This window comes from Elephas maximus, chromosome 3 (genome assembly GCF_024166365.1).
Source record: "Elephas maximus indicus isolate mEleMax1 chromosome 3, mEleMax1 primary haplotype, whole genome shotgun sequence".
Taxonomy (NCBI): domain Eukaryota; kingdom Metazoa; phylum Chordata; class Mammalia; order Proboscidea; family Elephantidae; genus Elephas; species Elephas maximus.
Window position 1 is genome coordinate 130654351 of NC_064821.1, and position 72089 is coordinate 130726439.

Consider the following 72089-nt stretch of genomic DNA (forward strand, 5'->3'; position numbering starts at 1 on the left):
CTAAATAAATGATTGCTGTTTTAAGCCATTGTATTTTGGGATGGCTTGTGCAGCAAAAGTCTTAGATTCGGATGTGCTACTTTTAATTTACTAAGATAAAATAACTGGGAGTAGAGTTTGCTAAGAACGATGGTGATGTGATCTGGCCTAAGCATGGAGCATTTTTTGGGAAGGAGAGCCCCAGATGGAATGATGGGCAATAGACATGAGACATTAGATACCTTGAAGTGAAAGGCTGGAAAGTAACAAAGGAGAACATCTTTTTTTTTTTTTTTTTTTTTAATTTTGAAATCTCCTTTATTCCAAAAAAAGCGCAGAAGTTAATCTATAAAGTTCACCTCGTTTGTTTGCTTTAAAAAAAAAAAAAAAATTTTTTTTAAATTGTGCTTTAGGTGAAAGTTTGGTACCTTGGTGGTGTAGTGTTTAAGAGCTACAGCTGCTAACCAAAAGGTCGACTGTTCGAATCCACCAGGTGCTTCTTGGAAACCTTATAGGGCAGTTCTACTCTGTCATATAGGGTCGCTATGAGTCGGAATCGACTAAATGGCAATGGGTTTAGGTGAAAGTTTACAGAACAAATTAATTTCCCATTCAGTAGTTTGTACACAAATTGTTCCATGACTTTGGTTTCATTCCCTACAATGTGTCAGCACTTTCCCCATTTCCACCCTGGGTTCCCAATTTCTTTTCATCCAGATTTTTTAATCCCTTCCAGATTTCACATCTTTCTTTTGGGCAAATGTTGTCCTTTTGATTTTATATAACTGATTGTTCTAAGGAACACTTTCCTCTCAAGTGTTATTGTTTATTTTATGGTCTTGCTTATTGTTTGGCTGAAAGGTGGTCTCTGAGAATGACTTCAGCTCCTGGTCAGAGGGTATCCTAGGGCTGTAGTCTTGGGAGTTCCTTTAATGTTTATCAGACCAGTAATTCTGATCTTTTCTGTGAATTTGATTTTTGTTCTACATTTTCCTCCCACTCTGTCCAGGACCTTCTATTGTGATCCCAGTCAGCGTGGTCAGTAGTGGTAGCGAGGCACCATCTAGTTCTTCTGGTCTCAGGGTCATGTAGGCTGTGGTTCATGTGGTCCATTAGCCCTTTGGACTAATTGCTCCCTTGAGTCTTTGGTTTTCTTCATTCTCCTTTGCTCTGAATGGGAAGAGACCAATAGTTGTATCTTAGATGGCCACTAGCAAGCATTCAAGACCCCAGATGCTACTCACCAAAGTAGGATACAGAATATTGTCTTCATGAACTATGTTGTGCCAGTTGACATACATTTCCCCCATTTCTATGGAGAATATCTTCTTTAGGAAGTAAACAATGGTCCTTGACTGTTAACCTAAAGGTTGACAATTCAAACCCATCTACAGTACCATGGAAGAAAAGCCTGGCGATCTTCCTCTATAAAGATTACAGCCAAGAAAACCCTATGGAGTAGTTCTTTTCTGTAACACATAAGTCAGAATCAACTTGACAGCAGTGGGTTTGGTCTTTTGGCTTAATGGATGAATGGATAGGAAGACCCCATGTGGCCTCTTGTGAAGAGTGCAAGCTTTCCCCAAACTAGAGCTGATTTCAGAGAATAGATCAAACATAAAGGTGCAATGACTTGATATACAACAAGGTAAGCAAGGCATGCTATTCACAATGGTAGGGAGGAGCCTGAATGAGTTAGTGATAAATGCAGTGTATCAATATTTTGGAAGCATAAACACCATAAACAAATAATGATAAGTCATGAGATGATAATTAGGAGTGATTTTAAAAGAGAACTAAGGAGCAATGTCTATGAGGATGAAGAATGTGAATAGCCCTTGTGATGTGGAGTGTGACGGTCTGAATTTGTATTCTGCTACCACCGCTTATTGCTTATATGGCTTTTAAAAAAGTCAGTGGTCCTCAAGTTCCTCAAGTGGAAATTGGGGTTACTGTAACTTTATTGACATCACAGAGAAAAAGTGACCTAAATAAATGAATGGGCAGAAAATCAGTTGAATGCAGAGAGCTAGCACAATGGCTGTTATTATCTAAGGTTGTATTAGAGACCATACATAACTAGGTAATTTTTGATAGTCAACTCACAGTCATATAAGAGTTTTTTTTATTCATAACTCCCATCATTTAAGTCAGCTTCCCTGTTGTCCTTCCCTTCACCTTTGCCCAGGACAACCTTGCTTATTGCAGACAGTGCCAAACTCTTGTTTTTGCTGAGGTTGGAATGTTCACTCACCTTGTGAATCAGGGTGATGATACAGCTTCACCTGTCTGTGAACGTTCCGGCTTTTATATTCCTGTGACACGCTCTAGGCCATTGCATAGCAGAGGTGTGTTAGAGAACAGATGGGCCCAATGCTATGTTGTTACCCTGTCTTTTAAAATTAAGAGTGAAAAAACAGATTGGGTGAAGAAGGAATGATAATATTTTGGATCTTTTTCTTCTGTATTTTTAATTTCCATTATTTCCTTTGGCTCCATATTCCCCGCCCACTGAGTCATGGCACCCATTGCTTTAGGGGGAGGGTGAAAGTAGCCAGAAACAAAGAAGACAATGTTCAGCTTTTAAATTCCAAAACATGCTCTTGAAGCTAATTTCAGAGACAGTAGTTGTGAAAAGCTAAGGCATTCACTTGCAACACCTAGGCTTGTTGAAAGAGAAATTGGAAGTTTTCCTTTAAATATTCCCTCAAAATATTAAGAGGTTAGAGGACCAAAGCAAGAAAGATTTACTTGAAGCCACAGGATAGAAAATATGCAGGTTATGACACAAGGACAGTTTTCCAATCCAATGGAAAGAAGAAAGCTGGTGGGGAGGAGCCTGGAGAGAAAGAGTGAGAACAAAGCAAGATTACTGAGCCTTGAATTGGGGCTAGTTTTTGAGCCTGGGTGGGACAGAGACCCCAGATGATTTTTGGAAATTATTGCTCACAGGGGGTATTGTTCCACATCTTGCCAAAGACTCTGGATGCAAATGGTTGCCTCAAAAGAAGCATCCTCATTACAGCAGAAATTGCAGAGATATATGTATAGGATGACGTTGTAGGGAAAAAATCATGAAGTTTGGTAAAGCCAAAAGAAAGTTTTATTCAGATATATTCAAAAAGGCGAAAGTGGGAAACGGACAAGCAAGGTGCTACAGACATGTCTGCCTGGGTCCAAGGAAACTACAGAATAAGCAAGAATGGGAAAATGAACAAGAATGCTGCCATAGCCATGTCTGCCGGAGTTCAAGGAATGTTACAGAATCATCAGTATATATTAACATTACAAATGGGCAGAACCATTGGAAGCTTCACCTTCTCACACATTGGCTAGAAACTGTGATCCTACCTTTTGAACTGCCTTTCTAACAATCATTGGTACAGGTTTCAGTAACGACAGTCAGAAGAGTCTTCATTGGTCCAACAAATTTTCCATTCACTAAATGCTAATAGAAAAAGAGTGGAAAGTCTTTTGCATTCTGTTTGACTGGCTTATGTGAAAGGTTCCCTGAAAGATATTTTCTAAGAGTATCCTGGCTATTGTCTTTATACCTCAGGGCCCTGTTGACGTGTCCTTGTGAATCCTTGTGAGCCCAGCTCCAGCTGGGTCACATTCTCTGTGCTCAAGGACAGGGGATAATGACTCCAATATTATTTTCTACATCAGTGGCATGGTCTGAGATAGCCCACCACCCTCCAAATCTGCTTTGGATCCAGAGAGAAGATACAGGAAAATTCCTATAACTCTTAAACTTGGAGCATGGATGACATTTGAAAATTAGAAATCAGCACACCTGTTAGCCTATAGCTTAAACAGGAAACAGATTGGACAGCTAAATCCCAAATTGTCCATTGTGCTAGTGAGTGCTAACATAAAAGCTTGATGAGGTAGGTAAGGATAGAAGGTTGAGCTACCTGAAAGCTACCTCTTCATCACCACGCTAAGAGATTGAACCACATATATCGGTATCATAGAGTTTAGTTCAGTGACAGGTGCTCATTAGTGCTCAGATAACCAAGTTAACCAGCACTGGATGGCTTTCTCTAATGAAAGGACAATTTATAAGCCCCCTAGGAGTAGAGCAAAGGTTTTGAATATCCAAAAAGAGATTATGTAAAAAAAAAAGAAAAAAAGGTGGTAAACTATCTTGAAATAATAAGATCCTCGTGGTGCAATGGTTAACAGCTCAGCTGCTAATCAAAAGGTTGGCAGTTTGAATCCACTAATTGCTCCTTGGAAATTTTATGGGGCAGTTCTACTTTGTCCTATAGGTCGCTATGAGCTGGACTCGAGTAGACAGCAACAGGTTAGTTTCTCTTCTGCCATCAATAGAAATGAGGACTTATGAGTATGATAAGAATAGATCTTCATCTTAGTTTATAATCTTCGATGCTACTGTACCACCCTTCAAAGGTGTATGTATGTGGAGGTGCATATGTCAATTTGATCCCCTGGATTTGGGTTAACCCCTTCTTTGTGCCACATCTAAAATCATTCTTTGCATTTCATTACGTGCGTACATGTCTGTCTCCACAACTTGATTGTAAACTTGATGATAGTATGGACTACATCCCATTCCTCTTTACATGGCCAGTTTCTGGCACAGGATCTCGCACATAGTTTCCTCTTGAGAAATGTCTGTTAAATGAATCCATAATGACAAACAAGTTGGATAAATTGTGAAAAATTTTGTAAAAAATCATCTGTAGAATTCGAGAAAATCCATGTGATATTTCTTGAACTGAGTTAGCAGAATCAACTGATCATTTGGCTGTGCTATGGAAACATATCCTATTTGTTAATAATTTAATCAATCGGAATTGTCTTAGTTTCTTAGGGCTGCCATAATAAAATAACACCAAGTGGGTGGCTTTAGAGAATAGAAATCTATTTCTCACAGTTTGGGAGGCTAAGATTCTGAATTCAGGGCACCAACTCCAGGGGAAGTCTTTCTCTATTGTCTCTGGGGGAAGTTTGTTGTCATTAATCTTTCCCTGGTCTAGAAACTTCTTTGTGCAGGGACTTCAGGTCCAAAGGACACGCTCCTCTTCATTCCTGGTGGCATGAGGCCCCCTCTCCTTTCTGGTCTCTTCTTCCTTCTATATCTCAAAAGAGATTGACTCAAGATACAACCTAATTCTGTAGATTGAGTTCTGCCTCATTAAGATACCTGTCTCTAATCCTGCCTCATTAACATAATACAGGTTAGGATTTACAAAGCATGGGATAATCAAATTAGATAGAAAAATGATGGACAACCACAAAATACTAGGAACCATGGTAGCTTAGTTATCTAGTGCTGCTATAACAGAAATACCACAAGTGGATGGGTTCAACAGAAAGAAATTAATTTTCTCACAGTTTAGAAGGCTAGAAGTTGAATTTAGGATATCAGGGGAAGACTTTATTTCTCTGTTGGCTCTGGAAAAAGGTTCTTATCATCAACCTTCTCCTGGTCCAGAAGGTTTTCAGCATAGGGACTCTGGGCCCAAAGGACACTCGCTCCTGGCTCTTCTTGCTTGGTGGTAATGAGGTCCCCCTGACTCTTCGTTCACTTCTCTCTTTTATATCTCAAAAGATATTGATTTAAGATACAACCTAATCTTGTCAATTGAGTCCTGTCTCGTTAACGTAACTGTCTCTAATCCTGCCTCATTAACATAATAGAGGTAGGATTTACAACACTTAGGAAAATCATATCAGATGACAAAATAGTGGGCAATCACACAGTATTGGGAGTCATGGCCTGGCCAAGTTGACACCATTTTGGGGGGATACAATTCAATCCATAACAGTAATGAAAGCACATCACTCTAAGCATTTTTCACAAAAAATTCATTGTAGTTCCCAACAATCCTGTGGTCTTGTTCTTATTGCCCTCACTTTATGGATGAGAAGACTGAAACCTGAAGAGGTTAAGAAACTGACTCTAGATTATATAGTGACTAAGTAGACGAGTCAAGCTTTGAGTCTGATTCTAGCTTATGTCCTCAAACACTATACTATATATGACTGTAAATGGGTATGTAAGACTGTCCTAATATGGAAGTAGTCAGAATATTTATATTTGTGTTAGGGAACAGCAACAGTAGAGTATTCCTCTGTAGAGTGCCCATTACTTCATAAATGTATATACTCAAAGCACTGTTATTAAGAAGACCATAAAGTATTTTCAACAAAAAATAAAAAATAAAAATTCTTATCAAGAATCCTCTCAACAAGGTGGAAGGATCACACGTCTATAACGTTTCTTCAGAATACTACCAGGAACTTGTCAATGTTGGCTTCCTTCTTTTTTAAGGTACAGAAGATACTAGTGATATCAGACAGGGGAGTAGAGCCTCCTCTGCAGCCCCTCCATGGAGCTGTCCCATTTCCGCTGCCGGGAGAGGGGCCCTGGACTCTTAAACCAGCCATGATTGTGGGAAGAGCCCTGGCTTTCTATGCATTAAGTCAGGTCTTTTGAGAGGAGAATGAAGGAGCTACAGTGCTGGGCTGCCCAGCTCTATCCCAGTCACCTTCAAGTATGCAAGCATCAGTGGAGTGGACACCCAGGTGGGGCTGGGTACTTTGACCAAGTGACTTCTTTGCTCTTTAGCAAAGTGCAGATGGAGTGATTATCTCTCTAGTGATTAATTGTGACCCAGGGAGTCATTTTAAGAGCCACTCTGGTATCATGTATGTTGAGTTTCACTGGGAAAGCTAGTGGTGGCCAGAGTCTTGGGAGTCCCTGTAACGTGAAACTATACCAGTGTCTTATTTAGTACTGTAGAGCAGAAATACTACAAGTGGGTGGCTTTAATGAGCAGAAATTAATTTTCTCACAGTTTAGAAGGCTAGAAGTCCGAATTCAGGGTGCCGGCTCTCAGGGAAGGCTTTGGCTCTGGGGTAAGGCCTTTGTCTCTTTTTAGCTCTGTTTCTTGGTTCCTTGGCAATCTTCATGTGGTAGGGCATCTGTATTCCCTCATCTCTGCCTGCTTGCTTGCTTAATCTGTTCTTTTATATTTCAAAAGAGATTGATTTAAGAACATAATTAAAAAAAACCCTATTCCCAAATGAAATTATAACCACGGGTATTAAAAAAAAAAAATAAAGAAAAAAGTTGCCTTTGAGTCAATTCCAACTCATAGTAACCCTACAGGACAGAGTACAACTGCTCCACAGGGCTTCTAAGGCTATAATCTTTATGGAAGCAGACTGTCACATGTTTATCTCAAGGAGCAACTAGTGGGTTTGAATAGCTGACATTTTGGTTCACAGCCAAGTGTTTTAATTACTGTACCACCAGGGCACCAAGGTATAGCAGTTAGGATTTGCAACACATATTTTGGGGTGACACATTTAATCTATAACAAGCAGGTACTATGGCAATTACAGGGATCCTGGGAAAAGTTTTTGAGATGATTCTGGGAACCAAAAAGAGCTTTTGGGACTTATTCCAATACAAAGTAGAAAAAAAACCATCTCTAATATTTGTGGGTTACTTGAATGGAGATGTAGATTGCCTTCTGCCAATAAGACACCAGTCTGGCTGTAGTTGATTCTTACAAATTTTATATATTTTGATTGGCTTGTGCCACATTGGCTGTTTAATATATCAAATGTCATCCCTGGCCTTAGGAGAAGAAAGGATGCTGCCAAAACAGAACTAGTAGTATAAGAATGCATTGAAAGACAACCTTTGTTTCACTTCTAATTTTTTTTTTCATAATTTTTCTAGAATCAGTGTAGGCAAGTAATAAACATCAAAGCTGGCATAGTCAATGATCCTTTTCCAGAGATATGACTTCTTTGGGCACCTGGGGACATTCCCAGGTGGAGAAAGGAACATTAAACCATGTGTCAGTCATTCTGCAGGCATGAAAATATAGGCTTCCCTGGTTGTAATCATATAGAGAGATTACATGTTGGACATGGAACTACAGAAAGGTTATGATTTGCTTCCTAAATCGTAAAATCCTATTTCCATTTCTCATCCTGTATCCATCTCCTTTGGAAAGCCATATAACTTGTATGGCATGCCATTGTATGGAATTGTCTCAGTAAGTTTTTGGGCCTCCCAATAAATCGTGTCATGTAGAGACTGCCTTCATAAGCCAATCCCCCACCTGGCCAGAATCCCCAGAAAAAAGAATGAGCTTTGTTATACGTGATTGGAAGCTTCCAAATTCGTCTTGGCTATTTTCTATTACTTAGGTTCTTCTAACTTTCCCTTAGCTGTTGTAGAAAAGTTGCCTTTGCTAGGTTTACCAGCATCTAGTGCCCTGAAATTTTATCGGGGGAATAGTCTCTATTCATCTTCAATTGTTTGAAGGTTTCGGACCTGACTTCTGATCACCTGTAATACTCCGTACCATGACTGCCTTTTATTTTCCAGCCTACTTGTCACATTCCCGTTGTTGGAATGTAATATTCATGACTCATAGAATCCCAAACCTAGTCAAGTGATGGATGTACAGTCCATGATTAATCCACATCTCTATATTTTTTTAATGTAGTTCTGAGTCTATTGCTTTTCTATTGATTTGTGCTGAGGGTTAAGCAACTAATTGAATGGCTGCTAAGGGTTGATTCTTAACTGTAATACTTCTACTATAATAACAGGTGGGCTGTTATTACAGTCAACCAAAACAACACACAGGGTAGCAAAACCCTGCATAAGCTAAGAATATACAGTCTAGTTAAATATGATGACATGACCGGAGACTGCTGGGTAAATCTCTCTCTCTCTTTTGGAACTCAGAGGTAAACATACTCCCTACTTTCCAGCAGTTAAGTCAGCACTTGTCCAGTGCAAAGACCCTCTATTATTTATTTGTTTGAACTGTATTCCTCTTTATCTCTACCCCATCCATTCCTCTCAGGACAGAAGCAGCCAGAATGGCAGGTGTTCCCCAAGCCTTAGTTTCAGGAATCTTATCCATTTCTGGACCATAAAAATTGGGTTGTCTACATAAGGCTCTCTGACAGGGACTCAGAAAATTCTCGAGCCAATCAGATATTTTATTCAGAGGTATTACAAGTTCTATTACCATATGCAAACTCTTTAAATGTGCATATTTTTGCTTTATATTGTATTTTACAGTTTACATATACCTGTTACCTGTCGCTGTTGTGTGGATTCCGACTATAGTGACCCTATAGGATAAAGCAGAACTGCCCCATAGGGTTTCCAAGGAGCAACTGGTGGATTTGAACTGCCAACCTTTTGGTCAGCAGCTGAGCTCTTAACCACTACGCCACCAGGGCTCCTGTTTATGTATGTTTATTTTAAATTTATGTAAATTGTATTGTTGTTGTTAGTCACCTTTGAGTCGATTCTGACTCATGGCAACACTGTGTATGTATAGAGTAGAACTGTATTCCATAGGGTTTTCAAAGCTGTGACCTTTAAGCAGATCCTCAAGCCTGCCTTGTGAAGCACCTCTGGGTGGGTTTAAACTGCCAACCTTCATCTGGTAGTAGAGCGCTTAACTCTTTGTGCCACCCAGGGACTCTGTAAATGATATTAGGTATCACAGTCTTATCAAGATCTCATTCTGTTCATTATCTTCTTCTTTAGTGTTGCTATGGACACATCTCACCTGTTTTTTCTAATTGCCACATGATATTCCATGATGTGTATCCAGGACGTTGTGCTGATCCACTGTCCCAGTGATGAACACAGATGGCATCCTATCTCTCCTCCTTCACGGTCATAACTAATGCCACGAGGAACTGTCCTAAGCAAATACACTTACAATTAACTGATGGCTCTTCTTTAATGTATCTTTCTTATTTTTTAAGGAAAATTGAATTTATGATAAAGTTTAGCTTTTTTCACTTCTTTTCTACCCTTAAAAAACATGCTTTAAATGTTTCACATAGTGCTCCATAGTATAAACACTGCTTAAGGATTAGTAATGCTCTTTGTTCATAAACGATCTGTTTTCTTCTGACGTTTAAATTTGCAATTATCATAGTTTTCCATTGTGCTAGCTGGGTGACCTGTACGTTTGAGAGCACAGATCAGTTTGCATTTTTGTCATGGCAAGAGTACCATTCTATAATACAAAACGTGAATTAAAAAAAATCCAATATCACAACAGTGAAAATTAGTAGAAGGTTGTAGTTACCACTTTAAAAAAATTCTATGAATGACAAAGGTAGAAGTGGCTAGAAGAATTGTTTTTTCACATATTTTCCATTGTCTTGAAGAACCCGTCTGTTAGCTCTGCCATGGGTGGTTAATCCTATGGTTCAATATTATTCTAGTCTCTAGAATACTAAGCCAAAACTAAACTGAAAATGATGGATATAGTCTACGGATTAAAAAACAAACAACCTCACAATGTTATATTGGCTAAGAATCCATGAAACTTCAAGAGTTTATCATGACCTAGCTGTCTTCTGACTTAAATTGCCAGAGGTGACTGGTTGAGTGCATGCTGTCATATGACCTTCAGCAACTCATGCTGTGACAACTGCATTAGGACTATGTCCCTGGCCAAGACAGCCATATATAAGTTAAGCAGTAGCCTATGATGGGGCCCTGTCTTAGTTACCTAATGCTGTTATAACACAAATATCAAAAATTGGTGGGTTTAACAAACAGAAATTTATTGTCTCACATTTTAGGAGGCTAAAAGTCTGAATTAAGGTTGCTGGCTCTAGTGGAAGGCTTTCTTTCTCTGTCGGCTCTGGGGGAAGGTTCTTGTCTCTTTTTGGCTTCTGTTCCTTGGCTTCTTGGTGATTTTCATGTGGCATGGCATTGAGCTTCCCCTATCTCTCTGCTTGCCTGTTTGCTTAATCTGCTCTTTTAAAAACCCTACTTCCAAACGGGATTATAATCACAGGTACAGGGATTAGGATTTACAACACATATTCCAGGAAGACAAAATTCAATCCATATCAGGGTCCAAATAAAAACTCAACCCCAAAGAAGTTCTGCAATTGAAAGGTGATTACCTGAACCAATCAAATCATCTATCTTGTGAAACATACAGAGAGACACTCACTAATGGACAAGGAAGGAGAAGCTAATAGTATTAATGAAAACCAAGAAGGTTCTAATTTTAGTACCCTATTTTAAAGCAAATAATGCCAACCTTTGGCATTTGTTTGCCGGCAACATCCTTCCCTAGCCAGACACCCTCACAAGCGCCGCCATGCCAATCCCCTTCCAACAAACTCAGAAAAAAAAAAAAAAAAGGTGAGTGCTATTTGCTAAAAAATGCAATAATTTATATTGTAAATATAAGTAAAAAGGTTATTTCACCAACAAAAATATATTGGAGCTCTGAGTGGCTATCAAGGGAGCAATATATTTAGCATTGATTATTGTGTTCATGTGTTAAGTATGGAACAAATATTTCAAGACTGATATTTCCAGAATAATGGCTATAGAGGATTTTGTGTGAGTAAGAAATAAACTTGTATGTTTAGAGCAACCGAGATTCTTGATGTTGTGTTTTTCTGCCAGACTCATACCAGGTGGGATTTGAATTCTAGCCCATCTCTTGTACCAGGAATATTACACTCTTTTTACAATATCACACTGGCCTAAACAAAGAGGAGCATTCTGAGGTGGATGAGTCTCATCTTTTTTGTCTCAAAAAATGAGGAAAATGAACCATACTTAATAAGAGTATTGTGAAAGCTAAGTGAGATAATATATAGGAAAAGTACTTAAGTGAGTGTCTGACCCAGAGTAGGCACTGGGATTAATTAAAAAACAGATTGAAGGGAGCAAGTCAGAAACCTATGAGACTAGTTAGAAGGCATTTGTAGAGTACACAATCAATCTGTTCTTTGTAATGCAAAGAGTCTCTTTTCAAATGTGTTTTTGATTACGTCACTTCTCTTTTTAACATGCTAAATTAGAACATGCTCTTATTCCTGTTTAGATTGTTCTAGTCTACACTTTATCAGGATAAATCCTACTCATTTTGCAGGTCTCAACGAATAACATTTCCTTTGCAGGACCTCAACTTGGTCTCACCCATCCCACCCCCAAAATATGCCACTCTCCACCCATGAGGTTAGGGCTAAGGGCCCTCTGTTCACCCCCCACATTACTCTATTTACATCATTCATCCCACGGTGTTGGTATTTCATGTTTATTTGTACATCCTCATTAGTCAGGAAGCAACATGAAGGTGGAGATATTTTGAGAACTCCCTCCTCTAAGCTGGATTAAATCCTGCAAATATAAGCTCTTACTGCACCTCTCCTTTTCCTTTGTAACACTGACAATCATATTTGTAATAACTTATTCAACATTTGTCTTGTCATCAACTGTTTGCTCCTCAACTGTTAGCTCCAAAAGGTCTATCTCGTCTACTGCTATAATTCCAGTACCATGAATGGTGCCTGACACATGGCACAGTGAATGTGGAATGACTGACAGACGAGAGTTCAATCTCTCTTGTTCTTTATAATGCCCTTGCCTTAAAAACAATGCCTGGCCCATTATAGATACTCAATAAGTTATTTTAAGAAAGCAATTATAAATTTTCGTAAAAGTTCTTGAAAGTAAATGTTGTTGTAAGTACTTTTGTTGTTGTTGTTAGTTACTGCCGAGTTGGCACTGATTCATGGTAAACTCACATGCAAGAAAACAAAACATTATCCAGTTCTATGCCATCCTCATGATTATTGGTATGTTTGCATCTTCCAGCACTATATCGGACAATATTCTGTGGTGATTCATGGGATTTTCATTGGCTACTTTTTAGAAGTATGTTTTCAGGCCTTTCTTCCTAGTGTGTCATGCTCTGGAAGCTCTGCTGAAACCTGTCCATCATGGATGACCCTGCTGGTATTTGAAATACTGGCGGCATAACTTCTAGCATCATCCACCACTCCACTGTCATCTAGTCGTTTCCGACTCATAATAGCAACATGTAAACCACCACGGCGTGACAAACTAACAGGAAGGTTGTAGATAGGAACTTTTAGGGTGAAGAAATAGGCACCGAGGAAATGAAGACTAATTTGCCCAATATGCCTAGCAAGATGGAGGCAGAGCTGGGACTCATACTGAATCCTCTGTCCACCTCTCTTACCTCCTGCACAATATCCAGTCTTAAAGAGCTGATCTGACAACCATGGTGCAGTACAGGTAAGTACTTCCCAAACTTTCATGTGTATGCAGGCCACTTGGCAACCCTGATCAAATGTAGATTCTGAATTAGCAGGTTTGAGGAAGAGGACAGTGGTTCTACATTTCAAACAAGCTCCCAAATGTGCCAGTGCTGCTGGTAGAAGTACCACATTTTGAGTAGCAAAGATTTAGATGGCCCACAGATTAATTCTCCTGTCATATATGCCTAACACTTCAAAAGAGAAATAAAGGAGAAATAAAGACAGAAGTTAATCAGTCTAAAGACTTCTTCCCCCCATGTGTTTCAGTTTGTCGTACTGTGGTGGCCTGCATGTTGCTGTGAAGCTGGAAGATATGCCACTGGTATTTAAATAACAGCTGTGTCACCCCTGGTGGACAGGTTTCAGCTGAGCCTCCAGACTAGGAAGAAGGACCTGGCGGTCTACTTCTGAAAAAAATTAGCCACTGAAAACCTTATGGATAGCAGCGGAACACTATCTGATATGGCGTCAGAAGATGAGCCCCTGAGGTTGGAAGGCACTCAAAATACGACTGTGGAAGAGATGCCTCCTCAAAATAGAGTCAATCTTAATGATGTGGATGGAGTCAAGCTTTTGGGACTTTCATTTGCTGATGTGGCATGATTCAAAATGATAAGAAACAGCGGCAAAAATCCATTAATAATCAGAACATGAAATGTATGAAGTATGCATCTAGGAAAATTGGAAACCGTAAAAAATGAAATGGAACACATAAGCGTCAACATCCTAGACATTAGCGAGCTGAAATGGACCAGTATTGACCATTTTGAATCAGACAATCATATGGTCTACTATTCCAGGAATGACAAATCGAAGAGGAATGGCATTACATTCGTCATCAAAAAGAACATTTCAAAATCTGTCCTGAAGTATAATACTGTCAATGATAGGACAATATCCATATGCCTACAAGGAAGACCAGTTAATATGACTATTACTCAAACTTATACAGCAACCACTAAGGCCAAACATGGAGAAATTGAAGATTTTTACCAATTTCTGCAGTCTGAAATTGATCTAACATGCAATCAAGATGCATTGATAATTACTGGTGATTGGAGTGTTGAAGTTGGAATCCAAGAATAAGAATTGGTAGTTGGAAAATATGGCCTTGGTGACAGAAACAATACTGGAGATTGCATGATAGAATTTTTCAAGACCAATGACTTCTTCACTGCGAATACCTTTTTCACCAACATAAACAGAGACTATACACTTGGACCTCTCTGGATGGAATACACAGGAATCAGATTGACTACATCTGTGGAAAGAGATGATGGAAAAGCTCAATATCATCAGTGAGAACAAGGCTAGGGGCTGCCTGCAGAACAGGCCATCAATTGCTCATATGCAAGTTCAGGTTGAAGCTGAAGAAAATTAGAACATGTCCACAAGAGCCAAAGCACAACCTTGAGGATGTTCTACCTGAATTTAGAGACCATCTCAAAAATAAATTTGATGCATTTAACACTCATGACCAAAGGCCAGATGAGTTATGGGGTGACATCAAGGACATCATACATGAAGAAAGCAAGAGATCATTAAAAAAAGAGGAAAGAAAGAAAGAAAGAAAAAACAAAACAAAACGAATGTCAGAAGAGATTCTGAAACTTGCTCTTGAACTTTGAGTAGCTAATGGGAGTGGATGAAATGATGAAGTAAAAGAGCTGAACAGAAGATTTCAAATGGTTGCTCAAGAAGACAAAGTAAAGTATTATAATGACATGTGCAAAGACCTGGAGTTAGAAAACCGAAAGGGAAGAACACGTTCGGCATTTCTCAAGCTGTAAGAACTGAAGAAAAAATTCAAGCCTCCAGTTGCAATACTGAAGGATTTTATCGGCAAAATACTGAACGATGCAAGAAGCGTCAAAAGAACATGGAAGGAATACACAGAGTTACTGTACCGAAAAGAATTGATGGATGTTCAGTCATTTCAAGACATAGCATATGATCATGAACTGATGGTACTGAAAGAAGTGAGAGCTGCACTGAAGGCAATGGTGAAAAATAAGTTTCCAGGAATTGATGGAATACCAGTTTAGATGTTTCAACAAATGGAAGCAGCACTGGGAGTGCTCACTCGTCTATACCATGAAATTTGGAGGGCAGCTCCCTGGACAACCAACTAGAAGAGATCCATATTTATGCCTATTCCAAAGAAAGGTGATCCAACAGAATGTAGAAATTATCCAACAATATCTTTACTATCACATGCAAGTAAATTTTTGCTGAAGATCATTCAAAAGTGGCTGTGGCAGTACGTCGACAGGGAACTGCCAGAAATTCAAGCAGGATTCAGAAGAATACGTGGAATGAGAGATATCATTGCTGATGTCAGATGGATCCTGGCTATCAGCAGAGAATACCAGAAAGATGATTACCTGTGTTCCACTGACTGTGCAAAGGCATTCAGCAGTGGATCATAACAAATTATGGATAACATTGTGAAGAATAGGAATTCCAGAACACTATTTTTCTTATTGTGCTCCTGAGCAATCTGTACATAGACTAAGGGGCAGTCGTTTGAACAAAATAAGAGGATGTTCCATGGTTTAGAGTCAGGAAAGATGTGCATCTGGGTTGTATCCTTTCACCATACTTATTCAATCTGTATGCTGAGCAAATAATCTGAGAAACTGGACTCTATGAAGAAGAACAGGGCATCAGGATTGGAGGAAGACTCATTAACGGCCTATGATATGCAGATAATACAACCTTGTTTGTTGAAAGTGAAGAGGACTTGAAGTACTTACTGATGAAAATCAAGGACTACAGCCTTCAGTATGGATTACACCTCAACATAGAGAAAAAAAAAAAATCCTCACAACTGGACTAGTAAGCAACATCATGATAAATGGAGAAAAGATTGACGTTGTCAAGGATTTCACTTTACTTGGATCCACAATCAACACCCATGGAAGCAGCATTCAAGAAATCAAATGATACATTGTATTGGGCAAATCTGCTGCAAAAGAACGCAAAGATGTCACCTTGAAGACTAAGGTGTGTCTGCCTCAAACACCTCAAGGCATGATGTTTTCAATCACTTCATACGCATGCAAAAGCTGGACAATGAATAAGGAATACCAAAGAAGAACTGACACCTTTGAATTATGGTGTTGCCAAAGAATCTTGAATATACATGGACTGCCAAAAGAATGAACATATCTGTCTTAGAAGAAGTATAACCAAAATGCTCCTTAGAAGTAAGAATGGCAAGACTTCATCTCACATGCTTTGGACATGTTATCAGGGAAGACTGGTTCCTGAAGAAGTACTTCATGCTTGGAAAAGTAGAGGGTCAGCAAACAACAGCAAGATCCTTGAGGAGACGAGCTGACACAGTAGCTGCAACAATGGGCTCAAGCATAACAGCGATTATGAGGATGGTGCAGGACCGGCCAGGTTTCATTCTGTTGTACATAGGGCCACTGTGAGTGGGAATCAACTCAATGGCACATAACAACAACAAAGGCTTCTTATAATTATACGGAGGCCTATTCAAGCAAGATTCGTTGTCTAAATTGATTAAACTTGATAGCTATTTGTTTCTCTACCTAATTTTGCTTCTGGGAAGACAGGGTCTGTTACTCAGAAACCTGGCCCTTGTTTTTATATTATTATCATGAAGATGGTTGAAAACAACATGATTTCAATTGACATGAATTTTAAGTTAGGTAATGGACTTGTTATATGATGGTATAGCTGCATTATGTTAGGATGGGTTTCCTGGAACACAAACTCTAAGACAGAGATTTTATAACCCTACAGTGCCCGGTCATTGGGTGCAGATTGCTACATGGGGAGGGGTATAGCTTGGACAAAACCACTTCGACCTAGGGCAATTCACAGAGAGGGACTCAGCAGTGAGCAGTCAGTAGCCATCACTCCCAGAAGCTGTAGGGATGTGAACCTCAGACCTGAAGGGGGTATTTGGGCAGGGCTCACAGCATCTAGTGCACACATTGTTGTAGAACTTAGCCAAACTACTAAATATTTTCAACACTATCTCTGAATTTTACAATCATTGGCTTTGCACAATCCCGCCAAAAGTGGCTTTCTTGATATAATGAGCTGGACAGCACTACTGGGGATAGGAGAGTGAGTTAGAAAGACAGCAGTATTATACCACCTGGATCTGCTGGAAGCTGTACTCAGAGCCCTCTGAAATAATTACAACCGCAAAAATTTCATTATACTCACAACATATCTGTTGGATCTCCCCACATATCTGTTCCTTATATTTTTATAGTTTTTCCCTTCTCAGTTTCTCCATCATAAAATGAGAGGTTTCAAATAGATGATCTATAAAATCCCAGACAGTTTTAATAAAATTCTGATTATATAACTCTTTCTCCTTCTAAATCCCTGCCCTTATCAACTGGCTCAGAGAACAGAAACTTGGCTTAATCCAAATATGTTTTTTTGACCACAAACAGCTATTCCAAGAACCAAGAAATACCTAAAAGGAAAAAGAAACAATTGGAATTAATTAAATGGAATTAATTAACTAATATGGGTCACTTTATATCATAAATCACATTTTAACTAAAATACATAAATAAATAAAATAATATTTTAATTTTATAGAAAATTTTGAATAAAGAGAAAAGAACAAAAATTCTACTATCTTAACAAATTTGTTAACATTTAATTGAATTTCCATTTTCTACTTTTTGAATAATGATTATCATATAATTATGCAATTTTATATGCTATTCTTTTTATTTAACATTGAATATCAAAATCATTCCCACATGTATTGAATATTTTTATGATAAAATTTAAATACCTTTATAATATTCGAAACAGAAATAAATTAGAAGTTACCTAACTCTTCTGATTTGGGAAATTTCTCTTATTTCTGTTTTCTTTTCAAAAAAAGTTTTGCTCAACAGATACAGCTTTGTCTGCAGCATTCTTAAATTTTGGATTCTGTATTAGGATAGAATCCCAGAAATGGAAAATAAAGCAGATTTTAAGGTCAAAGAAAAGCATTTTTAAGACGACCAGAGAAACAGAAAAGACCAAGCCTGGAAAGATATTGTTTTACCAAAAGCTTCCACCTTCTCTACTTTGAGGATGACATTTATTAATGACCAGAACACAATCTGGTTTTTTAGAAGGTCTAAGATTGGCAGTAAATACTATTAAAAAAAAAAAAAATAGAGAAGAAAAGGAAAGAAAGAAGGGAGGAAGAAAGTATAAAATAATGAACAAACTGATAGGATTATTACACATTTATGTGTCTTGTAAGTTGATCTTCTATTTTCCCCCTTAACTAAATGACACTTACCTCATTTTAGGGGAACAAAATCAAACAATATTGCTTTATATTCTCTTTTTGCAAAAAGTCTTTGTGTGGCGAACAAGGAGGCGGATGATGGAAGTCATTCTACACCCCAGGCAGAATATTATTATATATGTGGTTTGGAACTGGGGTGTGAAATTCCCCTTCATTGGAGACTTACAGAAGAATGGAATGTTATTTCTCATTTGGGAACACAGTTTTGGAAGAAGAACGATCAACTTTTCAAAACAAAGCCTCTTCCACTACAAAAAATTAATCAACTAAAGAAAAAGGGCAAACTCTTAGATTTCATCTTGTATTTTTCTTTTTTCTTTTATCAAGACTCCCTTGTGCTCGACTAATCTTTCTTTCTCTTTTCAGGATATCTATGTCCCTATTTCTCAATTCCCACTTCTCTCCCTCTTTTATTTCTATTTGGCAAGTGTGTCCAGCAATACCAGTTAACCTTTGAAAAATAGCCTGGGAAAATTTCCAAGAGGCCTAGCCGTAGATAATTTCATGGGTTCCCTTTGCCTAAATGGTATAAATAACAGGTTAAAACCAGGACCACTGGGTAATGTCTAATTGCTTTTTGGCATAGCTCAACCAAGGCATAAACACTGCTAGCAGGGTCTGGATTCGGTGTTCATGGAAACACTATTTCTGCTTCATAAATATTCTCACTGCAGGTCAATACAAGTCAATCCAGAGAAGTAAAATCAGTAGCAAATATATATATGTGTGTGTGTGTGTGTGTGTATTTAGTCTATCTTGGCCAATTACTGCTGCTAGTAACCATCTAACCATTGACTCTGTCACTGTTAGAGGGATAGTAGGCTTAGGCGAGCTAAGAAAAGCAAAGGAGAATAATTGTGAGTTCTTTTTCAGCAGCTGTCGATAACTTCCTTCGTGTAGATCACTTAATCTCTTAGCGTTTCAGTTTACGGCTCTGTTAAAATGAGTATAGCAGCACTAATTGACCTCTGAAGGTGATTTGGTGGCATACTAAGAAAAATTATGGAAAACAAATACCAGGTGCTAGGCAAACATTTAATGATAATTTCCTCCTACTTAATGGATTTTGAGTTCCTGGGCTTTTACCCATTTTCTGAATCATCTTTTCCTTCTCTGTACCATCTTTTTTAAATGGAGTGGAGTGCCTCAGCAACACTAGCTGAAGCTTTTCTGCTAGAGATGCCTGCTCCTCTTCTTTAATACTGTTCGTCTGCAGCCCATAACATGCCTGTGGATGATCTAATTCACTATTACAAAACTCTCAGGAATGTATGTTTTCAATAGAACAAGTAGTACAAGTATAGCTACCCACAGACTGTTACCTATAAGAAAAATTCTAGAAAAGATGCTTGGGACTGGTAACAGCATATCGAAAATCATTTGGATTCTAGAAAATGCATGCTTCTGGAACTTTCACTGATTTATGCATCCAAAAATTATGCATTAAGGTACTATGGATTCACTGCTTTTTTGTTCTGGGAAAATAAGGCTATAGCAGTTAAGATAAGGTCTCTTCTCTTAATGAGGAGACAATTACATAATCCTGTAAACAAATTATTCAACAAGATGATTTCAAAAGAACCATGGAGTACTGTAAACATAATAAAATAGGACTGCATGAGTGAAAATGAAGGGAGAACTACTCTTAAATTGGTGGTCTTGGAAGTCTCTTTGAGAAGTAGCAGCTGCGCTAAGACCTGACTCATCAGAAAATGTAAACCATCAGATAAGAAATTTTCATCTGCTGCCACCACCACATCTATCTACGTCATGAACTCTGCCCTCCTCCCTGTTGCTATTGATGAATTCTCCCTGCTACGAACCCCTACTTGTAGACTGGGTCCCATCTTCAAGGGCATCACACAGCAATTATTTCCTTTTTCTATTGCCAAAGCAATTTTTCTTTCTACTGGTTCCTTCCCATTGACACATATACATATTGTTATTTCTTCCATCTTAAATGCTCCTTTGACTCTACATCCCCCTCCAGTTACCTCCTCAATTATCTACTCCCCTTTAGTGAAAATTCCTTGAGATAATAATTTCCTCCTTGTTTTGTCTTTCTTTTTGGGAACCACCCAAATCAGTACTTATTGAAACAGCTATTATCAAGGTCACTGATGACCACAATGTTGACAAAGTCGTTGGTCAGTACTCAGTCCTCATCTTACCTGACCTATCAGTAGCAATTGATAGAGTTGATCACTCTTCTTCTTGATAATCCTGTTTCACTTGAAATACAGGATACCAGGCTCACCAGTGTTCCAGACTATCTCATTGGCACTTCTCATCTTCTTTATTAATTTTCTCTCATCTTCTCTAGATGTTGGAGTACTTTGTGGCTCAATATTCACCAATGAGGTAATTTCATGGATTTAAATTCCACCTTTATATTTATGACTCTTTAATTTGTATCTCTAGTCAGGAAGCCAAAAGTCTTGTATTCAAATGGTAGTCTTACATACCCAAAGCAAGTCTAATAGTGTCTCAACTTGTCCAAAACATCCTTGTGGCCTTAGAGAATGGCATGTCCTTTTGGCCAAACATGGGAGTAGTACAGCTTTGTGAGAGAAACCGAATCATTCGTCTTTGTTGTTGGGCATGTTGGGCAAAAGTTCAAGAAATTGTCAGGGCCAGAGTTAGAGTTTGGGAACATCTCTGATTTTCCTAACACTACGGCTTTCAGGGATGTGATTTTTGTTCTTTCAATTGCCACCTACCAGATCAGCCTGTGTAATCTAGGAAATCTGGAAAAGAACAAGTTGTTTCTCTTTTTCTTCTCTAAGTGAGTTTTTATTCAATTTTCAGAGTAGCCTGGGTCATTTGGGGACAGACAGTATCTGATGAATAGGATAAAAAAATTTGTGTTTGCCGTATTATCTAATAGTAAGCATTTATATCATTTAAGAAGTATTATCTTATTTAAGAATTATATCATTTAAAAAGTATTTGTTGAACTCCAAATTATCACTAGCCTTGTGAGAGATACTGAAAATATCAAATACTATGATGTTGTATTTTATATTGAAAAGCTTACAATCTCTGAGAAGATAAGGCTTATAGGACAGATGATGTTATAAATAGAACAAATAGCTGTAGATATTTCAGACGCTTTACCAAGTGTGATTTGATATGAATCAGTTCAAGTTCTAAATAATTATAATATACCAGGAGGCTATAGTCTTTTATTTCTTGAAGGATGTGAAATTTGCTATTCTAACTCAGTTTAACTAAAACATCTCCTAAAATAATTCACTAGAGACAAAAACTGTCTTATATGCCAAATTTAGATATTCTCCTGGTTCATTATCAAAATTAAATTGCTTTTTATTGGTTACATTGATATTGAATATGATATTAAATTTGAAAATGTCAGGGGAAAAGTCAAAATATCAGACTTGTGAGGCATATATCCCATGTAATTCTAATTAGGGAATTGTGTTGTATTCTATTTCTATATAATACAAAGCAAAACAAAGAACATTAACAGTTTCCCAGCTGAAAAGATCTAAGGTAAATAAAGAAATGAGAAGTTTCTATGTAGGTGATCTTACTCCTTTTAATTATAATTTTTAAAGGAAAGAACGAATTAGAGTGCATCGAGCTTAGAAAAACCAAAACACTTGGATACTACGCTTGTGTGTGTGTTTTTAAATGTTTCAAATTCCCCAAGTTTATGAGCCTAGAACAAACACAATTAATGCCATTGGGGAAAAGCACTTAAGAAGCTATTTTGAGAAGCACACAACTTTTAATAAGTCGAAGTTTGGTATATTCAGGAAACAGCTTATAGAGATATGTAGTATTAATAGATGAAAATGGGGTATGAGGAAACATGAAGATGGAAAACCTTGTGACCACTGACCAGCATATTCATCACTATCCCATCCTGATACTGGGTCCATAGTTCCTATATACAAAGATGTGGTCACTCTGCTAAGCTGAAAGTCATCTGCTAAACCATGTACAGTGTCTCACTGGCTTTCTGGTAGATTCCTCATTGTTTTCTGGGGGCAACGTGATACTTTTTTCTCCCCTCCTGCTGCTTGTGGATCTTGGAAACAATACTGAACTCTCCTGAAAATGGTCTCCATAGCTCCAAGTCAGCAACAAGGACTCTCTCAACGTTCGCTTGTGGTAAGTATCTCCCTTGGTCCTCTTTACAACTTCCCATCTCTGGTGCTCCCCTGGCAGCTCTCTTGACATCTGCTTCAAGCTGCTGCTTCCTGTCTCAGGAGGGAAGCTGGGAGTTTTTCATTTGTAAAGGGGTGATTTTCATTGAAGCTTTCATATACAACCTTATCTATCTCAAGAAATGTGATCCACATGACAAATGTGAACAGACGACTTTAGCGATCCATTTCTTTTCTCTGGATCATTAGTTGATTGGCAAAAAAAAAAAAAGTTACTACTTTGGGAAGGAAGGAGAAAGGGAGTCCCAGGTTGTGGCTGGCTGGAAGCCTTTAGTGGCCAAATTTCACAGGATACATTGGAGATGCATAATGTAAGAGACAACATTCTTCTCGAAGGGTTGTGCTTTTATGCAATTGCTGTTTGCCTCTCCCTCCTGTCCCTGCCCACCCCCACCCCCCACCCCCCCACCCCACCAAGCCCTATTTGTGAAATAGTCTTCCTTCTCTCATTTGTCCCAGAGAGCCATGCTCAAATATCATGAAAATGCATTGGGAAATAAAAATGCCTTTAACTGAGAGGGCTAATCAGCAGGGATTTAAGCTTTGGAATCTGTGCCAGGAAGTGGCTTCAGACGCTTGGAGCCCGAAGATGGAAAATCCTAACCTTGGTGTTGCTTCGGGTTCCAGCAAATAGGGAAGGAGTTCCCACAAAATGGAGCTGAGGTCACTGGCAGAGTACAAAGGGTTAAACTGACATGCCCGGAATTCGCCAGCGAGTCCTGCTGGTCCCATCTCAGACACAGGGTAATTAACGAGTCCTGCTCCAAGTCTCTTCTCTGCCCTTGTGACTTTGTCTGCTTAATTGTAAGTTACCCTTCCTCCTCTCATTTTCCGTTTTCCTTATGTCAGTGAAGTGATTCAAAGAAAAGTGCTAGGACGGAGCTACCACTGGGGGTGGGGGGTGGGGGGAGTGGGGGGTGGGGGCGACGGTGGGAATCAGGGCTCAGTGTCGGCTCACGCCAGGCACTGGAGCTGGTGACATTATGGAGCTTGTTAACTTCAAATCTTCTTCGTTTTACATTATTTTGTGATACATTTTACAGAAACTCACCCCGGGGGAGAGAAGGGCCAGTTGCCTCTTTATTACACTGTCGAAGAGCCGCATTAGCGTTCCAGTCTATATATTATGAAATTAAGTGGATACCCTTGGGGTTAATTCCTTGTTGTAATTGTAATGAAAAGAAACAATTTCTAACCCTCCATTTAAGATCTATAACTATTAAAATCCACTAGTCTTAGTGACTCCTGGGGCCAGTGGAGTGCTTCAGTGTGTATGAAAAAGGGCACTCCTACAGTGTCCAATATCAGTAATTTAAAAAATAACAACTTCCAAGTGGGAAAACTAACAAATGAGTTTTCCATTTAGCCCCTCCCTGCTGTTTACCCATGGTGTGTTATATTCATCAACTGCGTGAAATTACATGCATATTAAAATTATGGGCCTGGGTTCTAGGATTTCAGCTGGACCAAGGAGGGAGATGGACACAGAGTGATGGTCTTCAGGATGAAGTTTAGAGTGGCCCATCATAAAGCATGAAGTTGAAAGAACTGGCAAAAGGGAGCATGGTAAAGGAAACCAGCACCTTGCCCACTCCCTGCCGCCTCCAGAGCTGCTTCTGCTTATCTTAGAGTGGCTTCAACACATGTCTGCTTGCAAATGGATACACGTTGTGCTTTATAATGTTTAGCTTGCTATAATTCAGTTGACGGTTAGCGGCAAAAAAAAGAGAAAAATGTACATTCTACATATGACATCTGATTTAATTTCTTTATTACAGCAATCGTAGCCATTAAAATACCAAATTTACTAGTGTATTATCTGACACAGTGAAAATCACTGGTTGGTACATGCACAGGGGACAATGACAATAATTTAAAATAAAAGAAAGCGATGTTTCAGTTCATAATAGAGTTAGTGTATGAAAAAGAATGAGACTTTGTGAGGCTTCTAAGCTTTCTGGTGGGAGTACTTTCTAATAAATGTATTTATTCACTTGTGGTTGACATGATCATAGTTCTTTTTATTTCTCTTCTTTCACTCATCATAATATGAACTGCTTCAGAAGAAAGACAAAGGCAGTTGCATGCTTGACAAGTAAACAGCAAACTAAGAAATAATTGTTGTATTAAAAAAAATTTCTACTCTATTGCCTCAGGAAATGTGACGAAAGATTCTATTTAGAGTTTTTTTTTGTTTGTTTTTAATAATGCATCACATTGCATGTCACAACTTACCGGGGAAAATGTTTCATTTTGGGTGAATCCACCACAACCCACTGCCGTCTCTCGCAGTATAACTTCTGGGTGACTGTATGTATGTGTGTGTGTGAGGTGTGTCTCAGAATGCTATGAAAAGTCGTCCCTCCTCTACTGTTTTCCTGCCATTTGCAGATCTTGTCATTCCCAAATTTGTCTCCTATGTAGTCATTTGAGAATGCCAGCAGAGGGCTGCTAATGGCCCATCATGTTTAGGTCACTGGCTTGAATCCGAACCAGGCAGGTGGTCTGAGTGAAATTAGCAGGCCTGTCTCAATTCAGTTCCCAGCTTCCTCCTGTCCACTCAGTCAAAACGTTTTGCCAGTCTCATGACTGAGCTTCCCACTTGTGCCTAATTGGCCACTTTGGAGAGAAGCTTTTGAGATACTCAAAAGTGAATTGGTAATATAAGGAAGAGCTGCTTGGCATTAAAGTCTACCTAGGAAATATCTAACTCCTGATTTGATAAATTATATTTTCACTTTTAACTTTTTTATTTTGATGTAACTTCAAGGCTATAAATCTTTATGGAAACAGGCTGCTACATCTTTCTCCCATGGAGTGACTGGTGGGTTCAAACCACTGACCTTTCTTGCAGTCGAGCACTTAATCACTGCACCACCAATGTTCATTTTCCAGTTTTGATAATGGTATTATGGTTAAATAAGTTGTTAATATTAGGGGAAGATGAGTGAAGAGTATGTGTGAACTGCCTGTACAGTTTTCATAAGTTTCATAAGCAAAGTTTTCATAAGTCTAAAACCTGTTTGTTGCCCTGGAGTTGATTTTGGCTCATAGAGACCTTAAGGAAGGTCAGCAGTTTGAACTCACCAGCCGCTCCATGGGAGAAAGATTTGGCCATAAAGATTTGCAGGCTTGGAAACCCTACAGGGCAGTTCTACTCTGTCCTATAGGGTTGCTGTGAATCGGAATTGACTCAATGGTGGTGGGTTTTTTTTTTAAATAATACTATTAAATGATCTATAAAAAATGATATATAGTTTATTCAAATTTCTTCAAATTGAAGTTTATTCAAATTCCACCAGTTTTCCTCCTAATGTCTTTTTTTTCTGTTCCAGGATCCAATCTAGGAATCTAATTTACATATAGCTGCTATTTCTTCTTAGTCCTCTCCAAATCGGGACTGATTTTTAGTTTTTCCTTGTGTTTCGTGATCTTGACACACAGGTGCAACATACTGGCCAGTAATTTTGTAGAATGCCAAATTTGTCTTGTGTGATTTTTTTTTTTTTAACTTAGATTGAGATGATGCATTTTTGGCAAGAATTATACAAGGTCTGATGTTAAGTTTTTCTCCATGCATATCAGAGGGTACATGATGTAATTAAGACTTACTAGTGGTGATTTGGAAGACTATCACTTGGTTAAGGCAGCATGTGCTGGAATTTTCCACTGTAAAGTTACTATTTTCCTGATGTGGTAGATTTAGCATGTGAACTTTAAGGCCGTTGCAAGGAGGTGTGTATGTATATTTCAATAAGGAAAAGTAAGAGTGAGCCACCCTTCCGTCTAAGTTTTGTTTTTAAGTCTAAACTTTTTTTTCATTCACAAACAACCTGTAGTTTTGCTATGAGCTAATATTGAAGGTGCTCAATAATTGAGGTGACCTTATTCTTGGTGCTGTGATTCAGAATCAAGAACTGTAATGGTGGAGCATGGGAAAAATGCAAGCTGGCAGCCTGGTTTAGGGACAAAAAATATGTGACCCAGGTAGGGCAGATGTTGGCATCAATTGTTGGGCCAGGCAGATGAGTGAAATCTGCAGTATGATATGAGCTGTATTTCTGAGGGCACTTTTTAATTTCTTTAATTTTTTAAGCTGTTTTTTGGTATGAGTCTGCCTCTCCCACTGGACTGTTAGTCCCAGGAGGTTGTGGATTGTATGCCAACTCTCTTTGAACCTCAAATACATGGCATCACACTTGCTTTTATGAGGTTATTATTATAGGTTTACTAAATAGAAGAATGTACGTCGCGAGAGGGAAGGTGGAAGTTAGAGGGACTATCACGTAGCCAAAGAAACTGAGGACTTGAAATAAGACCGCTATAAAAAAACAGAAATACCAAACTCGTTGCCATCGAGTTGATTCAGACTCATAGCGACCCTACAGGACAGAGTAGAACTGCCTCCTAGGGTTTCCAAAGAGCAGCTGGTAGATTCCAACTGCCAACCTTTGGGTTAGCAGCTAAGCACCTAAGCTACTGCACCACCAGATCTCCAAGACTGCCATGGGGATTCATAATTATGACAAGCATCACCATAGAATGGATCCTGCAAACTTGTTGAGGAAAAGGGCCATATCTACCCTGTTCACGGTTTTATCCAGAATTCCTAGGACTGTTACATAGAACATATTAGGTGACTGTTGGATGTTGTCTGGAGTAGTTTCTATTGGTGCTGTATAAATTACCACAACACAATTTTATTATCTTATAGTTTGGTAGGTGGTTAGAAATCTGAAACAGGTCTCAATAGGCTAAAATCATAGTGTTGGCAGTGCTGTGTTCCTTTCTGGAGGCTTTTGGGGAAAATCCTTTTCCTTGCTCTGAGGTTATTTGCAGAATTCAGTTCCTCGTGGGTAGGACTGTGATCCCCATTTTTATGTAGCTGTCAAGTGAGGGCTTCTAGAGGTTGCCTCTTTTCCTTGTTTTGTGGCCCTTTCCTCCATCTCCAAAGCCAGCAATGGTGTGTCGAGTCTCTCTCATGCTTAGAATCTCTCCTGCTTCTGCTTCTTCCTCTGTCATTGCATCTCTCTGACACTTCTACCTTCTACTTCCACTTGCACAGATTTATGTGATTACACTAGGATCACCTGGATAATCCAGGGTAATCTCCATATTTTAAGGTCTGTGAGGTAGGTGGGACAATGATCTCCCAAAGATGCCGACATCCTAATCCAGGAGCCAGTGACTATGTTAAATTACATGACACAGATTGCTGGATACTGAGGATGTCAACAGTGCCATGTAGAGAAATAATATGTAACCCAGCAGATGCAGGAAAGACTGAGGGGTAAGTCAGAATTTTTCAGTGCTCTAGTCCAGTCTGAATGGAAGAAAATTTTAAAGTAGTAGATGGAAATAATGTTGACAATCAGCTGACTTTAAAATAGGAAGATTATTCTGGACTATTCAGGTGGGTCCAATGTAATCACAAGCATTACATTGAAAGAGGATGTCAGAGACTCAATTTCAGATGATGCAATGTGAAAAAGGCTTGACTGGCTCTTACTAGCTGTGATGGTTAAGGTTGTGTGTCAACATGGCTGGGCCTTGATTCTCAGTGGTTTGGCAGTCATATGATGTGATCACTTCAGCGATGAGATTTGGTATAATGTGATCACCTCCATGATGGGATCTGCTGTGAGCAGTTGAAAGGGAGTTTCCTTGGGCATGTGGTCTGTGTCAAATTAAGTGGACATTCTGGCAAGGCTTGTGGGCTTTTGCTGTCTCTGGGTTCTGCATCTGCCTCCTGTTCGTTTGACCTCTGGTTTTTGGGACTTGAGCTAGTAGTTTACTTACAGCCTTGCTGGCCAATTTTGGGATTAGTTGATCTTCGCAGCCTATGAGCAAGAGCCTTGCTCTCTGATCTGCCAACCTTGGGTTCTCCAGCCCCTGCAGCTATGTGAATCAGGAGAAGCCTCTATTCTGACCCACGGACTCAGGATGTTTCAGCCTCTACAACTGCGTGAGACATTCCTTGATATAAGTCTCTCTCTGTATATATTTATATGCTTTACTGGTTTTGCTTCTCTAGAGAACCCAGCCTGAGTCACTAGCTTTGAAGATGGAAGGGGGCCATGAGCTAAGAAATGTGGGCAGCCTCTAAAATGTGGAAAAGGCAAGAAAACAGATTCTTGACTAAAGCCATGAGAAAGGGTCTCAGCCTGGTGAGACTCATTTCAGACTTCTGACCTCCAAAACTGTAAGATAATAATTTATGTTGTTTTAAACCACTAAGGTTGTGATAATGTGTTGCAGCAGCAATGGGAAATTAATACAATCCATAACCTTCATTCCATCTACCACGTTCCTTTTACTATGTAATATAGTATATTCACAGATTCTAGCGAGTAGAGTGTGGACATCTTTTAGGGGGCATTATTTGGCTTACCATATTTGCAGAGGGACTGAATGAGATTAACATTGTAAGAGACTAACAATATGAGTAATAGAATCAACAGCTGTAGACAGTAAACACTTTCTACTGTTTTTGGAGAGTGTTACATGCTAGGTCCTCTATATTCAGGGTTTTACATATTGTATGTGGGATTGGTTTCATTGTCTCTGTTTTTCAGATGTGGAAACAGGATCAGAGGGTTTAAGTAATTTGCATAATCAATAGATGGCGCAGGAAAAATGTTAATCTTTGATTTTCAAACCCAACACTCCTCCCCCTTTTAAAAAATATTGACCTATTACTTTTGGCAAAGAAAACAAATAGAATGGTAAAATTTCTCTCTGCCCCAATCTCTTTTTTTATTTTTCTATTTTAACAATAGCCTTTGAACCTTCAATGTCAAATCAAAACTGAAAGGTAAAAATGGCGATGGATAGATCATAAGGGCTATATATCGAGAAAGTAAAAACAAATCAAATATTATTATTATTTTAAATAGAAAAAATGAATATAAGAACAATACAGACACCAGATTTCCTTCTGGGGGCTGTGAAGCTGTCAATGACCCATGCCTCTTCAAATTATACAAGTTGCCCTGGAACTGAATTAGATCTGCAAATAGAAGAGGCTATTTTTTTTTTAATTATGAAATTAATATTATTGCAATTGATTATCACTGAGCCAAAGTGAAGAAAAATCCTAGAAAATAATAAATTCAGAGAAAATATAGCCACATGAAAAACCTGCATCAAGTTGTTATGGAAACTAATAGAAATGCTCTCAAAATGTGGTTACGACCACAGAATTGCATCATGTAGTTACTACAATTAAAGTGACATTTAGCACGATGGGCAAAGATATTCTTCCATTCAGACTGGAGCACTGAAAAATCCTGACTTCCCCCTCAGTCTTTCCTGTGTCTGCTGGGTCACATATTATTTGTCTACATGGCACCACTGATATCCTCAGTAACCAGCAATCTGTAAGATCCACCCAACCACTGAACAAAGATCCTTCTCAGAGCAGCTAACAGATTATGTGTTAAATTACTCCTGTCTCTGATATTCTGCCAGATCCACTATATAGTGAACGTTATAGATGCATAAAGGCTGCCTTTCATTCATGGTCCTTTTATTCAGAGCATGATATTTCTGTCATGTACTTCAGCTACTGGAAATGGTCTCTGTTACCAAACAAAAGGTCTACAAAGTCCTATTGCAATTTTTCTAACTGCATCTTGTTACTTAGCGCTCTTTTAAAAAAATCTTCAGATCTTCCTTAATGGAGTTTCCTATAAATGTACTTTTTATATTGAAGTTTAATCACTGTTTAAATATAGTTTTGGATTATCCTCCCTCCCTTCATGTGTATGTGTCTGATATGAAAGGATATTATTGCTTATCAGGCTTGTAAGATTGAAACTAATTCAGAGTTTCTTGAGCCTGGATAAGGAGTCCAGGAGAATAGTAAGTCCTGTTCAAAGCTTGTGACTTGTGGTCATCTTCAACAGATATATGTATGCTGAGAATAACAGATATTAATTCAAACATAATAACAACTTCCAATCATACTTGAATGGTTCAGTTCCTCTTCTTGGTGGTCATTTGGCTTTTTTCAGAAATACTCATGTCTAAGTAACTCTTTTTGGATTTATAGACAAGTCAAGAGAACCAGAAACTCAGAAATGAATATGACTGGCTAAGTATGAATTGTGAAATTTAAGACTTCAATTTTCATTATAGTTTCTGTGAGAGTTTATAAATTTGAACATATCTTCTGGCCTTGTTTCTGAGTACAGCTTGTTTGACCTTCAAGCTGGCCACTCCATTCAACAAAAACATGTTGATTTTAATCAACCATGTTTGATGATTATGACTTCCTAAGTTCACTGGGCATCTCGGTCAAACAAGATTATGTCCATTGTGTAAGCAGACACTGCCCAACAAATCTATAAAGTTGGGAGAGCCAAACCCACTTCCTTTGAAATTGTGCCAATGGGTAGAGTATTCTAAAGTGTTTAAAAGCCTTGCATTTTTTCCAATTATGAACTCAATTCCATTAGACTGTCCAGTGTACTGCTTTTCCTTTAAACATTGCAATGTGTGACAGGTAACATCATTAGGTGAAGAGACAATGAAGAGCAGGATATTTGCTTCCTCATTCTACATGAATCTCAAAGACTAATGCAAGCGATGCTCTGCTTTATAAAGATCCAAGAGGCAGAGTATCTGGAGGTCTATAGCCTGTGATATTTCCTAGTGTACAATTCCTTCTCAGGGTAGCCCTGCATTCTTGCTGAGCCATATTTGTGTTGAAACTCTCTTTGCCTGGATATCCTCTTGAGTCCCAGCTTGTAATGGATGCCCTTGGCATACTCTCCATTGTCTCTGACGCAGCCACTCAGCCTCTCCCTGTGACTCCATCAGCTCACATTGCTGGGCCATTGTCATTCTGTTGGCATCTGGGGAGAAGACACCAAGGGTCCTGTACATAAATGCTCCAGAAAATGATGATTAGAGGGTGAAGTGTCAGTGAGTCATTGTGGAAAACAATTTTCCTGTAAGTAATAAGGAGAAGTGAGTTGATTAGATTATAAACCTAACCTAACCATACTGCCAAGACCCCGCCTATGTAATGTATACCTGGCAGTTTTTGAAAGAAGAGATGAGCTCAGTGGGGTTCTTGGGTGTCATGGATCCAATTTTAAATGGATTTTCGAGGAGAAAATATATGATTTGGTTATTTCGAAGACTTTGAGGGGCTCAGGAAAATATGTGTTATTTATAAATGTTTAAACTTTTTCAATGTTCTGCCTATATTTTCAGCATTTTATTTGTTTCTGTTACCCCTGCTGATCAACTTACCTTCTTCCTTAAATGTTTATTAGAATTCATTTTATAGCATTAAAAAACAAATTCTTACCATCCCTTCACCCAAGGACAATTAACTTGTCAATATGATACTGTTATGGATGGAATTGTATCCCCCAAAATAAAATAATAGGTGTTGTAAATTCTACTCTACCTGTGGTTATAATTCCATATGGGAGCAGGGTTTCCTTTGTTATGTTAATGAGGCATATTATGTAGAGTGTATCTTAAATCAGTCTCTTTTGAGATATAAAAGAACAGTTTAAGTAAGCAGCAAGCAAGCACAGATGGTGGAAGATAGCTGCCATGCCACGTGAAAATCACCAAGGAGCCAAGGAAGAGAAATTGAAAGGAAACAAGGGCCTTCTGCCAGACTAGGCAGAGAGAGACAAACTTCCCCTAGAGATAGCACCCTGAGTTCTGACTTCTATCTTGCCAAACTGTAAGAATATATATTTTTGATCATTAAAGCTATCCACTTGTGGTATTTCCATCATGGCAGTAGTAGATAACTAAGAGATCCTATCTAGAATTTATTTGTATTATAAATGTTTTTATATAGGTCTAATAAAAACTCATAACTTGTTAAGGTATTGACTCTTATTAATCTCTGGTCCTATTGAAAGTCTTTCTTCTTCCTGTGGGAAAATTTTCTATTCCTTTTGCACTCTGTCTAATGTCAGCCATGATCATATGGTTAAACTGGTATGTTTAATAAGCAAGCAGTTTTTCCATTTCTTCCACTATTCCAAGTAAGTATCAGGTGATGACTCTGTTATAGAGGCAACCACAATGCTTTGCAAGGCTGATTTAAATAAGAAGGCTATTGAAGTGAGCAGAGCGATATTCCTAAAGAATATTAAAACCCAGTGCCGTCGAGTCGATTCCGACTCATATCGACCCTATAGGGCAGAGTAGAACTGCCCCATAGAGTTTCCAAGGAGTGCCTGGCGGATTCGAACTGCCGACCTTTTGGTTATCAGCTGTAGCACTTAACCACTATGCCAAAGAATACTATACACATGTAATATGTGTTTTTATAGAGTGATATACTTTTGTGAAAAAGCTGTCATACACAGTGATAACTTTTGCTTTATCCTTGAAGAGGAACTATTTGAAAAAAAAGTTAAGTCTTTAAAAATATTCTTTTAGAAAGGGCTATCACAGACCCTGCATTCTATTTTTTAAGGCAGGGCAGTGGACATGACAATGATTAAACTCCCCAGGCCTGGGGATGTTTGGGTGCTTGGTGAATAAAAAAGCCAAACCAGTTGCTGTCGAGTCAATTCTGACTCATAGTGTCCCTATAGTACAGAGTAGAACTGCCCCAAAGGTTTCCAAGGAGCATCTGGTGGATTTGAACTGTCAGCCTTTTGGTTAGCAGCCCAACTCTTAACCACTATACCACCAGGGCTTTCTAGTAAATAAGGTGAAGTTAACTAATGCCTCTAATGTGGCGAATATATTTTAAATACAACAAATTTTGATTTTGGAACTTGGTGCCAAGGGATGTCAGTGAAGGTGGAAACACATGGCCATGACTAGCATCTGGTTAAGGGCAGCAAAGTTTTAAAATCTTAATGCTTCCTGGCACAAACTGAGCTCTGAGAGGGGAAATGAAGGCATTACCCTTTCTTGGTACCCCTGAGTAATGCCGCACATTATGGTGGTTTTATACCTCCTCAAGAGGATTGTTAGTCTATTTCTCTACAAGAGTTTTTCTGTTTCTTAATGTACATCAGTGTGGAAGGAATATCTAACTAACCTATTTATAAGGATCATAAAATAATTTTTTTTCCTCTTAAAATTATGTTATAAAGAAAAAGAATCTTCCCACCACTTTATTGCTGGATGTGTTTTCAAAATTGCTTTTTTTTTTTAAGGAAAAAAAAAAAATATATTAGCCACTTCACTCGTCCTTTCTCATTAGGGAAAAAAGCAAGCTCCCAAATTCTCCACAGAGAATTTAACCCTAAATCTACCTGCAAAATCTAATACCAACTACAATAGGGACCGTTTTCCTATACATAATTGGAGATGAATTTCCCTAGCTACAATGTAGGAGAATAACTAAAAAGGTTTAAAAGTTATAAATTGGCAGTAAGCCAATCATGTAAAAGACTCATTCCTTTTCCTGTTCTAATTCTGCCTAAAATGCTTGTTTTACTCCAAGAACATGAGCACGTTGTAATAAACATGCATACCCTAAGGAATTCACGTGGCTGTGACTCTTTGAGAGTTGCTGGGTTATCAAGTGATGCGTATATATGTGTATCTGTTAAAATGGACTAGTTATGCTGCTGTAACAAAGTAGCCTTAAATTCTCATTAGCTGATTCGTTAAAGTTTATTTCTCTCCTAATGCTGGAGAGCCAAGAGCTCTGCTCATGGCAGTTACTCAGGAACCCAAGCTACAGAGGTTCTAACTCAACTGTGTTTCCATCACCACTGAGGCAGAGGGAAGGAAATGTGGTGAATCTGGAGCTGGCTTTTGGGCCTGGACGCATTTTATTCCCTTTCACATTTCTTTAGACAGGGCAAGTAATAGAATCATGTTTAACTTCAATAGGGACCGGAGATCAAGACATTTGGTGAATAGTGCTAACGATGCTGATAGCATAATACCTATATATGTGTGCACAAGAATATGAATCTATGAGAGAAAGCATAGACTTAGAGAGAAATTGTGAAGATTCTACAGAGAGTTACCATATACTCTCTGAACTCTCTGCACCCAGTTCCCCTATTATTAACATTTTATGTGGCACATTTATTACACTTAATGGAAGGATATTGATTCACTATTATTAACTTAGGAACCCTGGTGGCATAGTGGCTAAGAGTTCAGTTGCTAACCAAAGGATCAGCAGATTGAATCCACCAGCCGCTTCTTGGAAACCCTATGGGGCAGTTCTACCGTGTCCTGTAAAGTCACTAAGAGTTGGAATTGACTCCATGGCAATGGGTTTGTTTGTTTTGGTTTTATTATTAACTAAAGTCCATGCTGTATTCAGATTGCCTTAGTTTTCACCTAAAGTTCTTTTTCTGTTCCAAGACCCCATCCAGGATACTACATTACATTTATTAGCCATGTCTCCTTAGGCTCCTCTTGGCTGTGACAGCTTTTTCACACTTTCTTATTTTTGATGACTTTTGACAGTTTTGAGGAGTATTGGCCATGTATTTTGTAGAATGTCCCTCAGCTGGAATACTTTTCTCATGCTTAGCCTGGGGTTATGGGTTTTCACAAGGAAGACCATAAAGGTAAAGTGCCATTTTCATCATATCATATCATGTGTCATATAAAAGGTATGTACCTTCAGCATGTCCTATGACTATTGATGCTGACCTTGATTACCTGGATGCGGCAGCATTTGTCAAGTTTCTCCACTGTAAAATTACTCTTTTTTCTACTTTTTCATACCATACCTTTGAAAGGAAGTTGCCATGCGTAGCCCGCATATAAGGAGTGGAGAGGTGGAGAGGTTTTTTCCACCTTCTTTAGGAGTATCTACATAATTTGTTTGAAATTCTTCTGCATAGAAGATTTGTCTTTTCATATATATATATGTTAGTATGGACTCACAGGTAATTTTGTTATACCTTGAGTTATAATCCAATACTTTTATTTTGTTGCTCAAATTGTTCCAGCTTTGGCCATTAGGAGCTCTTTTAGTTGGCTTCTGTGTCCCTTTCACACACCTCCATCATCATCATTATTATTTTTTTAGAACTTACTTTTTGGCACGGTGGTAGAGGTTAATCCTGTAGAAAGTTGAGTTAGTAGTCTAAATGTTACATCTGTCAAAATAGCTTGAATTATTTCATGTTTCTCTTTTTCACTCTGGTGCTTGATCTTTTCTTTCTAGGAAAGATAGTAAGGTATCAAAATACCTGTCAGGTAGGTTGATCACTTAAAACTGCCACTGACTTGAAGCGCAGTGACTTAAACAACAAAAATCCTTTTCCTAGAGGAGATTACAGGTTCCAGAAAGGAAAAGATGCTGCAGTGCTGAAAGAGCATGGCTGGCTGAGAGACTATCTTCTCAACAGAGTGTTTGTAGGAACAACAATCAAATGGTTTCTTCTACAGTCTAGAAGTTTCCCAGAAAAGGGAACCTGATGTTTCCAGGAAAAAGGAACCTAACCTATATTAAGATATTTAGTGCACTGAATAGTTTTTGTCCCTAATATGACTTTTTTTTTTCAATTTAGATTCTGTATAAGGTGCATCAACAGTGCAATTCAATATTTTATGCATAATAATGATAGTTTTTATATTTATTCTGGAGAGCTAAAGTGTTTTAGAAATAATTCACCATTTTTATCATATGACACCAGTAGAGAACAATCTCTCACTCCCTCAATTGCTCTCTCTGTTACAAAGAAATTAATTGCTAAAAGCTGTTCATATAACTGAAAGGCTCTTTATCAAATATGCATTCAACTGTGCTTTGGTTTTGTTGCCAGTAGCATGGTCTGTCACTGTCAGCTTGGGTCATAAAGCCTTTGGATAACTGGTAGACGGTAATCACCACCAATCTGGGCTAGATTTTTTAATTGTCAGTTCAGACCTAGAGAGCTCCAACTTTCTCTCCATCTGCCAGCAGATCTCCTTAGGCATGGGAATATCACTGCCATTGGAATACATAATTTCTCATGCACAAATATTAGAACTGTACCAAAGGGGCTTGAGATAAAAGTGACTTTGATTTTGACTGAGATGAGGGACATTGAGTGGAAACAGTCTGGAATGGTCAGAACAGTGGGATTCCTTGTTTACGGGCAAAATAGTTCAAAATTACTTCACACTGGAGGGTGCTCTTAGAATTGGGTGAGAACAAATAAGGGCTAGGAATAGCCTCTCAGGCCTGCAAGCATACATTTCTGGAGAGATTATCTTCCATTTGTGCCATAAAAGCAGAGGGAATGTGGCAGAATGTGCAGTACCAGTTGGTTTCTTCCATAGCTGAATCCCACATCATTAAGAGCCTTGAAAATGAAACAGACCATTTTAAATTGGTTGTGCTAGCAGCCAGCATAGGGAACAAAGGTTTTGGGGAAATGTGTTCTTGGCAGCATACGCTGGCTTGTAAGAGGGTATGATTTCCACACCCAGATGAAAATTCTCTGTGGTCACCTGCACCATATGCCATTACCAATCCCCTCGGCTCTAGGACCCCTTTGGCCACGACAAAAGACCTCTTTAGTGCCATCGGAATTCAAAAGACTTGAAAGGCCTCCAGGAGGCACTGCAGAGAACCTGTGGTTAGAATTAAATACTTTTTAGTTGGGAGAACCAGTTTCACACTGGTTTCTGAACTTGGAAATCCAAGCATTTTTTCCCCCTGGGAGATGGGGTGTTGAAATCAGATTGCTGAAGCTGTGTTACATAAATGGAGGCTTAAAAAAAAGATTAAAGAAGTTTAAGGCAAAGTTCAGATATATCTTTACTATCTTCCTCAGCACATTGACACAAAGGATTAAATACAGTTTAACAGAAAAGTGGAAAAATGATTTTAATAGAATATGGTCAGAATTTGGGAACTCAGGGATTGTTATCTATGTTCCCGAAAGCAGAATATTCTCACATAAAACTGAGAAGTCATTGAAGTAGTATTCTTCTGTAATGACATTCTGAAAAATTTCTGTTTATTTTGACCTGAGAGAAGGAGTTAGAAAAAAAAAAAAATCTCTTTCAGAAACCAATATTGTATTTCATTTTCTTCCTGATTCACAGTGGCACCTGATTTACTGTTACCATCTACCCATGGCTAAGGTTGCTTAAGACCCTGAGCTGGGCTTAATTTATCTGTTATAATAAACACAATGTTATAAAAAAATAAATATTCCTAAATGAGACTAGAATCAACTAAGCTGAAGGAAAAAAAATAAAAATAAAAAATAACCTACTGAAAGATAAAACCCTTAATACCTTAAATATGTAAGATCAAGGATTTAAATGAGTTTTCTTTTCTGGTACTTACTTTTTAAAATTAAATTAAGACCAAGATGACACTTCAAGACATTGTACTTTGATGGTACTTGGTAGAGGGAAAAAGGTCCCCTAAGTGCCTAATTCGAAGAGCCTTATGAGATTCTCTGAGAAATACACTTTTTGAACACTTCAACTTACTAGTGTCTTTTCAGTACTCAATTAGCATAATTTGACACAATTATAGGTATAAACATTTTATAAGCACTTGGTAACAGGAGTGTCAAAAAAGTGTTGATCTCCACCAGCTTATATTGGCAACACTCACCTAGTTCTAGCATGACACTTGGATGAGCAGTGAGATATGCTCCATACTATTAATAAAATTCAAAGCATATTTCATCTTGACACCATATCACAAGTTTGACACTGTGGTTCCTCTCTGAGGAATTTTGAGTCATGGATACATCCCCTTGCTACATTCCCATCTCAACTAGATGATAATTTGATTCAGACTATTTCAATACATGCCAATATGTATATCTCCCCTGCAAAACGGAGGCATGCCCACAGAGGAAAGAAGGTATAACTGACAGGTCAACATCATTTTTGTGAAGTGGTACCTTAGTGGTTTAGAGAAATTTCTAAGTATGACTTACATTTACCAGCTCTCTCTTTTTCATGCTTTATCAACAGTGCCTTTAAGAATATGAAATTGAATGAAACAAAGAAATCATTACTTTTAACTGCCTTGCGAAGGTCCTAATTTTAACAGATTTCTTCTTAAAATTTCAGTCATGAAAGAGGTAGTTTCAGTAACTGTAAAGCATTTCCAAATCAAACAGCTTGGAGATTTATTGATATTGGTAACTTCATACAAGTGTTTGGTTTATTGTTTTCTAAACTGCCAGACCTTGTGCTGTGTGTACTATCCAAAATATTTGGAGAGGAAAAAAAAGTGGTAAGTGTAAGAAATATGAAAGAAGAATCTCAAATATTAGGGAAAAAAGATAAAAGTACAGAGATGTGACATTTCTTTTGTTATAATGTCTCTCATTGTGAGTCATTTCTCAGAACTGAGATGAAATCTATTTGGTTTGGCAACATTTTACCTGTGATTCAGCATCTCTGATTGAAATTTGTGTCTAATAAAATAAACCTGACTCATCTTAATACTGTCGAAAATAGAAAACAAGCCCATCTCAATTAATAGTGTCTGGGGTCAACATAATTAACTCTACTAATTTTCTACTTTTTTGTAATGGTTATTGTTGTTGTTAGTTGTCATTGAGTTGGCTCTGATGTAATGGTAGTTTTTAATAATTTGCACACATTTTTTGAAATTGACTTTTTAAGACATATTTTCTTAAATCTCCCCTGTAAAATCATTTTTCCAGGACTAGCTTTTTTTTTTTTTTTTAATTTATATCACTCATTCTGATATTTAGAGTAAAAACATAATCATTTACCTCTAGAAGTATGAAGGGTGAATAATATGAAAAATATTTCATCATATCTACATATTAGTCTAAGGAGCCCTGGTCACATAGTGGTTAAAGTTCTCAGCTACTAACTGAAAGGTTGGGGGTTCGAACCCATCAGCCGCTGCCCAGGAGAAAAATATGGCAGTCTATTTCCATAAAGATTACAACCTTGAAAACTGTATGGAGTAGTTCTACTTTGTCTTATAGGGTTGCTATGAGTCGAAATAGACTTGATAGCGGTGGATTTGGTTTTTGGTGTATAGAGTAGTGTACAGTTTTTGAAGTACTTTGACATATTATCTCAGTTGATAGTCACAATAATTCTTATAAGTAGGTAGAACAAGTCTCAAGAAAAGTGAAAATATTTTTCAATAATTAAAAACTGAAATATACCAAATAATGAATTGAATCATACTTTTATTTATACCTCCAAAAGTCAACAAAATTATCCCCATTAAAAAAAAAAGGGCCATTGTCATTGAGTTGATTCTGACTCATAGTGACCTATAGGTCAGAGTAGAACTGCCCCATAGGCTTGCCAAGGAGCAGCTTGGTGGAGTCAAACTGCTGACCTTTTGGTTAGCGGCCAAACTCTTAATCACTTTGCCAACTTAATCAAAGTAACGAGGTAGTGGGTGTCTGAATTTAAATTTGAACCAAGTCTTTCTGATTCCAGAGCCCAAGCTTTCAAACTCTGCTCTAACCTGTCTCTTGCAAACTGATCACCAAGTTCTTTCTTTTTTTAGAAATTGAGTCCCAGAAGGGCACAGTGTTTTCGACCAAGTTTCCTAGCTGTCGAGTCACAAACCTGGGGTTTGGACCTTGGTGTTAGAGAGCCAATGGTACTGAATTTCTCTAGCTACATTGTTTTCTCATTTGTACAGCTCCATACACTCTAATGTGTTTGATAATTTGATGGCAACTAGAGGGGATTTCTTACATGAGCTTTCAGAAGGAGATGTTTCAGAGCTGACAATAGTATCTATTGATTCTCCAGCTTAGATGGGATTTGAGTTTGCTGGGATCACTCAGCTTTATGGATCAAATCATACTTTCTAAATGTCATTCCCCTTGATGTGTTATCCCTTTACCTACACTGATCAATGGGCATCTGGTTATAAAGATAGGATGGGAAGTGATTTCTTTGATTTCCCTTGATGATTTCAAAGGCATTAAAGGATACTACCATCTCTTTGTGGGCCCCTGGGCAAAGGGTGAGGGGATGGTGCACATTGAGCTAGTCGGCCAAGACCAATCCTGACCTTTCTTTGCTCTTCCTTGAATGAGATTTTGAAACAGACAGAGACAAAGAGGGAAGGATACACTGTAGAACAATATAGCTTCTAACATCTATCCTACACTTCAGGAAGACCACAGGGGATCTAAAGCGGAGGAAAGAATAGCAATAATGATCCTTTAAGTGTGAAAGGGGACAAAAGTAGAGAATGAAGGAAGGGAGGGCACCCAAGAGAGGAGAGATGCCAACATGATTATACGATTACATAGTTAAACTGAGGTCCTCCAGGTGATCTGTTCTCATTGTCATGTTTTTTGTTTTATTTTGTGTTTTGGAAAAAAAAAGCAAGCAACGGCACAAAACTGGTATAGGGGCATAAACTGCCTCATAATGAGCCAAAATAGGTGCCTTAGGATGATATTTACAAGTATAAATTTTATATTAATGGCTTTAAAACCCAATTGTGGACAAAATTACTTCCAGTAACCCGTTGCTATCGAGTCACTTATTTGCATGCTTATTTGGTTATTGATCGATTGAACTCTCTGAAATTCTGATAAGAGCTATGGACTCTTTCCATAGGAAAATGCACATGCCCATGATTCCCCCTCTTCTTTTTTAAACGTATAATCTTAAATCTATAGGATTCAAGATGGCCATTCTTGAATTTCTGGTTAAATAACCCTTGGTTTAGAAAGTCACACCAGACAGTAAAGAAAGCATGAAAAGATGAGTAATTTTTGGATAGGTAGAAGATAAAAAGTGAGGCATGTAGAAAGTTCTTGATAATATTGGTGAAACAGAATGTATGATTGAGCTAAGAGTTTTCCTCTAATTCTCAGCCTCTCTCCCTCTCTATCTTTTCACTACTTAAAGATTCAGTCCTGTTGGTAAAGATTTGTGCCCTTCAGCACCACTCCTTCCTTTTCTTTACTTACTCACCTCCGAATTTGGAAATGCTGCTAGGAACTAGCAGTCAGATTGGAAATGCCTTGGAGACTAATAGCTACTTATGTCAGCTGCTGCAGTAAAATGGCTACAGTAACCCTCTGTTTCTGGGAAATGTGTACTCAGCTTTAGCTGAACAGCTCATCCTTTAGGGCACTCCCTCTTGAACTTTAATGTGCATGTGTCTCCCCCGAGCATCTTGTCAAAAGAAGATTCTGGTTCCATAGGCTCGGGGTAGTTGGGGTCTGCATTTTCAACAACTCCCCCAAGTGGTGCTACTACTGGTGCTTTGTAGACTGGTCTTTGAACATAAAGACTATGATTTACTGAGGAAGCTATCAAAACTATCTTCAAAATTTGTTTCAGATAAGCTAAGTTTGTTGTTGTGCACTGTCAAGTCAATTCAGAAACGGAGTTTACTTTCCCAGAAATGCTAACTGATAAATATGAGCCTTCAAAAGAAGATTTTTGAGTAGAAGAAGGAAGTAAAGAAGTATTTCTTTTTTGAAACTCTGAATTTTTTTCCAGAAAATTGAAAATCAACTTTTTCATCTGGCTAAATGGAGGCTAATATACCTATAACAACATACCTATGCCACAGCCTGGGGAGTGAATGTACAGTCACCTGTCCGGTCTCCTCGTGAATGTTAACTAGAAATAACTGGAGGAGGTTTATTGTATTTACATAATAAAACATCAGTTACAAATACGTAGTTTTATACAAAGGCCTAACAAATTTTCTAATAACACAGAAGCTATTTCCTCATATTTACTTCCAGTACTAAAATACAAAAATTATTATATTTCATTGATTGAGATTGTAATTAACATAGCCGGCATTATGATGTGTCTTATAATCAATGATGTTTTAGAATTGCTGTTGTCCTATAGGGTTGCTATGAGTTGGAATCGACTCAACAGCAACGGGTTTGGTTTGGTTTTCTTGGGTGACCAGGTGGCAGTTGTAAGGAAGTTGTGTTTGTGTGTGCATGTGTGAGCTTGGTTATTATTTTTGGTGGCTTGACTGGACAATTGCAATCCCTTGACATTTCAGCCAACACCCATCAAGACTAGTTGAGGTTCAGGGGACATCTAGGTCAATTGGTGAAGAGTGTGCTTCTTAGTTAAAGCAGATACAGGAGACCAAATGGGCAGCTCCTGTCTGGAGACAGAATGAGAAGGCAGGAAGGAACAGGAACTGGTCGGATGGACACAAGAAACCTGGGGTGGAAAGAGGGAATGTGCTGTCACATTATAACAGATTGTAACTAATGTCACATTACAATATGTGTATAAGTTTTTGTATGAGATGTTAACTTGAGCTGTAAATTTTCACCTAAAGCATAGTTAAAAAAAAATTTCAAGATAAAGGAAGAAAAAAACCTGTTCCCCTTGAGTTGATTCCGACTCACAGTGACCCTAAAAGACAGAGTAGAACTGCCCCATAGAGTCTTTAAGAGCGTCTGGTAGATTTGAACTGCAGACTTTTTGGCTACTAGCAGCTGTAGCTCTTAACCACTACGGCACCAGTGTTTCCAAGATAAATAAAAGCAAGAGGAGGGGAAAAAAAAAAAAAGAAAAAACTATTTGAGAAAGGGTTATCAATGCAGGATGACCTTCAACAGACTGGAACAAAATCCTGGGGACAATCTGGGGTACTCTTTTCAGAAATGCTGTATCACCAATGCTCTTGATGGCATAAAATGAAATTGTGAAAGATGGCAACTATGGCTCTGAGATGAAACATAGTTTAGGAGTATTGATTTTATGCATGCAGTAGTTTTAAAACTTATTACAAATATATTTTAATTATATTTTCCTGTTAATCCATTAACAAGAGTAATTAATGCATGATAAAAATCCATGTGTGACTCTGAAAGAGTTCTTTCACTAAGTATAGAATAAAAATTCTAAGTAGTGAGAAAGCACTGTGTCATGGTTTAATCGCCAGCATGTTGTTATCTTTCCTAGTGGTGCATCTTACGATTAATGGCAACTAGATTGGATGAATTGCTGCAGCTTCAAACTTACATGTAGGAGAAAAGAAGTTACCCCAAATCATAAATGTGTAGCATCAAAGACAAATTCAAGAAATTATCTTCAGTCAGTGAAGGTTTAAATTATGAAAACCTTGGAGAATAGTGGAGTGTTACTAAATGTTGGGAATCAGAAAATCTAGGTTGTAGTTTTGTTTTTGATGCTAAGCATCTGTGTGACCTTGTGCAAGTCACTTTAACTCTCAGAGTCTCAATTTCTTAACCTCTGAGTCAAGAGTTTTAGATTATCTCCAATGCCCCTTCCAGCTCTTGAATTCTACACATTGAACAAAATGCTATGGATAAAAGCTTAACCTCACCTGCTATCTATTGTCTTATTCCTTTTATAATAATGGAATTTCATCTAATGAGCAACTGATGTTATTTATATTTTAGTTTAACTTTGTTTAGCTCCTGTTCAGGTATGGAGGAGAACTGGTCAACCCCTTCTTACTAATCCTGTAGATACTTGAAAACTGTAGCTTATAGATTCCCTGATTTTCTCTTTTGCAGAAAAAAGTAATCTTATCTCCTTCAACTTTTTCTAAGAGAGAAAAATTGTAATCTTGAATTAACTCAGTTTTATCTCTCAACTCAACATTTTTTTCCCCCCTTGGCTGCCCAACAACCACTCCCTCTCCCAAACAGTGCTCGGATTTCTTTTTGAAGAGTGACTTCCCTCTTCTCTATGCAATCTTGTTGGGGTTGTAAATGAGCGTCTTTGTACTCCCTTAACGGAAAAGTGGGCATGTTTCCAAGGAAAACCTGATCTTTTCATTTCTTTGGAGACTTTGCATGTAGAGCCAAGTGTTACAAGAATGTAAGAGAAGGTTGTTGCTGTTGTTGTTATTGTTGTTAGTTGCCTTCAAGTTGATTCTGACTCATAGCGACCCCATGTGTGCAGAATAGAACTGCTCCATAGGGTTTTCAAGGCTGTGAACTTTTGGAAGCAGGTCACCAGGCTTGTCTTCTGACTGGGTTTGAACGGCCAATCTTTTGTTTAGTAGTTGAGCCCTTAACTGTTTGCACCAGCTGGAATTCACTTATCTCAGTGTAATTTCCTAAAGAGATGCTCAAGGTGATTCTACCATCTACGTGTCCAAAACTGGCCTGGTTCCTTACCTAATGCCTGGGCCGTCTCCAAGTCTGGTTCACAGCGTCTTGTCCATTTTGAGCTACCCGAGATTGTCTAATAAATTCCCTTGCTTAACCTAACCAGAACTGATTTCTGATGCTTACATTCATGAAACCCTAACAAGAACAGATTTATGTGGGGAGTTCCAGGACTCAAGTGTCTTGAGGAATGAACTGTAGAGAGGGTATAAGGACACTTTCAAGATTCCGATGTCTTACCACATGCCTCGTGAACAGGGTTCAAACTTTTTGACTGATGTCAAATACATGTAATCTAAAACTAAAAAAATCTTTACATACTGTTTTTACTTTTATTTTGGATTTCCCAAAGCCTTTTAGTCCGTGTGATGGGCTTGGTTTTGACACAAATTACATATCCAAATAGAATTTTGAAATGCAGTTTTTACATCTAGGTTTCTGACCATAATTAAAAATATTTGTTCCCCTTCCTTGACTGATCACAAAATGTAGTATACAAAAAAATATTCAAGGAAAGCCATTAAAAGTCTGTTTCATTCTATTTGAATGTCTCTTCACAGAAGAAGAGAAAACAAACTAGATGTGTGTGTACTGTTATGGTTCCATTTATTAATTAATAGCATTTTGCTAAATTTTTCACATGGCAAATTTCTAGCCCTTTGGAAACCAATTATCCTGCTGTTACTATGATATACATTACAAATCACTGGCTATTTAAATGAAAAGAAATACAGAAGCAAAAGACAGAAAACACTTATAGAAAGTAATCTGTGGCCTTCTGAGTTACCTCTCCTGGAAATATATGCTCCATTGGATTGATGATACTTTTTCATGTTGTTGTCACCTACTACCATGCCACTTCCAAATAACTGTGGGTTGGCTTTCTCTCTTGCCACTTTTGGTTCATAGGAAGCATTCCTGGGTATATTTAGGGTATCAGTTAAAAGTTTGAACTCTTGAATCGCATTTCCTGGGTGTGAATATTGAATTCGCCAGTTACTAATGGTATGACTTTGGGCAAATTAATCAATCTCTAGAAACTTGAATTTCTCCATCTATAAAATAAAGTTACCCAGAATACATCTCCTCTGATTATTGTGAGGATCATATTAGGGAACTGAGACAGCACACTTAGCACAGTAGTACTTGGCATCATATTAGACCCTTGATACCTGTTATTTTTAAGGTTAAATTTTTACTTACTTAGCAATGGGTTACCGGGTTTAGCAATGCACAGATACAAATACATAATAAAGGCAGAGCTTTGAATGCATTAGATGATGTAGGGTATAGCAGATTGTAGAGGAGAGGATGGAAGGCAGTAAGGCTAGTGGGTTACTACTGCAGCAGATCTAATGTGATGTTCAATGGGCCGGATCTGGTGGGAGGAAAATAATGATGCAAAACAAGGGATAAATGCAATGAAGAATTAAAGAAAGGATTTAGTGATTGGATGAGGGAGCCAGGGGGAAGAGTTATTCCTGCATCATTAAGAATAGGGAATTCAGGAAGGGGAACAGAGGAGGACGAGGAGGCATTTTGTTGAGTGCAGGAGAGGCATCCAAATAGAAACATCCAGCCAGAAGTGAGGAAGTCAGGTTGAAGTCTGGGAAGGGCTGAACCGAAATCCTTGATAGGTCTTTTGCATGAATAAATAGAACAAATCACCTTTTTCTTTTTCATGAGATACAACAGAAAGTTATGTGGAAGCAGTGGCTGTGTGACCGTCTGCAAAGCAAAGAGCTTTATTGAACCTCCCTGCTGCCATAATCTTGAGGTTGAATAGTCCCCCTAGGCCACATCCTTAATGGATATGACTGCAAGGTATGAATTTAAAAATTTGCTGTGTTGAGGTGAGAGCTAAAGCAGGAAGGTGTATATCATGTTGTTCTTTGTCCACTTTCTTTTTACATTTTTCATTGTGTCCCGGATATTTGTAATATTTAAGGAACTCTTGTTAAAAGTAGACAGGATGCTCGAAAGGCAAGAAAACCCATCTTCTTCCTCACTCTACAGTGCTCTCAGATTGAATGCAGGGCACTTAGATGTAACCAAAGAAATTGGCACACAAAAAATGCATAACCTAACAACCTAAGTGTTTCATATGACATATTTAATAACATAGAAAATAAGATTAACTCCAAAGCAAAAATATACCCATAGCGACCCTATAGGACAGGGTAGAACTGCCCCGTAGAGTTTCCGAGGAAAAATATACAAGGGTGTAATTTGTCTGGATCAGAAATAGAAACCATAGGTGTGGACATACATATGCATGAAAGTGTTGCAATTCATACATATGTGTAAACCACTCTCAATGAGGTACAAGCATTATGATTAAGCTTGTCAATTTGGTGTTGCAAGCATAGACTTCAATTGTGCACACTGAATAGTCCACTTACATACGCAATTTATTGATTTGCATGCTCAACGAGAAAGGCTGAAATATTATCTTGGTGTCACTTAAATATCCATGGCTTGTTGGTTTAGAGTTGTTCAAAATACAAAAGATTCACTTCCCTAGCAGGCATGCCGCTTTACTTCTCTCAGCTTACATTTTAATGGAACAAAGTGCCTACAGCTTATTTCTTTCAAACCCCCTTTGGCCTTTAATTCTATAGAGCTAAATTGTCTACTTTTTTTTTTTTTGACCTGTTAAAGAGTAAATTTTATTTTATTTTTCTGATGTTGTGTGTGCTGTTTCATATTAAATCATTGGATCTGTTCTTGTTTCACAGACTATAAAATTTGAGGTAGCCTTTGAACTTAACGGCACTTTAATAGCATATTTTAACGTATAGAATTGAAACTCTTTGTCGTGGGGCATTTGAAAATTTGAGAATGGGTTTTATTTTAAAACGGAGGAATTTGAAAATTTATAGCCCTCCCCCAATTTTTATTATCAAATATTTATTTTTGGTACCTAATTGACTAGATGGCACTAGGTTTTAGGTTTTAATGTCCTCTTAGATTTTGGGGTCACCCAGGGCTGAGTTCATATCTTATTTATTTAATTACTTTCAACCCTAACTTAGCATGATTCTTGGCAGAATATTTTGGTAGAAGAGACATTTGCAGGAATGGACTTACAATTATTTGTTTGAGAAAATTGAAAAAAGTCTGGAAATACGAGCAAATAATAGCTTTCTCTTAAGTGGTTTCTCTTAAGCTCTTCTTTTCCTTTTGCGCTCACCAGAAGTATTCCTTCAGGATTATTTTTACCCATGCCATATAGGTATTGACAGCACAATGCTCAAGAGCTCTGCCCTGGGCTCAGGCTTTGGAGTTAAAAGGAGAAATCTGTGCACAGTTCATTTTTTTTTTTTTGTTGCCGTTGGTTTGTTTCAAAGCAGCAATCCCTTGATGGAGTTATCAGTATCAGTAGTATAATGCATAAAAAGTACTAAGACATAGCAAGCAAAATGTTTGCTGTTATTATAATTTTTGGAATTGCCATTTCTTCCTATGCATATTAATGCTTTAAAAGAATTTTCACTGGCTTACCCAAATTGTACCTTTTTATTCAGAGGCAAATCTTTTCTGAGTCCCTTTTCATAGCTCTTATTGAAAATGACTTCAAAACTTTCAAAAATTCTTAGAAATATCTATATTTTGAAAATATGCTTGCACACACACATGCCAAAAAACAAACAAAACTACCACCAACAACAAAACCCACAGACGAATAATACAATACTACTGGGGAGTCTAAAACCCAAAACCAAACCCATTGCAGCCGAGTTGATTCTGACTTATAGCGACCCTATAAGAGAGAGTAGAACTGCCCCATAGGGTTTCCAAGGAATGCCTGGTGGATTCAAACTGCGGTTAGCAGTCGTAGCTCTTAACTGCTATGCTGCTGGGGTTTCCAAGTGCCACACTAATGGTCCATTCTTGTAAGAATATTTATCAGGTGCTTTTCGTAAAATAGATATTTTAAATCTTACAATAATTCTGCAAGGTGGGCATTATTATTATTACCATGTTATTAATGAAAAAATTCTCACTGAGGTAAAATATCTTTTCCAAGGTCAGAGAACTAAAAACAGTGCTGTCTAGAACATACCCTTTGTACAAAGCCTGGATTTTTGTGTCACATGAAATTGCTTTTTCAGTTGCATTAAAAAAACAAACAAACAAAAACAACAGTCATTTTTTTAAATAACAAAACAAATCTAGAATGACATGGCAACTGTGAACTCCCAATACCTGACAACAACTCTAGGGTAAGCATATTTATTGATTCAACATATTGGGAAATATGAGTGCTATGAAAACAATCCTTCATCAATTGCAGAATAAAAACATTCCTCTGAAGAGGAAAAAGCCACCTTTTGCAAAATTTAACTACTTCCTTTAAGTCAAACTCGATTTTTCTTTTCTAGTTGTCTTTATTCACTCACTGAAATGTTATTTGATTATCATTCAAATAAATAAATAAGCTTATTTCCATTAACTTACCAACACAAAAAAGGCCACAAGGTTGATTTACTTTAGGAATCAATTTGGGGATAATTCTTCCAGACCTAGTGAAACTTTTGATTTTTCTAGTCTCTGAAACTGTCAAGCCAATAATTTGTGTTTTGCTTTCCTGGCCTTGAAATTCCTCCCCAAGCAGCTTTGGTGACATGAACTAGATATATTTCTATTATTTGTTTGTTTTAGCAAAAATATTTTTGATGAAGAGGAAAAGTAGAAGATACAATGACAAGAAATTGCTCAACTGTCATTAGACTTTGCTTTCTATGGCATTTAGAAAAATGGAAAAAACACGGGAAAGTCAATAGTAAAGTCTCTCAAGCTAAATTTGAATGTTCAAAGAGCAATAGTAAGTATATATTATAGAGATAAATACGGAGAGAAGGAGAGAGAGGGAGAAAGAGACAGAGATAGATACTAACTAGGAAATGAGGGGACGGAAGGAGAGAAAACAGAAGCTTAAGAACTATGTTAGAGGCTGGGGTTTATTTGTAGAAGTGCTCTTACCTTTATTACTGGTTTATATATTGGAGCACCACAGCATAAAACCCTGCACGTGCTTGCAAATGGACAACCTCAGCAATATCGTATCACAGAGCTATTTCATTCAATGTGTTAGTTTAAAAATCTTATATATGTGGAGTTTTTTTTTTTTTTTTTGCAGCCATATCACAGATGCTGTAAGACTTAGTCAAAAGATGGCATCATTTTAAATTTGAAAACATCGACCCTGCCAATTTACTCATTACTATTAACAAGATCAAATCACAGCAATAGCCAGCTCAGCAGGCATATACTTATTGTCCCTAATAAAAGTGTCTGGCATTACAGAAAAAAAACTGTGAAAATAATGATAATAAAAACAATAACTCACTAGGAAACCTCCTGTGTGCCAGGATTGTACAGACATTGTCCTTTTTAAATACAACAATCCTGCAATGAAGAACTTATTTTACAGGCAAAAAAACTGAGGCTTAGAGAAGTTAAGTCACTCTATGAATGATATATAGTGAGTAAGCTCCTGAGTAAGAGTTTGAGGCCTTGCCTCTCTGGTTTAACAGACTTTGCTTCCTTACTCCTTAAACTGAGGTGCTTCACCCAAAATAAAATCATATATATATATAAAACCAAATTCCTTACCGTCGAGTCGATTCCAACTCACAGCGGCCCTATAGGACAGAGTAGAACTGCCCCATAGGGTTTCCAAGGAGCACCTGGTGGATTCGAACTGCTGACCTTTTGGTTAGTAGCCAAACTCTTAACCATTATGCAACCAGGGTTTCCATATATATGTATATATATGTGCATATATATACACACACACACATATATATACATACACATATGATCATCCATATCCATACCACATTCATATGTCTATACCTATAATTAGGAGTCCTGATGGTTCAGTGGTTAAGCTCTGGGATGCTAACCAAAAGGTCACTGGTTCAAACCCATGAGTGGCTCCATGGGAGAACAGACTTGGCAATCTGCTGCCATAAAAATTACAGCCTAGGAAACCCTAAGGGGCAGTTCTACTCTGTCCTATAGGGTCGCTATGAGTTGGAATTTGCTCAACGACCCACAACAACAACAACAAAAACCTGTGTATATCTACCTGTATCTGGGAGTAAATGGTATTTTAACATCTAATATAACAAAGAAAAAGATTAGAGCATGATATTAACAAATAAAATACACCCTGAACTGAGTAGAAAATGAAAAGCGGTCAGGAAGAAAAATGATAGATTACAAAAAAAAAAGGTTACTGTGAACATAGTAACAGCACTTAAAATACTCTAAGAATGGGAGAGGCATCCTACTTTTATTACCTTGTTTAGTCCGCTCAGTCCTCTTTGATGCAGGTATTACTAACCCTGCTTTGATGTTGTTGTTAGTTGCTGTCAGTTGATTCTGACTCATAAGGAAATCGATACTCCAAAGAGATGAAGTAACACATCCTAGAGTTGGATTTGAACACAAGTCTGTAGGCATCAAACACCCATGTGCTTTCCACATCATCAGGAGTTCAACAAAATAATACAGTATGAAAGTTGGCCTGGAAGTAAGATCCAGACAGATTAAAGAGGTAAAGAGACTGGAAATAAGGAGACTAATAATTTAATAAAGTAAATTCAGAACAGAAAAGAAGAAGCCCGGACTAGTAATGCAACACTGTGATTAGAAAAAAAGAGCAATATATTATTTTATTTCTCTTGAGCACAAGTTCTTAGCTTCTGAAATGCTTCTTCTTTTGCAGAAGTTCAAAAGTCACCTCAGATCTTTCAGTCATTTGATAAAAGTGCATTGATATAATCTTTGGAGGTCCTTACAAATGTATGTAGACTGTAAAATAATTTGATTTAAGAAGTAAACAAATAGGTGTACAGAATTTACCAAAACTTCTGCCAGACTAACAGAGCAGTCAGACAGAATAGAATAGAACTCAGCGAAGTTAAAGGGATTTCTCATCATGCTGGGTAAGGTGCAAAGTGGAGAGATGGAACTCCTAGTATTTTTAAGTGAGTTAGATGTACTGATTCAATGAAATTATACCAAGGGGTCTTGAGGGTCCTCAGATACAAGATTGCTGAACAATTTCCAGTGATTTTTGTTGTTGTTAAGGAATTCTAGAGAATAGGAGAAACTGGCAAACTGGAGATAAGCAAATATCATTATCAGTTTTGATAAAGGAAAGAAAAGATTGTGCAAAATAGAGACTGGCAAGCTTTATCTCTCTTGCTAGACTACATGAACTAGTGGAGAGTGGTTTCACACCTCTATAGAAGGAACTGATGGTCATTAGGACCTAGTATGGACTCATTGGGTGAAGCCCTGGTGGCACAGTGGTTAAGAGCTATGGCTGCTAATCAAAAGGTTGGCAGTTTGAATCCACCGCCTGCTCCTTGGAAACCCTATGGGGCAGTTCTGCTCTGTCCTATAGGGTCACTATGAGTTGGAATAGACTCGATGGCATCATGTTTGGTTTTTGGTTTATGGACTCATGGAGATCAAAGCAGGTGAGAATAATTCATTTCATCATTGAATGGTATTGATTTTCTAACAGGCCAATGTGGCGACATTTTTCTAGGCATTTCATTCACCTAGTTGCGTAATTATTTTACATCTACTTTTTTTTTTTTCTCTCTACGGATCTGCAATACCCCATCCACATTCCTCACTCTCAATGATCTTATTTATTTTTTCACTGAGAAAATAAAAGCTAACAGAGGGAACTTCAGGATACTTCTTCCATGAGAATTCCCCCTCTTCTGTTTCCACATAGTCGGCGTTTCCTCCTGTTTTGGAAACGAGCTTTCCTGCTCCAGCCTAAGTCCCGTGCCTCCCTCAGGCACCAAATCTCATCCCCCCTTGCCTATTCAAGGGCCGCCCACCACCAACTGTCCCTCCTTTCTCCTATAACATATACTTCTCTTTTTCCATGGACCATTCCGCATCAACACATAGACATGTTATGATAGTTCTCATCTTTAAAAAACAAAACTAACAAAGACGAAACCAAATTCATTGTGTGTGAATCTTCTTATGGTGATTATATTTTTTCTTGGATTCCCTTTAGAACAACATTGTTGCTTGTATTTGCTGTCTCTAATTCTCCTCTAAGGAGCCCTGGTGGTGCCAATGGTTAAGCAGTTGGCAGTTCAAACCTACCCAGCTGCTCATTGGGAAAAAAACCTGGCAATCTGCTTCCATAAAGATTACAGCCATGAAAAACCTATGGGACAGTTCTATTCTGTTACATGTGGTCGCTGTGAATCTAAAACAACTCAGTGGTACCCAACAACAATAATTCCCTTCTGGAGTTTCTGGATGGCACAGATGGTTAAGTGCTCAACTACTAGCCGAAAGGTTGGTGGTTCAAACCCACCCAAAGATGTCTCGGAAGGCCTGGCGATTTGCTTCTAAAGGTCACAGCCTTGAAAAATCTATGGAGCACTTCTACTCTTCACACATGGGGTCGCCATAAGTAAGAATCGATTAGAAGGCAACTAACCTTAACAATAATTCTCTTCACATTTTCTCTTGAACCCACTTCTTTCAAGCCTCTCTCCAGTGAAATGGCTCTTGATAGCATTACCCATACTGATGCCCAGAGGTTTTGACTTAGTCTGAGATGGGGCCTGGACCCTGTTATTGCTTTATAAGTGACAATAAAGTGTGGTCAGGGCTGGCCTAGACCTTCCAAGTGAGGACCAAACCTTTTGGTGTTCTTACTCCATCAGATCTCTGAGGCCCTGTCTCAAATATCTAGTGGCTTCTCTGTTTGGGAGTTCTTCAGATAAAATAGGATGGTTATTTTGAATTATTCTTTGTGAAAGGAACTACTGAAGAGTCCCTTTAAATACAAAGCTTGAAATACATTTTCAAATAAAATTATGGTTTGTAAACATTGATTCATTCATGAATTTTCTGAAACACAGTTATTGCATTAGGTCGGGTACATATTTATTTCTCAGTATTTTAGAAATGCTTGGATGCCTTTATAAGCTAATAATCAGAAAGGATATAGGACATAAGCAAATCATTATAATAACTTTATTTTGTCTGGTATGAAAAAGCTCCTCTCAAAAAATTTAAAGTATTTTACATCTTTGTAGGACAACACTTGACATGCTGTATTTTTGAATTGAAATATTTGCCCAGACTACTAAAAATTCATAGATGCCCTTAAGCCGAGGGTTCTTTTGCTTGTGTGCACAAAAACCTTTGAGGATTTAAGTGTTATGTATTGAAAATGTAATAGCAGGTGAATTTTCTATCAATCTCTGGTCCTGTCATCTACTTTTACAGTGTTTATCACCCTATCGTCTATTTGCTACATATTTTCCCAAGATTTACGGTTTGTACTTTTCTCCATATTTATGGCACATAATGATTTTTGGTGTTTATGTATTCCTGTTTCTCTTTACAGAAAGATCAAGATACTATCAGGGCACAGTAATAGAAAGGAAGAAGGAAATACTTGACTTTTCAACATTCCATAAAAAAAAACTTTGACAATCAAATCAGCAGTTGAATAACCTGAGGAATCCTACCTGTAGTCACAGGAGTGAGAAGAAATTAGAACCAGGGTGAGACTTGGATTCCAGTCCTAGGTTCACTAATTAGCCACATGACCTTGAATGAGCCTCTGTTCCAGGCCTCAAGTTCTTCGACTCTATATATAGTTTAACTTTTGGTCACTCCAAAATGCTTGGAATTTTATAAATCTTTTTTATAGTTGTACCTGTGAAAACAGTAATCTATCCTTCAATAAGGCTTTGTTCTTTAATAAAAGAATGGGAATAATGTTATAGCTGTGAATAAATCCTGTTTTAGTGAGTGCTAAAATAAATTAATTCAATAATATTTCTTTATGAAAATTGCCAGAGAAATTACATCTGTCTTTGAGCCAAACATGAGAGTCAAAAGAACATTAAATGCAATTTGAATTTCATTCATCTCCTTTCAGATGTTGGAGACAAACCTGGACCTCTTCCAAAAGACCCAAGTAAACAGAGAGGAAATTTTGGAGGACTGAACCAAAGCCAGAATAAACCAGGATTTCTAATGCTTAGGACGGATATTGCAAAGTGGTCCAAAAAATGATCCGAGAAGATAAATTTCGATCTGAAAACCAGGCCAAGCTGTTTTAATTAATAATTTTCAGAATTAGGAAATGAATTTGCATCAATATTAATCTGTATGAGAGACTACTAAGGATATACAGAAAGAGCAATTCGACCAATGACACTGTTTCCCCCCCCCTTTTTTTTTATAGTATTGGTACCTCTGGCCAATAAAAGAAATCAAATTAATTTCTTGTAACTGTTTTGTGTATTAAAATAAATTATGCATTTAAAAATATTTTTTAGTTTTTTTCATAATTTATTTTATTTCTTGCTGTTGACAACATACACAGCAGAACATACACCCATTCAACAATTTCTACATGTTCAGTTCAGTGATATTGATTACATTTTTCAAGTTGTGCAACCATTCTCACCCTCCATTTCCAAATTGTTCCTCCCCCACTAACATAGACTCATTGCCCCCTAAACACTTAAAAATTTTTAAATGCTTAGGGGGCAATGATTTTGTCTTTAAGAGTAAGTGAAAGAAAAACATTTCTACTTTTTAATAGCATTTTAGAAAATATCCTACAAGTTGTAATAAAACCACTCAAAACATTTAGAAGGAAATAAGAATCAATGGGGTCAATATACTATTAAACTAGATCTTGATGTCTGGTGTTTAACTGGCCCAATAGAAAATTGGCCCAACAAAAACCAAAAACCAGTTAGGGAGATTGGCCATGCCATGGTAGAGTTCTGAAAGAGCCATCTTTAGCTCTTAGAATGAAAAGTGACCCTAATTATTCAGGCAGATTCTATTACTTGTTTCTATTCAGATTTACTCGAGTCATTTCATGTTCAGAACAACATGTTTTCTACCTTCTAAAGTCTGGTCAATTGACTGGTAATCTCAATATTCTAGTTAAAGAGTAATTGATGAGTTGTTCACCATTTCAGATAGATAGCATACTGACCTTGGATGAAACCTAAGCTGTTATATAATCCAATTTAATAAGAATCTGTAAAATATTTTTTCTTGATTTTTAGAAAAATGATTGAAACCTTTGAATGAACAAGATCCTAAACAGCAATGGGAAATACCTGTGATTTTAATGCCCTAGCTGACTCAAAGGCAGCTAACAGAGAAACACTAATCAGATAAATTGAAGTGGGTGAAAATTATTTGAAGATATTAGAACTTTCACACTTTTTCTAAAAAATTATTGAGTATTTTAAGGTTTTTACTTGACATTTATTTATAATAATGTTTGGTAACATTTTCATATGAATTATTCTGTAATGAGATGTAGCATATTTCATAGAAGTAAATTTAAACCTCATTTATTTATTCAACAGATATTTACTGAGCGTCTACTAGGGTGAGGTGCTTTTTTAGATGACGAGTATTCACACTTTCAACTTTACCTTCTCTAAGTATAAAACATATTGTACTCTCCATTAAACCCGTTACTGTTGAGTTGATCCCGACTCATAGCAATCTTATAGGACAGAGTAGAGCTGCCCCATTGGATTTCCAAGGCTGTAATCTTGACGAGAGCAGACTGCCACATCATTCTCCCACGGAGCGGCTGGTGGGTTGGAACCACCGATCTCACAGTTTGCAGCTGAGCACTTAACCATTGCACCATCAGGGCTTCTTTACTAGTCATTAAATACATTTTTGAATTTATGCTAGCATAAAAATAAATATTTCAGGAGAATGTTTTCAAGATAAATTGTCATTTTTGAAGTATATACTTTGAACAATGTATTGGATCATCTGTTTTGTTTGGTTTCTCTGGAATTCTGCTAGACTTACTTGTTCTATTGATTTCCTACGCAGCCATTGCTCACATGGAAATAGAAGTGTGAGGGCTCTACAAGGGTCATCTGGAAGCTTGATTAACCCCTACTTCCTTCTTCCATAATTACATTGGAGTTCACATCTTACCATTTGTAAGAACTTTCACTAGCAGCTGAAGAAGAAATAAAATGGGCAGTAACAAAATATTTGGAGCAAAAGAGTGTTAATGAATCTGCATGCTTCCTATAGGTAGCAACTGTACAATTGGTGGTGTTGATATGTTAAAATCATGCAGTTAGAAACCAGGGACTAATAAAAACAAAATTTCCATGTTAGGCAGGGCTGGGGCAGGTCCACACGGATATTTGCTCTATTTTAGTAAGAAAAGTTTGCAGGTTAGAGGTCCTTACACCATGACAGCAGTGAGATTTTGTAGTAAAGCAGACCTGGGTTTGAATCCCAGCTTTACCATTTACCAGCTGTGTGATTTTGGGCAAGTTAGTTAAGATTTCTAAACCATAGGAAATATTGGTAAAATGGATATGATAATTTCTACCTTATACAACTATTGAGGATTAAATGGAATAATGACAGCAAAGTGTCACAGTGCTTCATCTGTGGTTTTAAAATTTATGGATCAAATTCCATCTTTGTAGAAATGTCTTCATGAATTTATTTCTCACACTTGTATTTCATACCTTGTGTATACCAGGGTCTCCCCGCTGTGTTGGCAGTATAAGGTTGAGTGTTATTTGGTGGGGGAGTGAAGAGGTAAGTGGATAATTATGATACATTGTGCATATACATGGATCATGCTGATTTTTATTGCACTTGTATCATTCCATTTATGGGAGGGACAGCATTTTCTTTTCCTCCTCCCAACACTTGGTAATGCCATGCAAATCTTCATTTTATATTGTTGTATGTACAAGACATGACAGCCAAGAGATTAAAAGCAGAGCTCTGAAATTAGACAGGCTGGATATTAAGTCTGATTTTATCTCTTACTTACTATGTGATCTTGGGCTGTTTAACCTTCCTCTGCCTCCATTTCCTCAACTGAAAAGGGGGAATAATAATATTACCTGATTCTGAGGATCATTTAAGACCTGAATGTTAAAATAATATGTTCAAGTCCTTAGAGCAGTTTCTGGCAGAGAATGATTACTCAGTAAAGGTCGATTTACTCAGTAAATGGTTACTAACATTATACATCACATACTATTTAAATATAGATTATTGGGTGTGTGTATGTGTATGTATTTTGGGACTAAGTATTTTAGGGCTTAGAAGTGGTATATAAGAGGAAATAATATTAGCATTTTGTATCCCATAAATATGTCTTTAGCAGTTGTAATAACATATCCAATAACTTTATCTATGATCAGTAATATTACGTTTAGTCGTAGGGATAATAGTGTCAGGTATAAATGGCACAATTAAAAACACTACAGGAGCTAAGTTGTTCAGAAAGTTGCAATGCAAATGTTCCTTCCTGAGAGGCTACAAATGCACAATGAGAAAGAACGAGGGCATCTTAGTTTACTCCCTGGTGGGAATCTATCCAGATCAAATATGCTACGTGGCTCCACGTGTGGGCAACCTCTGCTGAGGCTCCCTGCTCATCATACAGGCCTGCTAGAGAAGGGAATTGATGGACATTGAATTCTTTTAAAGGAGTCAGTACACTGTAAGTCCAAGTTAAAAGTAGAAGCATGCCATGTGTTTCTTATTAGAGATATTTTTTTAATATCTGTAGTATACGAGCACTCATATTAACACATACTGGAGCTAAGTTTGAAAATCATGACAAATGAAATTGCTATTGCATCGAAAATATGTTTCAAAATGACATTTATTCAGTTGATTTCAAGACTATGACATTAATTTGTTCATTTATTTACTTAAAAAAACATTAGGGATTCTCCATGTACTAAACTAAGCACTGTACTAGGTGCTGGGATGCAAACACTGATTATGTATCTCTGAACTTGAGGGACTGACTAATATGGGAGAAAGGCAAAAAACAAACAAACAAAAAAACTTAACAATAGACACATGTTAGATTTCTATGGAGGTATTTAAAAGACAGAAAGAGATTTCTAAAAAACTAGGTAGGTGTCACCAAAGGCTTCCAAGAGCTGAATCGTGAAGTGCTGGCCTGAGTAAGTTAAAAAACAAACCAAACAGTTGCCAAGGAGTAGACTCTGACTTACGGCAATCCCATGTGTGTCAGAGTAGAGCTATGTTCCATAGGATTTCAGTATTTGATTTTTCAGAAGCAGATTGCCAGACCTTTCTTCCAAAGTACCTGTGGGTGAACTTGAACTTCTGACCTTTCAGTTAGTAGACTGATGTTTTAATGATTTGCACCACTCAGGGATTCCCTGAGTAAGTTAGGGGGTGTATATATTGGGCAAAGCAGGTGGGGGCACGTGGCGACAGAAGATGAGATGTATTCCAGACAAAGGGATCAAAGGAATGACTTGTATGAAAGCACAAAGGTATGAAGCAGGAGGAATCGTTTGGGGGAACAGCAAATATTCCCTGAGGCTGGAGAACAGGGATCAATGAGTTTGCAGAGGCCGTTCAGTACCCTTTCCCAGGCAGGAAGAAACTGGGTGCTGGCTGAGGGCAGAGGGCACCATTGAGGGATCCTGGGCAGGAGTAGGGGGCGAATGTCCCTTGTTCACGGACGAGTGTGCAGAGCACAGGAGTGATAAGGGAAACCATACCTCGGAGAAAAAGAGAAATTGAAAGCCGCAGGTCTTACATTGGAGGAAGCATCCAGGCAGTTTTCAGGTCTGAGGCAGCTGAGAGAAAACCAGGAATTTGCAATGAGAACAGAGATTCAAAGCTGCGATGGGGTGTGATGTGGAGCTTGGAGGAATTTCCTGAGCCGGGTTGTAGCTGCAGCAGATTTTTACAGGGCACTTGCAGCTTCTTGAACGGGTGGGCAGGGAGCTGTTAAGGGCACTGATCTGGCTCAGGCACAGATCACGGAGGACCTCGAACTAAACTGACGAGTATGAACTGTACCCTGAAAGCTTTGGGGAGTCATTTTGGAGGTTTTAAGCAGGGCAATGCCGTGATCGGATTTGCGTTTTAAAAAGAGCTTGCTGGCTGCTGTGTGCAGATGCAGTGGAAGTTTGTGAGCCTGAGGCACAGAGATCAGCTAGGAGATTTTCTGCAGATGAAAGATGGTGGAGCCTGATCTAAAAGGGTAGCAAATAAATAGGCAAGGGACGGGAGATTCTGAAGAGACCTGGAAAATGGAAAGGAAGTCAATTGCTGTGGACTTGATTCTGACTCATGATGACCCCATGTGTGTCAAAGGAGAATTGTGTTCCATAAATTTTCCAATGGCTGATTTTTCAAAAGTAGATCCACAGGCCTTTCTCTCTGGCCTGTGTGGACTCAAACCACTTCCTTGATGGTTAGCAGCTGAGTGCAATTAACTGTTCACAACAGGGTGGAAAGGAGAAGACTGGTTAAGAGAAAGAGAAGAGAAAGTAGAGCCTAGGAATCCATCTGTCAGTTTTGGCACCTGGGTTAGATGGTCTTGGCATTCCCTGTGGCAGAGAACACCCAAAGAAGTGAAGAAGAAGAGGGTCATGCAGACCAGCTAGGTGGAGAAGATCTTAAAAGGTTGGTGTATAGTATATAGTAGTCTAAAACTTGGAAAAAGGGCCTGGGCTAGGGACAAAGATCCGGAGTCCATTAGTATTTAGGTGCTAATTGAAACCGATGGGTTTGAATGAAATGTGTAGAATGAGAAAAGGCGAGCCCTGGTAAACAATAACATGTAGGAGGGACTGGAGGGAAAAAGGGCCCAAGAAATTGAGAAATAATGGCCAGAAACAGAGGAGGAAAATGGAAAGTGGTGATATGGAAGCCTCGGAAGGAAATTATTTCAAGACATGTGGGAGATGTAAAAAATCAAGTGTGATGAATAATTCTGCCATAAATGTAACCCGTTGCCATAGAGTCGATTCTGACTCATAGAGACCCTACAGGACCGAGTAGAAATGCCCCAAAGGATTTTCAAGGACTGGCTGATGTAAAGGATAAGACAAAAATTGCACTAAAAAAAGTAGGCAAACATTTTACGTGTAGAGCTTGCTTCATCTTCATAATTATGAGATAGATACTATTATTATACCCATGCTACAGTTTGCTTTACAGGTGAGGCTACTGAGGCACAGGGAAGTTAAGTATGTCCCTCACATTATGAAATGAATATTTGAACTCATATAATATGACTCCAAAATCCAGACACACAACAACCAGCTCTGTCAATACTCAGGTGCTAAAAAAAAAAAAAAAAGTAAAGCTAAGTTGCAGTGAGTAGAGGAAGGATCAAGAAACTAGGAAGTGGATACAGTGAGTGAATAGCTCTTTCAAGGAATTTCCTGTAGAGGCCTTGGCTAGAGGGGAAGTGGGTTTGAGGGAATTTTTTTTTTTAAGACAGGAAAAATTTAAGATTATGTGTTGAGTTAATAGAGAGGGTAAAGATGTGGATATATAATGAAGCAAATCCTCTGATGAGTTAGGAGGGCTTAAGATCAAGACATTCCACTTGAACAAATATTTATTGAACACATGCTATGTATTTGGTACTGTAGATAGATTAAAAGGGGTGAAATAAATGGTAATTGTCCTCAAAGGGCTCAAGCTGAGTTGGAGACAGGCATTTGTAACATCGTAATATGCGCCAGGAAGGGAACACTGATGGATTGACTTCAAGGGGATGGGAAGTGGAGACGCTGGGCAGTGAAAACTCATCTCTCACCACGTACCCATGTTTTTAAGCTCCAGTCACACTGGCCTCCTTTTAAATCCTGAATATGCCAAGGTTCCTCTTGTCTCAGGGATTCACATACCCGGTCCCTTCTCAACCTCAAGTCTCAGTTTAAATGTCACCTCTGCAGAGAGTTCATCCCTGATCATCTTGTCTAAAGTAATGCTCCCCCATTATTAATTTTCTCTCATATCACCCCATTTACTTCCTTCATGGCTATTTGCACAACTGATAATTATCTTGTTTATTGTATTTCTACTATGAGGGGTAAGCTCCATGAGTGTAGGGGCTAATTCGTTCACCATGCTCTCTCCAGTGCCCAGATAACTCCTGGTACAGGAGGCAGTTGATCTGCTTTTGAATAGATAAATGAACAGGAGATATAACGTTTGGACAGAATCTTTAAGGGTAACCATTCACCAGGTTAACAAGATGGGGAAGGTAATTTTAAGTAATGGGAAAGCATATTCACTGTCAGAGAAACACGAACTGGAATGGGATAGTCAAATAATAATTAGTAGCTTGGTATGTTTGTACTGTGTCATAAAATGGCTGAGTAGGGGCGGGGGATAATGTAGGAGTAGGGGATAATGCAGAGGTTGGTGTGCAAATGGTATATTTGGGTCAGTTAGGGAAAGGCCTTTTATGTCAAGCTAAAGATTGTATTGACAATGGACAGTTCATTGAAAAAGTGAATAATGTGGAAATTAGAGTTTAAAAATTAGTTCTGAATGAATTTAGCAGTTAATATTTAAACCTAAATTTTGAATAATTAGAAAATCTTATTGTGTTCTGTTTTGATGTCATTATGATCACACATTACAAATTATTGACCTAAATCCTTCACCAGAAATTTGATTTCTGTGAAAAATCAAAGATTCCTATTTAGTGTGTATCACATGGTTTCTTGTGATCATTGCCTAGGAATTCAGTAGTCAGAGAATAAAGGCGTCTGTCATTATATGAAGACATCAATATTCATTAAAACAGTTGGGCTGGTCTTTTTAGGTATGGAAATGAAAATCAGCAAACTTGTTTAACCGAAGATCAAACAATCTAATTAAATGTTAGTCATTAATAACAAAACCTCATTTTTTGGGGGGAGGGGGTAAGATGGCAACTGGCAGAAGTGCAGCACAAAAAGAAAGCAAGCAACATTCACTGAAGACACTGGTCTTTGTTTTTCATTAATTACTAGATTAGGGAAATGACATTTACTGAGGAAAATAACAGATCATTTAATGGAATTGCCAAAGGTTTTTCAAACCTCTAGAGAATTCAAGAAATGAGCTAAATGATAAAAAACTATGTAGGGAACCAAGACTGTAATACTTGCTAACATTTTTACTAATTTGATAAGTTATATAAGCTTCTGAACAACAGAATGAGAGCAAGGAAATTACTGTAATGGGAGAAAAAATATGTATATATTTTTTACTTCACTCTTTGCTACTTTAATCACCTGAGGTTATTACCTTGAGGCGATAATATTGTCTTTATGGGAACTTTGGTAGAAGTAGATATTGCTAGCTATATGTAAGGAGACAATTTACAATTTACCCCCTAAATTCAGTCACTTACCTAAATAATCTATAATTTTATGAAAATATAGCTTTACAACTCGCATAACTATTAACCAAAATAAAAAAGAGAGATAACATCAAAAGCACAAGTAGTGTTTTTTCAACTTTCTAGCACATTTAATAAATATATTTTACCTTAATCCTGTTTTTGAGGTGTGTGTTCAGCATGGAAGCGGATAGTTGTTTAAAACTGGTGTCCTAAACTGTAGAAATCTATTTGTTTTGAGTTGAAGGCTACAGGTATCTTAGCACTTGGGGAGTCTTTTCTTTATTTAGCATGATGGATAAACTAGATGTGAACTGTTTTCATTTGTGTTTCCATGTTATAGTTGTGTACAAGGATACTCTTCTTAGCCAATAATCACTGCAAGACACTTGAAGACAATTCCCTAATGGATTGAAGATTGTGAATTTTCAGCTTCCATTTTTTTTTTTTTTATTTCTAGGAAAATGATCATGCATCTAATAGGGGTCTGCGAACTATGGCACTTGGGTTAACTCTGGCCTGCTACCTGCTATGTGAATAAAGTTTTATTGGAATACAGTCACATTGATTCATTCACATATTGTTTATGACTGTTCACAGGCTGTAAGCTGAGTAGTTGCTAGAGAGACTGTGTGGCCCACACAGCCTAAAATATTTCCTATTTGTCAGCTTATCCAGAAAAAGTTTGCTCACCCTTGTTTTGATGTCCCTAAATATATTTCATGTGATAATAGTTAAGGGTATCTTAATGGGTGGGATTAGTCAAAAGTCAAATAGGGAAACACTTAGTTAAGCAAATTTAATTTTTTCCTTACTGCACAATTTCTCAGAGCTATTAATAAATTTTTTTTTCATTAATAAACTAATGTACATCGTGACCCTTTTAGAGGGAAATGTTATGTTAGTATTTTTCCTAAATTCCTTGACCATCAAATCTTTTCCTTACGGACTACGTATGGGATTAGTCATCTGGGAAGCACACTTTGGGAGATATGCAAATATACATATCACCTTCATGATTTTCTATTTCTAAATTTTGCTTCACTGTTCGAGGGGATTGCCAGTTCCCTCTTTTCTCCACAGTTTAGATATTGTAAGAGTTATTTAATTTCATATAATATGTATCTTGCGCCTACTATTTCAACATCCTGGTGTGGATCATTTTGATATCTGACCTCATTTTTAGAGGATCCTTTTCTTTTTTTTATTCTTTTGAACAATTTTAAACTTACCGTGAACATAGTGTATATTGAACAGTTATAAACTGCATATCTCTCCACACCACTGCACTTAGAAAATATTTGAAAGCCAGCTGTATATCTCAGTTGCTCAGAATAGATTAGGTAGATAATGCAGTTAAACAGAATTTTATTCCTAATGTTGCCAAAATTCTTTGGCCTGTGAAAAACATTTATAGAGGGTCAATTTTGAACAACTTCCATAGGAGGATATAGGTAGTAAAATATTTCAGAGACTATTTCAACAACATTGTTCTAAAAGGATAAGAGCTACCATACTACTTCAAACTAATTTGGAATTATGATTCAGAATGATAAATTCATTCTCTCTCACCTCTATCCTTTGACAAGTATTGCTTGTTCTGTCTGGAAATAACCACCGCTATTGCCTCTGACTTGGGGTATTAGTTTCCTACTGCTGCTGTTCAAATTACCACCAACTTAGTGGACTGAAACAACACAAATTTATTATCTTACAGTTCAAGAAGTCAGAAGTCTGAAATGTATTTCAATCAGCTAGAATTAAGGGGTAGGCAGGGCTACCATCTTTCTGAAGGCTTTGGGGGAGAATCTGTTCCTATGACTTTCCAGCTTTTAAAAGTCACTTTCATTCTTTGGCTCTGGTCCCTTCCTTTATCTTCAAGCTGAAACCGTAGCATCTTTACATCTCTTTCTGACCCTGCTACCATTGTCACATTTCCTTCTCTGGCTTTGACAGTGTTATCTTCCTCTTATAAGAGCTCTCGTAGTTACAGTAGACCCACCTATACAATCCAGGATAACCTCCCCATCTCAGGATCCTTAACTTAAACACCTTAAATGGCAGACTTGTGTAGTTGCAACAAAGATGGTATGGCTCCTAAAGCCTAAAATACTTACTATCTGACCTTTTCCAAAAAAGATGGCTGATATACACACTAAATAAAACAAATAAAAAAGGCAATTGAGTCCTCCTGCTTTGCTCATACTTCCTGATCTCAAAATGCATTGCAAAGCTACAGTAATCAAAGTAGTCTGTTATTGGTACATTGATAGACATTTAGATGAGTGGAATAGAGTTGAGGGTCCAGAAATAAACCCATACATCTAAAGTCAATTGATTTTTGATAAGAGTGCTAAGTCCATCCAATAGGGAAAGAATAGTCTAATAAATGGTGCTGGGATACCTGGATTTCCATATGCAACAGAATGAACCTAGTCTCATTCCTCACACCATATATGAAAACAAACTCAAAAAGGATCAAAGACCTAAATATAAGAACTATAACCGTAAAACTCTTAGAGGAAAACATAGGAGTGATGCTTTGAGACCTGGTTTTTTTTTTTTTTTTAACTTTTATTGAGCTTCAAGTGAACGTTTACAAATCAAGTCAGCCTGTCACATATAAGTTAATATACATCTTACTCCTTACTCCCACTTGCTCTCCCCCTAATGAGCCAGCCCTTCCAGTCTCTCCTTTCGTGAAAACTTTGGCAGCCTCCAACTCTCTCTATCCTCCCATCCCCCCTCCAGACAGGAGATGCCAACACAGTCTCAAGTGTCCACCTGGTATAATTAGCTCACTCTTCATCAGCATCTCTCTCCCACCCACTGTCCAGTCCCTTTCATGTCTGATGAATTGTCTTCGGGGATGGTTCCCGTCCTGTGCCAGCAGAAGGTTTGGGGGCCATGACCGCCGGGATTCCTCTAGTCACATCCAGACCATTAAGTATGGTCTTTTTATGAGAACTTGGGATCTGCATCCCACTGATCTCCTGCTCCCTCAGGGGTTCTCTATTGTGCTCCCTGTCAGGGCAGTCATCGATTGTGGCCGGGCACCAACTAGTTCTTCTCTTCTCAGGATAATGTAGGTCTCTGGTTCATTTGGCCCTTTCTGTCTCTTGGGCTCTTAGTTGTCGTGTGACCTTGGTGTTCTTCATTCTCCTTTGATCCAGGTGGGTTGAGACCAATTGATGCATCTTAGATGGCCGCTTGTTAGCTTTTAAGACCCCAGACACCACATTCCAAAGTGGGATGCAGAATGTTTTCATAATAGAATTATTTTACCAATTGACTTAGAAGTCCCCTCAAACCATGGTTCCCAAACCCCCACCCTTGCTCCGCTGACCTTTGAAGTATTCATTTTATCCCGGAAACTTCTTTGCTTTTGGTCCAGTCCAGTCCAGTTGAGCTGACCTTCCATGTATTGAGTGTTGTCCTTCCCTTCACCTAAAGCAGTTCTTATCTGCTAATTAATCAGTAAAAAACCCTCTCCCTCCCTCCCTCCCTCCCCCGCCTCGTAACCACAAAAGTATGTGTTCTTCTCAGTTTATACTATTTCTCAAGATCTTATAATAGTGTTGAGACCTGGTTTTTAACAATGGATTTTTAGATATGATACCAAAAGCAGAAGCAACAAAAGATAAACGAAACCTCATTAAAATTAAAAGCTTTTGTTTATCAAAGGACTTTATTAACAAAATGAAGAAATAACCTACAGATTAACCAAAACCCAAACCAAATCCGTTGCCGTCGAGTTGATTCCGACTCATAGCGACCCTGAAGGACAGAATAGAACTGCCCTGTAGGGCTTCCAAGGAGTGCATGGTGGATTTGAACTGCCAAACTTTTGGTTAGCAGCTGTAGATCTCAACCACTAACCACCAGAGTTTCCACCTACAGATTGGGGAACCATATACCTGAGAAGGGTTTAATATCCAATACATACATATACAGAGCCCTGGCGGCTGAGTAGTTAAGTGCTCAGCTGCTAACTGAAAGGTCCATGATTTGAATCCACCAGCTGCTCCACAGGAGAAGGACGTAGCAGTCTGCTCCCGTAATGATTACAGCCTTGGAAACCCTATGAGGGCAGTTCTACAGTGTCCTATAGGGTAGCTATGAGTCACAATCGACTTGACAGCAATGGGTAGGACTTTATGTGATTTGGACATTGTGTGAACGCCATATTACAGGCAGTCCCTTGGTTACAACTTATGGACAACTTGTATGTAAGAATGGACTGCCATAAAGCCTATTCTTTAAAAAATTTGAATTAAATATACCTGACAGTGCAATTGCTTTGTGTACGAGAGACATGAGACACAAAAGTTGTGTGCGGGAAGCTGTTCAGTTTGCTATGTCTGATTACGTCCACTAAGTCCTATCCTCCAACTGGGATTTCTGAACACTATTATAACCTTACAGGACCACGGACATATATGCTATTGGACGTTGCCCAAACAGACATTATGTGGTGCATAACTGTATGTGTATATATATATGTATATATATAAACTCCTGCAATTTCACAACAAAAAGACAAATAGTCCAATCAAAAAATGGGCAAAGGGCTTCACCAAAGAAGAAATACAAATGCCCAACAAGCACATGAAAAGATGCTCAATGTCATTAGCTACTAGGGAGATTAAAATCAAAACTATAATGGTATATAATTTCACACTCACTAAAGTGGCTACAATTTAAGATAAGTAAACAAACAGAAAACAACAGATGTTAGCAAGGACGCAGAGAAATTGAAACTCTCGTCCATTGCTGGTGGGATTGTAAAATGGTGCCAGGAGCCCTAGTGGTGCAACGGTTAAGCACGTGGCTGCTAGCTGAAAGGTCAGTGGTTCAAACTCACCAACAGCTCTATGGGAGAAAAGACCTTGTGATCTTCTCCTGTAAAGACTGCAGTCTTGGAAACCCTATGGGACAGTTCCACTACATCATATATGACTGCTATTAATCAGAATTGACTCAAGGGCACACAAGAACAACAACAGCAACCTTGGAAAACTGTTTGATGGTTCCTCAAAAAGTTAAATACAAAATTACCATATGATCTAGCAATTCCACTCCTAGGTATATACCCAAAAGAAGTGAAAGCAGGAATGCAAATCGATACCTATATACCAATGTTCATTGTGGCACTATTCACAATAATCAAAAGGTGGAAACAACCTAAATGTCCATTAAAAGATGAATGGATAGATAAATTATGATACACACATACAATGCAATTTTACTCAGCTGTAAAGAGAAATGAAGTTCTGATACATGCTACAACAGGGATTAACCTTGGTTACAGTATGCTGAGTGAAACAAATCAGCCACAAAAGGTCAAATATTGTATGATTCCACTTATATTAAATATCTGGAATAAGCAAGTATATAGAGGCCAAAGTTTATTAGTGCTTACCAGGGGCAGGTGGGAAGAAAGGGAAACTGCTTAGGGGACACCGAGCTTCTGTTGAGGGTGATATGAAAATTTGGAAACAGATAATAGTAGAACACGATAAATATAACTACCGTATTTTTACAAATATAACACATGCCTTCTGCATTTGTTTGCCAGCTGCATCTTCCCCCCTGAGGTATTTTCAAAAGCTTGCTCTACTAACATTTTTTTTTTTACAGCAACATAGAGAAGAGGATTGGCATGGTGGCACTTTTACCTCTCTCCCTCTGTTTTTGTCAAGAAGCCATCTAGGGAGGGTGTGACCAACAAACAAAGGCAGAAGTATAGTGTTACTTGTGTAAAAATGCAGTAATGCCACTGAATTGTACATGTGAAGAATATAAAAAAGCAAACCATTTGTTGCATATATTTACTACAATAAAAATAAACAAAAAGAATAAAAAAGGGACATTAACTCAACTTGCTTTTGCTTGTGAAAGAATTAAGATAAGTGATCGTATGTGTATTTTACTCCTCTAAGTACAAATTATATTTAGATAATTTACTATCAATCATAAATCTAAAGACATAAGCTTTACAATTTTTTGTACCAAATCTCCCTGTAGGAAAATGAACCAGTATTAAACAGAAATACATACATTGCTTATTATCAGATTAAATAGTTTTTATTTTTAAACTGTGTTCTTACTCATTTTCATTTACATACCCTTAAAAATGGCTCACATGTGTGTAGGAATATGAGTACTTTAGGGAAAGCCCCTAAATTCTAAATTCAGTCCTTTTTAGAGTATAACTATTCTAACTTCAGAAGTAAATTTTCCTTTTTTTGTACCTCTTCTCTCCCTACTTCAGCTCTCAAGCTCAGTGGCTGCCACAACCTGAAGAAGAAAAAGCACTGGATAAAAAATAAAAATAGTAAAAGATGACCCTTTGTATTTAGATAGTGTGTTGTACTCTTTTCATTTTTTCCCCAAAGCTTTCACATACATCATGGAAATCTACCCAACTGATTCTAAAGCTATATAAGTCAAAACCTAGCATGTTTTCACTCTTGGAATTGGTGTGAACCAAACCCGTTCCTGTTAAGTCAGCTCTGACTCATAGCAAACCTATAGGACCGAGTAGAACTGCCCCATAGGGTGTCCCAAGAGTGGGCTGGTAGATTTGAACGGTTAACTTTTTGGTTAGCGGCTGAGCTCTTCATCACTGTACCATCAGAGCTCCGGAATTGTTATGAGGGCAGGTATAACAGAGGTGAATAGATTTTTAACCCTACTTTTTTCTGGTAATTAATTTCTGTACTAATGTCAAGAACTGTCAACACGAATAGATAAGCAGAAGATTTTAGGCTTTTCTTGAATTTTAGCAGGTTAGAGTAGCATCACATGTAACTAAAATTAATTAAAAAAAATTGTGAATGAAATAATAAAATAACGTGGTCATTTTCTAGTTTTATGTGGAGTAAATAGGCACATATAAGCTATGGTAAAATTTATTTATATATTTTCTCGTGGTAAAGAAATTTTGAAAAGGAGAAATGGAAAGTTTAATAGTTTTCCTGCTTAAAAATTACACATGTAAGATTTGTATGACCCTAGATGTTTCCAAATTGTATGGTTTTGTACTACCATAAACATTTTTGGATATATAATTAAAGTGGTCTATGCTCCATTTTCACGTATGGAGGAAACTTGGGGTAGTTCCTACTATCCTCAGGAATTCTTGAGGTGCTATGATTTAAAATGGAGTGTCTATTTCTGTTACAATTATCCTGAGTTAAGTGATCCCAAACTGGTAAGAAGATGCAGCCATCCCATACAAATAGCTTTCTTCTCTGGGTCCACAGTGGCTGCTCCAGTTGTTAACATCTTCCATCCAGAGAAGCCAAAAAAGCAGAAAAGCATATGGTCTTTCCTTTCTCAGAACAAGGCCTCAAATTGGCATTTATGTCACTTTTGCTCTCATCCTATTACGTAAAACCTAGGCACATGGCCACACCAACTGCAGCGTAGGTAAGCTATGGATATTCGCCAAGCTTAACTCAGTCTTATTGTCAAAGAAGGAGAGAGAGTGGATATTGATAGGAGAAAAGCCGTGTAGATTATGCATTTGCTCAGACTGACCTGTTTTCAGATATGAATATTTCTACAGTATTGTACACAAACCACTGAATATGCCTACATACTCTTTCTATAAACCAAATATGTGACAATGTCTTAGCTTTGAACCACTTCTCATGAAACTTATTTGAACAGAGAACATCCCAGACTACAAAGGATCAATGAGTTTAGGCTATTTTCCTGTAGGCCCACAGATAGGCAAGAGGGAAACCGTAGATTGCAGTTTACTAGGGGCAAAAGAAATTCTCAAAGCCAAAAAATCTAAAAAAAAAAAAAAAAAAAGAACACATGCATTAAATAACTTTTACTAATTATATTAATAGGCCATATGTAGTTGAATTCAACATTGTTAAATTTATATTATAAACAGCCTGGTTTGTAACTTATTTGCTAGAAGGATGAAGTTTCCATGGAAGGTGGTTGTTAGCTGCTGTGTTGTTGGCTCCCGATTCACGGGGACCCTGTGCACAAAGCACGACAGAACAGAACACGGTCCTCCTGCACCATCCCCTTGATCTGCTGGGTATTGGACCCTTGTGATCCCTAGATTTTTCTCTGGCAGATTTTCAGAAGTCTGCTGAGACCTGGTCAGCATCATAGCAACATGCAAGCCTCCACTGGCAGCCGGGTGATGGCTGTGCCAGAATTGAACCCAGTCTCCAGCGGGGAGGGTGAGAATTCTGCTACGGAAACACCAATACCTCACCTAGAGAGGATTAGTGAGGTTAATTCCATTGAGTTTATTTTCAAAGGCTCTTTACAAACTAGTTTGCAATATTTAGGAAGCCTAGGACACTGTATGCCTAATTAACACTGATTTTAGCTGGCATTTCAATAATTTTCAAGGATAAACTCAGTAGAACTCATTAATTTCTAAATTATAAATGATTTGCACTGACTATGCCTCTTTCTTGGATGAGTAGTCCCTCCAGTAAGTACCCTGATATTAGACTGTCTCTTGAATTTTTAAACTGACTTATTAAAAGAAAAGGCTTGAGTGAGAAAAATCACACAATTACAAAGCCGTTCTTTCCACTGACGGTTAAGCTAACAATGTAAGCCTAATATTTAATGTTATTAACAGCGCCCCAAGTCAAAGTTTTGTGATTAAATGGAGGATACAAAAGGACTGCCATACTTAAAACACCATTTAATTTTTTTTAGAAGTGAGCAAATCAAAGCCTGAAGCTCAAGAGAAAATTTTGTTTAGCCATACTTGAATTTCTATCAGTTTCATTTAACCCTTAGGTTTTTTCTTCTTCTTTTTTTTCCCTAGCCTTCTGATAAACTTTTGCCCTCTAGCCTGCTGTGAAAAGAACAATGAAACAGCCACCAGTGCTCCCTAAACTCTGTAAGTGAGTCTTCCCGAGTCATTATCCTTCGGCTTCCATAAGTAGCATGAAAAATGTCCTTTCTACCTCTCCCACCAGGAATCCGGCACAAAGCATAGCACTCGATGCTTGTAGAGTGGAAATCAAGAAACACAGGGCCCATCTGTGTACAACTTGCACGCTGAATGGAAAACATTATCACCGTTATAAATTAATGGGAATCTTTTATCTGGCCGAGGCTCTTTTTCCACACAATGTGAGTAGCCTTGCAAAGATCTGAGGCTTCCGAGGAATAAGTGCCCCGAGCCTGGCCTCTTCTAGTGTTAAAGAAGAATGGGAAACTGGAAAATTTTCAGCAAC

At 37.9% G+C, this 72089-nt stretch overlaps 1 long non-coding RNA gene across 2 annotated transcripts; it reads left to right on the forward strand.

Moving 5' to 3' along the window:
* The first annotated feature begins 23208 nt into the window (after window positions 1-23208).
* Window positions 23209-54897, forward strand: LOC126071743 (uncharacterized). Of its 2 annotated transcripts, XR_007516375.1 has the most exons (4): window positions 23209-23412; window positions 24062-24174; window positions 54040-54199; window positions 54580-54897. It is a non-coding gene; the product is annotated as an uncharacterized LOC126071743 (long non-coding RNA). The 2 variants fall into 2 exon arrangements; XR_007516376.1 differs by lacking the exon at window positions 24062-24174.
* Window positions 54898-72089: the final 17192 nt, after the last annotated feature.